The sequence below is a fragment of the Lycium barbarum genome, chromosome 5 (assembly GCF_019175385.1).
Source record: "Lycium barbarum isolate Lr01 chromosome 5, ASM1917538v2, whole genome shotgun sequence".
NCBI classification, from domain to species: Eukaryota; Viridiplantae; Streptophyta; class Magnoliopsida; order Solanales; family Solanaceae; genus Lycium; species Lycium barbarum.
This window is the reverse complement of record NC_083341.1, coordinates 17,857,924-17,918,871: the sequence shown is the minus strand read 5'-3', so window position 1 is coordinate 17,918,871 and position 60,948 is coordinate 17,857,924. Positions and strand designations below refer to the sequence as shown.

The window sequence follows — 60,948 nt, the reverse complement described above, 5'->3', positions numbered from 1 at the left end:
TGAATAAAAGGGTTTGAAGTTTTTTGTTAAGATTATAGCTGAAGAAACCAATGGCAACAATATTTTGGAAAGATTCTTTTTAACAGAAAATGCTAAACTCTGTTTTCTCGTTTTTGGTCACAAAGCAACATTTGTTTTTGTTAAAAGTAGTAGAATGTTGAGGATCCATTAATTGCACTCTGTCGTGCATTAATATTTGGAGTGTGAGTTTCAATATATGACTTTGAAAATTGATATATCCACATACCTGTTTGGGTTTTTTTCCTTTGCCTTTTATGAATTTTTTTTTTTGGGTCTAAGAAATATTCACTGTTTTGTGTGAATTGTTTTTTTAGCATGGCTAAACTTCTCTTACCTTATTTATATGAGATTAAGTGAAAAACTCAGAACTGGGTAAGTAGTTGGATGTGACCAACTAGCATTCAAGTTTTAACCTTGACTTGAACGTGATTAGGAGTATGCATTTTGTAATGTATTAAATTTTTGCTATTGAAATACAACGGTGTAAAACTTCAGTGAATGGAGTGTAAAACTACAGTAAATGGCCAATAAATTGCCTGCAGCTGTCACACTAGAAAAGAGTATTTTTTAATCTGTTATAGAATTTCATTATGAATATCTTGAATTTGTGTAATTTAAGATAAGTATTCCTTAGATGATTGATTATGTTAGATTTACAACATATTAGTATTCGGGTGATGATTGGGAACTTAGTGAAATTTTGATTCTGAAGCTAGTATGAAATAAATTTTGACATGATTAATTGTTTTAGGAATTTCTATGTATATGAATTTAGGCATGTGAAAAGTACATAGTCGTGTCATGATAGTTTATACTTGTTTGATTTAGTATGTCAACTGCTGCGAAAAATATTATTGCCGAGCTTAACAAAGGTGATAAGCTAAACGGAGACAATTACGAAATATGGAGTATGAAAATACAATATGTCCTGGAAGAGCAAGATGCTCTTGAAGCTCTTAATGTGTCTATGACAATTCCTGAATATGGTGATACTCCCCAACATGTGAAAGATCTTGAGGCTTATCATGCTTGGAAAAATAAAAATTCTCTTGCTCGCATAACGTTGCTAAGCATCATGGATAACGATATTATGAGAGAATTTCGAAAGTATGACAATAACAAGGACATGTGGTCCGCATTAAAAGAAAAGTTTGGTCATATTTCAGTTGCCAAGTTAAGAACACTTACTATTAAGTTTGATACTTATAAGAAGTGTCCTGATCATACTATGCGTAAGCATCTGCGCCATATGTCGAATATGGTGAATGAACCGAAAGATGTCGGTCATGTGTTGACCGAAGAACAACAAGTACAAACAGTGATTTGCTCCCTACCTCAAAGCTAGGAAAATATGAAAATGCACTTGACCCATAATGTTAGCATCAAAACTATGGAAGATGCTAAGCGTCATTTGGAACTCGAGGAAGAGCGGCTTGGGATGGACAAAGCTACTACGAGTGCGTATGTGGTGAGTTCGGGTCCAGAACGTGGACAAGGCCAAAAATGCAAGTATGGTGGTTTTTCCAAAAAGAAGGGAAAGGGACAAGTCTCGAAAAAACCTAAATATAATCAACAAGAAAAGAAAGGTGCTTCTGTTCGAAAGAAGAAAGTAAATATGGCAAAGCTCAAATGCTACAACTGTGAGAACATGTGACATTTTGTTCGTGACTGTCCTAAGCCTAAAAAGGTATATGACCTTATTTCTAATTTACTTAGTGATGTAAATGTATCATGTTCTGCTTATCTAACTAAATCTCATCCTATGTGGATTGTAGACTCGGGAGCCACACCATATAGCAAAGGACAGAGATGCATTTGTAGAATTTCGACAAATTCAGCAAGGAGAAAAATGGATTTATGTAGGAAAAAACTCCAAAGTGGAGGTCAAAGGAATTGGTACCTACAAACTTGAGATGCGTGGTGGCCGAACTTTGTTTCTACATGATGTACTATTTGCTCCGTCAATTCGCCGGAATCTAGTCTCAGTCACAGTGTTGATTAATTTAGGAGTTCATTTAATCTTTCGTGAACATGGTTTGGATTTGTATTTGGCCAAGACAAAACATGGCACTGGTTATCCTTGTAATGGTTTTATTCTATTGGATATTGTACCTAGTTTTAATAATAATAATATTTGTTTTTCCTTATTTACGTTTACTTCTAATTGTGAAAATGATGTAAATATGTGGCATGCTAGGCTTGGCCATATTTGTCAGCAAAGAATGAATCGCTTAGCCAAAGAAGGTCTTCTTGGCTCTATAGACAAAGTAGATTTGTCTATTTGCGAATATTGCCTAGCCGGAAAAACTGCAAGAAAACCATTTAGGAGAGGTATAAGAGCCGACACCCCGTTGCAGTTAATTCATTCTGACATTTGTCGTCCAATGAATGTAAGGGCAAGACATGGAGCTGTTTATTTCATCATATTTATCGATGATTCTACTCGATATGGTTATGTCTATTTGATTTCTCACAAATCAAAAGCTTTTAGTTGTTTCGTTAAGTTTATAAACTTAGTCGAGAATCAACTAGACAGAAAAATCAAAGCTTTAAGAATCGATCGAGGAAGAGAATATTTGCCTGATGAGTTCAAACAATTATGTGATGAAAAGGGAATACAAAGGCAATTAACAACCCCCTACACACCACAACAAAATGGTGTTGCGGAACGACAAAACAGAACCTTGTTAGAAATGGTTAGGTCCATGATGGCACAAGCGAAATTGCCTATCACCTATTGGAGTGATGCTTTGCTCACTGCTGCATTTGTACTTAATCGTGTCCCTTATAAGTCAGTTACAACTACGCCGTATGAGTTATGGACTAAACGAAAGCCCGATTTGAGCATTTTGAAGCCTTGGGGTTGTGCTGCTTTTATACATAATCCTATTTTTAGGTAAATAATCATTTTATTAATCACCAAATTAATCCTTGAACGCCCCAACTAAGCTACATCACAGCTTGTTGTTCATAGAAATACTATAACACTATTACATCACTACTGCAGTAACTATTAGCAGCTCCTAAGTTCAGTAAATTAAAACATAAGCTGTTGTAGTACACTTCTGCTCCTCACTGATGCTCTAGCATTGCAGATGCAAGCTATTTCCCTTGCTAGGATATTTGGCTCCCTCTCTGATTGCTCGAACACTCTGGTATTTCTTTCGGTCCAAATGGCATGGATGAATTCTGTGAAGACCATTTTTATGATCTGTGCTGCGTTGGACTTCCCTTTGGTCAGTTTCCAAATCTCTTGTTGCCTAAGACTGCTTCCTGGTGGAACGTGTACCCTTTGGTGCACCCATTGCATCAACCTTTGTCATAATCTTTGTGTATAATCACATTCCTGGAATAGGTGTTCACTATTTTCCCTTGTTCCTCCACATAGCACACAATCCAGGTTTATATCAAGTCCCCATTTGGCTAGTCTATCATTTGTATTCAAATGACCATGCAAGTATACCCAAAGAGTGAATCTTGCTTTTGGTCTAGCCTCGTTATTGAACATGAAGTGCTTCCAGGGACTTTGGGATGGGTACCTATCAACTGTAGCTTTTTTGTGCTGGTGGGTCGCCTTGTATATTTTGGAGAGTGACTATAGCTTCTATAATCTTCCTTACCATCCAACTAGCTTGGGTTGGTATGGCCATGTCTTCAACCTGGTCTTCCTTCACATAATAAGCATGTATCCACCTTATCCACAATTTATCCTCCTTGTGTGATAAATCCCAACATACTTTAGCAACTGCAGCTTTGTTCCAGTTTTTCAGATCGAAAATATGTAAGCCTCCTGCTGCTTTTGGTAGACACATTGTGCTCCATGTCACTAGTTCCTTTTTGGTAATTTCATTGGTGCCAGACCATATGTAACTTCTGCAGTATGCCTCTATGGTCTTTATTACTTTGGCAGGTAATAAGAACAGTTGTGCCCAGTACGATTGAATCCCAAAGATCACCGTCTTGACTAGATGTACCCTGCCTGCATAACACAATTTTTTTGCTTTCCAGGAGGATATTCTTGATACTATTTTATCTATCAATGGTTGCCACTGAAAGATGGTCAGTTTCTTTGAAGCAAGCGGTACACCCAAATATTTGAAAGGCAGGTCTCCTAATGCGATACCCAGTTGTTGTATGATGTTCACCTGTTCATTTCTGGTCACACCCCCGAAATAGATACTACTTTTGGCCATATTAGCTTGTAGTCCAGAGGCTTAGGAGAACACCATAAATTTGGAATATAATAGTTGGATAGAAATGTTGTCTCCTTTGGCAAATAATAGGAGATCATCGGCAAAGGAAAGATGGATTAGTTTAACCTTTAGCACATTGCGGATGATATTTATAATGTTTGTTATCCTCCAATTCTTTTAGTAATCTACTCAAATACTCCATTGCAATTGCAAAGAGGTAAGGGGACATATGATCCCCTTGCCTCAAGCCCCTTGCAGCCTCAAATGGCTCTGTTGGTTCTCCATTAATTGTAATTGAGTAACTCACTGTCTTCATGCAGTACATTATCCAACCAATGAATTTTACAGGGATTTTCAATTATGTTAGAACTTGTTCTATATAGATCCATTCCACCGAATCGTAAGCCTTTTGTAAATCAACTTTAACCATGCTTCTAGGTGATATGGTTTTCCTGAAATACCATTTGACCAGTTCATGTGCCATAATTATGTTGTTTGCTATTCTTCTACCCGGAATGAACCCAGCTTGTGTATCACTAATGATGTGTGCCATGACTTTCTTCATCCTTACCGTTATCACCTTAGAGATTAATTTGTATAGGACTGTACAACAGGCAATAGGCCTGTATTCTTTAACTGTCTTTGGATTGGCGACTTTTGGCAGTAGAGTAATCAGTGTACAGTTGACTGCTTTGTACATACTTGTAGTATTGAAGAATTCATGCACTGCTGCCAAAGTGTCATCTTTGATAAGAGGCCAGACTTTTTTATAAAAAAAAAAGTGCATTAAATCCATCTATCCTATGTCCTTTATCATTTCCTATTGATTGTAATCCTTCTATTATTTCTTGATCTGTCACCTCTGCACACAGTTCCGCTTGTTGCTGGTGAGTTAAAACTGGCCCTTTACTCATGGTAACTTTGTTGACTGCATGCAATGTCTGCGCTGCTGACCCCATCAAAGATTTGTAAAATTGGATGATCTCATCTTGAATAGCTTTTGCATCAGTTAGTTGTTGTCCATTTAATGAAGTAATTTCATTTATCTGTTTATGGTGCCTTTTCTCATCCATAACTGCCGAGAAATATTTGGTGTTGGCATTACCCAATTTGATCCAGCTAACTCTAGCTTTTTGTCGCACTATGCTTTCTTCAATGAGGGACCATTTCTCCAGTTGAAATAACGCTTCCTTTTCTTCAATTGCTACTGAGTCAGAGTAATGATGCCTCAATTGGTGTTGTAGTTGAACCAGGTGTTGCCTAGTTTGATTAATTTTCTCCGTAATACCTTTGAAATGCTCATTGTTGAGTTTACTGAGCTGGGGCTTGAGCAGCTTAAGATTGTCCCATATATATTTCATCTTCCAGTGGCTTGGATTTCTCTTCCAATTATTCTCCACTAATGGCAGGAACTGAGAATGTTCAGTCCATGCATTACAAAACCTGAAAGAAGTTTTAATAGCTTGTTGGTGCTGTCTGAAGTTGAAGACCATTGGTGCATGATCAGATATGAAAGGGTCTCCATATTCTGTGGTGATATGTCCATATTGATACATCCAGTCAGTATTCCCTAATTCTTTGTCAATTCTACTTGCCACCCTGTCAGCCCCAAATTGCTTGTTGGACGATGTATAGTAGTCCCCTTTCCATGCTAACTCCGTTAATTGCAAATGATGTACACAGTCAACAAAATCCCTGATTCTTGCATTTGTCACTAGAACTCTATATAGTCTATCTTGTGGGCACATAACTGCATTGAAGTCACCAGTGAGCATCCATGGTTTAGAACATTGTAGAGTGGTTAATAAACTTCATAACTCCTTTCTCTATTCAATGGTGTTGTATCCATATATGAAAGTAGCACAACACTTGAGATTGCCTATCCTGGCTTTAACTTCGCAATGAATAAACTGAGCATGTACTGAGATGACCTGCAAATCATAATACATGCTGTCCCACATCACCCAAATTCTTCCATTCACTGCCTTATCATAGTTATGCACTATGGACCAACCAGGCATTATACTAGTTTTAATAGTAGTAGCTTTATTCTCCTTCACCCTGGTCTCTACCATTGCAGCAAAGGTGATGTGTTTATTAACTATGTATTTCCTTAACTCTTTTTGTTTATATCTCTTATTAATTCCCCTGATATTCCACACTATCCATTTCATCAGAGATGCTTAGTTCCCCCTCCTTTATCACTAGAGGGTTGTTGTACGGTTACCTTTTCTCATTGTTGCATCACAGTTTGTTGTTGATCATGATCATTCACCCTATCTCCTGGATCATTCTGTATTGTCTCTGTTGCTACATTATTGTTTGTCTTACCAGCCCCTTTTTGAGCCCTTTCTTGCATCTTTACACCACTCTGCCCAGATTGTACCATAACATATGGTCTGTTGCCTGGCAAAAGGGGTAACTGTTATATACTCTTTGGAAACTGAGGAAGATCTGGTAGGCAGCACTGGAAATTCCTGCTCATAAGTCCTTATTTGGCTAGAACCTACAGTTTCTAAAGGTATTGTTGCTTCATCTTTCTCTTTTCCTTTATCCTCATATCCCGTATGTTGTCTATTATCAGCAAGTGTGGTCTGTTTGGATTTTCATTCTTGTTGAGGTGGCTTGTACCCCCTTCTTCTTCTTGGCTTGGTAGGTGGTTTCTCCTCAGCTTTTGTTGGTCCACAGTCATGTCCTATCTCAAGACATTGTGAGCAATGGTGAAATTGATAGACACGCTGCTCTTAGGAAGCAGTGCTAATGCATTTCGTGGTTTCCACTCAAACACCACCTCCTGTTCAAATTGTCTCTTTGATGGATCCATAACTATGATAGTACTAGGCAGTGGCTGAGTAACATTTGCTTCTATTAACACTCTTGCATAGGAAATTCTGGTTTGTTTTGCCGTGCAAGCATCAGCAAATAAAGGCTTGCCGATTGCACTGGCCATTCTACTCAATAAGTTTGCACCCCAACAATTCATTGGCAACTTAGGGAATTTTACCCAAAGTGGCAGCTCAGTTAGGAATTCATTACTAAGATCAAACGTTGGAGACCACTTCTTCAATATTATAGGTCTGTTATTCATCGTATATGGACCTGCACATAGGATTTCATTCATATCATCCACATCTTGAAATTTCACTATGTAGTACCCTCCTTCATGGAGATACACAGTAGGATTGTCCACCTGTGACCAATTTTGAGCAATAAATCTACACATAAAGTTGTACCCAGGCAGATCTCCAACAACATAAACAATTAAGGCACTTTTCCATTTTTGAGTTTCTGCTTCTACTTCATCTTTTTCCAGTTTCACTAAAATCTTACCATCTATCAAGTCAGGTGTGATGTAGGTTAGATTTAGTCCGTTATCAGCAGCTCTATTACCTTTGAAAAGTCCAGCCCAGCTTTGATTTTGTTGTTGGTCTTCATTTTTTCCACATTTACCGGAGTTTCAATCGACGTTACTGCATTCGGTCCTTTTGACGGATTTGGAATAGTCGCACCGGTGGTACCTTCAACAACTGTTTTTGTCGATGATTCCCCAAGTTGTAACGCTTTAGTAGCACAATTTGTTGACCCCTTCTTCCCACTGATATTGAGTTCTGGTGGGCGAGTAGGTGCTGCCGGTGGTGTGATAACTTGTTGCATATTTCCATGTTCAGGTGTTTGAGCTATTATCTGAGCACTAGTAGAGTTTCCCATCGTGACGGCGGGTGTGTTTACCTTCTGATCCTTGCGTGGTCTTCCTCTCTTGGACATGGCCGCTGCAGCTGGCGTAGGTTAGCTTAACCTGCGCCTCAGACCTAAGAGAGAGTTCAATTTTCTATGTGTGGTGGACTATCTACATAATCCTTTTTCTCGATATGGAAAATGAGGTCCAAGGGGAAGAAAATGTATCTTTATACGATACTCTGAACAAACTAAGGGTTATGTGTTCTTGAGTGAACAAGATAGTGGCACTGTGACTGAAGTTGAATCACGCGATGTTACATTTTTAGAGAATGATTTTCCCATGCAGGGTGAGATAGGTCAAAACTTATCTCTTTATGAAACTAAGGACCAAATCGCTTCTGTTGTAAACGTTCAAATGGATTTGAGTGGAAGTAATATAGATGATAATGGATCAGTTCCTACTATCACACATACTCAATCAGTATTGAATCCTTTTGATATTGCTGCTCCGAGTGGGAGTAACTTATCAATTGATAAATCAATTTATCAATCTCAACCTTGACGAACGAGTCGTCCAAAAATTCCCCGTCATCGATTTGAGATCGAAGGGAAAGCATTTATAGTTACTCCACAAGATGAAGAAGAGCCACGAAATATAAATGAGGCTCTTACATGCCCCGCTAAGGATAAATGGTTAAAATCAATGGATGAGGAAATGGAGTTAATGAAGTCAAACCAAGTGTGGAAATTGGTTGATCTACCAATGGGTCGTAAAGCTATTGCGAATAAATGGGTTCTCAAAATCAAGTGGAAGGCTGATGGCAGTATCGAAAGATATAAATCTCGTCTCATGGCTAAGGGGTATACACAACAGGAAGGAATAGATTATGAGGAAACGTTTTCACCTGTTGTGAGTTTTACCTCAATAAGGCTAATTTTGTCAATGGTAGCTAATTTAGAACTTGAATTGCATCAAATGGATGTAAAAACCGCATTTCTCAATGGAGAAATAGAAGAGGAAATCTATATGGATCAACCTGTAGGTTTTGTGAAAAAAGGTCAAAAGTATAAAGTATGTTGACTTCGTAGGTCAATTTATGTCCTTAAGCAATCTTCTAGACAATGGTATTTACGTTTTCATAATGAGATCATCTCATATGGTTTTACTATGATTCATGAAGACCATTATATGTACATCAAAAGATCTAAAGATAAGTTTGTGATCATGTAATTGTATGTAAACGACATACTTATAGCTGCAAGTGACATCGAGTATGTTAAAGAAATAAAAGGGTGGTTATCATCAACGTTTGAGATGAAAGATATAGGTGAAGCATCGTATATTCTTGGAGTTAAAAATTTCAAGAGATCGTTCAAAGAGATTGTTGTCTCTTTCATAAGAGCCCTATATAAAGAGAGTTCTTGAACGATTTAACATGCAAGACTGCAAACCTATAAACACTCCTGTTCTAAAAGTGAAGCTTTAAGCCGGAGGATGTGTCCTCAGACTCCACAAGCGAAGGAACAAATGAGAAAGGTTCCTTATGCCAATGCCATTGGTTGTCTAATGCATTATATGATGTGTGCTAGACCTGATATCTGTTATGTCGTAGGGTTGGTTAGCAGATTTCAATCTGACCCAAGACAAGAACATTGGAAAGCAGTTAAAAGGATATTAAGGTATCTTAAAGGAACAATCGACTATTCCTTATGTTACCAAGAAAATGATCTGCAGCTCAAAAGATACACAGATGCTGATTGGGGAGGAGATTTAGATGAGAGAAAATCCACTTCTGGATATGTATTCTTGCTTAACAATGGCGCCATATCATGGAGTAGCAAGAAGCAGTCGTGCATAGCCTTATTGAAAATGGAAGCTGAATTTGTGGCACTTTCAGCAGCTGTACAAGAAGTTGTTTGGCTTAAATGTTTTCTGGTCCACTTGAGTGTGTATAACAATGTTGTTGAACTTGTCACCATCAATTGTGATAGTCAGGCTGCAACCGCCTACACAAAGGATCCAAAATACCATAGGAAGACGAAACACATTGACATTAAGTATAATTTTGTTAGAGACGTGGTTGTACATAAAGAAGTGAACGTGAAATACATATCTACGCATCAAATGATAGTAGATCCCTTAACGAAACCCATAGCATGTGATGCTTATGAAAGACATGTGAAGTCATTGGGTTTGCGCAGATGCTAATGTATTTATATTTTATTTTTCCCAATCATGTTCATGTAAAATTACATTATTGAAGTTAATGTTAGTTTATGCCTAATTGTTCATTCTTGTTGGTTCATATACATATAATATTTTATGTTTAGTACATAAATTTGTAGTATAAGAAGTATGTCAGGCAGACAAAAAGATTGGACTATTCACACAGGCGATCGCCTCTATTGTCTAAGTGACAGATAGAGATGAGACAATTATAAACTAATTATTGTCAGAAGTGATGATAAACGAGAGCTTGAAGTTTATAATAAGAATGTCATTTAGTTTTCTGTTTAACCATATGTGATTTAAATGATTTAGTCTGTTCTTAATGCCAGATGTGAGTTATAATCAATGAAATGATTGAGTAGATTTGTGAACTCAAAGTTAGACATAAGTTGTCTGAACTATCATTTGCACAGTATTTAATTTGTAAAACGCTCCATGGGAAAGGAGTCAATACTGTGATACATGTTTCATACTGTGTATGCATATAGTGACCCATAAGGGCGATATAAGTTTAATCTCTACTTGCTATCGTGTGAAGCCCTGAAAATTATAAGTAATCTTCCACATTGTACCCTCATGACTTTGATCTGTTTCTTGAGATTCAATTTGGTGTTTGCTATCTTAGAATGTTGCCAAGAGATCATGTTTGATTTGGTCTAGCTGGACATTTCTAGAAAAGCATATCAGATTAAGATTAAGAGATTCACGAAAAGAGGAAGATCATTAAGTATTACCACATTAATTGTGTTCATTGACCGGTCCTTTATGTTTGTGTTTGAGACAAGAACATAATGATGAACTCAAATTTAAGACAAAGAGATTGTGAGAGATATGAATGTGATAAATGATTTAGGGTACTGCATACCATAATCTACTCTAAGTTTCATTGAACGAGATGCCATATATTCCTAACAGATATATAACAATGAAGCTCTCGAAGTATGCATTGGTCACACGGTCTAGTTGTTAAGTATGAAAGTTACAGAATGTAAAAGAGAGTTGACCGAGTGATACGCTCAAATTACACCTATTAATGGCGTAAAGCGGACGTTGTCAAATATAGTAACCCAAACAAGGTTGGGGTCGAATCCCACAGGGAATATAGAGAGAAAAGGGTACTAATTGTATGCGATACTAGTCTTTAAAGGCTTTAATCTTATTCCGAATAGTTTGAAATATTTGTTGAGTAATGTAATTGAATACTTTGACTTGAATTGTACTTAATGCGAGAGAGAGACTAAGGTTGTGTTCCCCATTTTGATTAGATATTATGCTTCAGGTTTCAATGTGATATACTTCTAATGGTTGTTCTAAGAGTATGCACTTGATCTCTTAAGGACTTCTTAATGTTTCCCAACAGTTAGGCCGTATTTCCTCTTTATGATTTTTCCAAATGTAAAAGAGTTGAAATCGAAGAGCGAGCAATAATGCCAATTTAGACTTGTTCTTATCACTAAGTTAGTCTATTAAACGAGGGTTAACGCCCCGAGTCATTGTTATTCAATCTTACCTATACTGACTCTCTTTCCCAAGAAAGTGAGTATAATGGCTTAGGCTAATGCTCGCAATCATTACCCAACGCTAATGCACAAAGATAGAATAAATATCAACAACCATTATGCGTATATCAATAGTAGAAACCCATTCACAAAATACCCATCATGGGATCCACAACCTTAGAATTAAATTAGCTACTCATCATTTTGGTTAACAAATAAAACTTAAAAGTTAACATAATATACTTACGATGCTAATACAATATGGAATGAAAGTGAAGTTGGTTCTTTAAATGCTCCAACCACTTCAAATAATCAAGAATTGAGTTAATGCTCCAAAGAAAATCAGAATAATGAATTAAAACCCTAAATTCAAGTATTTATAGGGCCAAAAATCGCGCCAAGTTTCTGGACAAAAACACCCTTACGCGGCATCGTTACAGACCGTAACACAGGTTACGGTCCGTCCTTCGGTTCCGTCCTTTGTCAGCTTGATGTCACGGCTTCTTGCGATGGACCGTAACACAGGTTACGGTCCGTATCTTTCAGCGGATCATGGTCTCAGTCTTCAGTGGCCAATGCGTTACGCCATGACGTTACGCCCCGTAACCTAAGTTACGGACCGTCCTTCTGGGCGTAACCTGTGACACTACTTAGGCAACTTTCTGAAAATTTTCCTCAGCTTACGGTACACGTTACGGCCCGTAACATAAGTTACGGACCGTCCTTTATAGCGGCACGTATCCTCTCTGGTACGGATCACGTTACGGACCGTAACTCGAGTTACGGACCGTCCTTTTGCTCCAAGTTGTCCGTTTTTCACCATTTCTTATCATTTCCGTTCCTTAGTCAACCAACCCTACAAAACACCAAAATAACATAAGAAACGATGTAAAAACACTTAAAAACAAGCAACACTTCTAGTGACAAAAGCATAAAATGTGCCGAAATTCACGGCACATCACCGAGTGGGAGATGAAGGAAATTGGACCGGGCCACCCATGTGGGCCAACCCGGATCCATGTAAATAAAATAATTAATACATATTTGTTATATATTTATTATTTACAAAATAATAAAAGTGAAGGGATACAACGGTAGGACTCTTCCTAACCGTTGTATCGGTTCTGTTTAATAAAAAAGGATTCTTCTGTAGAACTCCTTAACGTTAGTTTTCCTTCTCCCAAAAACAGAAAATACTTCTTCTCCTTCTCTCATTCTAAAAGTTCATGCAACAAAGTGTTCTTGATTGAAGAATCTTTTACGAGCGTTAGGAACGATTTTCTGTAACTAAGGTACACGATATAGACTGTGGCTATTTCGGTGTAGTTCGTGTTTCATAAACATGTGATTACACTATTTGACTAGTGAAACGAATTCAATGATCCTGCAAACTGTGTGTTTGATTTTATTCTTCAAAATTAATTTTAAAACGTGAGTTTGATCACTCATTAGCCACTGTTGGATTTATGAGCATTTTAATGTTATAAAATATTATATTAAATTACATGTTTTGTTAGTGTCCATAAAGTGGAGAGAGTGGTATCATTATTCTTGTAACTCTTGTAACCACTCTAGCACGTTCTCCCACATTATCTCCTACTAATTTCCCCACTAAACCTCAAATGATGATCCACTTTCTTGACATTTACTTGTGGAATAAATTTTATACCTATATAAAGGATGTTTTCATCCTTGCGTTGTATGAGAAAAAGTAAATGAGGAGTGGGTAAAATTGTTATGTTGTGTTTATATTTTAATGGTAGTGTAGAGAGAGAGAGAGAGAGAGAGAGAGAGAGTTGAGCCAAAGAAAAATATTCTAAGTCTCCAACTAATTCACTACAAAAGAGAGTACTTTTATGTTGAAGGAAGGTGTTCTTATGGTGGAGCTTTGGACTCTTCAACTGGTCCGGAATTATTTGAGTCAGACGACATTGACAGGTTGTTGTATCCTCTAGGGGACAAGTCAGAGTTATACTGCTAGACCTGTAAAGAATAGCACACCGCAATGGGCTTGAATCTCCCTAAAGAGAGCGAGATATTCGCGCCTCATAGATTATTTATTTGTTTTCATTCATTTTATTTAGGGAAAATGGCTAAAATGACTCCTAAACCATGGCCATATTTGTTGTAACACACCTAAACTTTGCAGAGGACCTATTACCCCCCCCCCCCCCCCGGAACTATTTTGAACTGAAATGCATACCTGCCTAGATGGTGAGGTGGCACAGAGAGTGTAGTTCACTCTCCTTGAGAGAGTGAGAACCAACTAAAAATGTTAAAACATTATTTTCATTAAATATATCTCAATATCTCGTTCATTAAATATATCTCATTTGTTTACCTTTTTATAATTTCTTAATCTTTCCTTCTTTTGGTCAGCCATCATTTTTTATAGTTGGATGCTTTAAGGAGCTTTGAATTGCATCAATCTTCAACCTATAAATAATTAGAAATACTTTTTAAAATATATCCAAATAAAATGACATTGAATAGATGTTGCATTTTGCTATAAAACAGAGACAAAAACTGAAGTTGTTTCCAACAAGTAACACATCTATTGGAACAACTAACTTAGTTGTTGCATTTTGTTTCTATACTGTCATGACTGTTTGATTTTTTCCAACAGCTAACCTTTTGTACATTAATGAAAGACGTTACTGTTTATTTTCACAGGTATAATCTTATGACGACAAACATTGCTGAGTCAGTGAACGCAATGTTCGATGTTGAAAGTGAATTTCCCATTACTGCTTTATTTGATGCCAGAAACATGAGGTTTGCCGAAAAATTTCATGGGAGGTGTATGGAATTCGTCGACTCACCAACATCATCTTTTTTCCTTCAATGAATTTTTTTTCAAAAAAACTATCAACTTGGGGAACAAGTTATTGGCCCATCAAACCGCCAACTACAAGTTCAGCGTCATCGGTCACGGTGTAGTGTCGACAGTCGATCTGCAAAGAAGATCTTGTACTTGTAGAGTTTTTGACCTGGACAAAATACATTGTCCACATGCAATGGCAGCGCTTCGAGTCCAATATAGTGAAGACTTTGGAAGACGGATTTATGAGTACTCATCTCCATATTATAAGGTGGAGAAATACATAATTGCATATTGTGAGGAAATTTGTCCTATGCCTTCTGAAGAATCCTGAGAAGTATCTTTAGAGATTTTAGTAAGAGAAATACCTCCTCCAGATGTTGATCTCAGCAAACCCGGAAGAAGGCGAACAAAGATCAGACGTGGAATTGGGAAATCATTTCCAACGAGGAAAAACAAATGCTCCTTATGCAAAATAGCTGGCCACAAAAAAACTACATGCCCAAGCCGAAATGCTCCAAAGTTGTTAATTTGCACTGTGTTGTAAATTGTAATAATAATTATTATTGTTGGTGTTTGTGAACAATTTCTTTATGACATTTTAATGTTGTCCCTCGTTCATATACAAATCAAGATCAAATTCATCAAACTCTAAATCAAGCATCTTGTGAAAACTTATTATACCATTTCTGGAAATCTTAACAAAAAGATATCAAATCACGTTAAACGAATTTGGATAACGGAAATACTTATACTTTTAATATTTTTAGTAAACAGTGACATTACATATAATAATTTGCATATTGGGATCTTACTAAGTGTCGCCTATTATTTCATGTTATATTAAATTGTTTTACTTGGAAAATAATAATACCCATATATATTATACAGACACAGTTATCGACGAATCCCGCAAAACTCTACTAGAATAAAGGTTTTTTCCACGGACATTTAGTGGGAAATTTGTGCTATATATAGAACATGATTTTCCCATCTCATTTTCACGGAACCAACTCACTGGGAAAACGCATGATGGTAAACAGGCTCCTATTGAAACGCTGGGAAACAACTTAATTTTTCCGTGTGAAAACACTACTATTTAGGTTTTTCCCACCTACATTCAGTGGGAAATAGCCACTGAACATTTTTCAGTGGGAAATAGCCACTGAACATTTTTCAGTGGGAAAATAAAGATTTTATAGTAGTGAAACTACAATCTTTTTCTTTTTCTTTATAAAAGTAAAAAACAAAAGAAAATTGTTTTCATGCAATGTCTTCTCAAGTCAAACCTTTAAGATAACCCCAGAAACTCAGAACCCTACATAAATATAAATAAATAAATAAATAAATAAATAAATAAATAAATAAATAAATAAATGAAAAGATACTACCAAATAAAGGTAAACAAATTCCTGGACGAGCTTGATAAATGGACAAACCTTTTAGAGCCTTCAAAAGTAGTAGACACATACACGTAGATGTAAATGTGTATTTATGCACAGATATATAAAGAGTAAATTTAGAGAGAGAGAGAGATTTCAATCATAAATTTTAAAACATATTGATTATCACATAGAAGAGAAAGAAAGAAACTAAACAAAGGAAAATCATAAAGGAACTTGGGACCTATTTGAGGTCCCAAATCTTGAAAGAAAGGGAAAAGAAAAAGAGAGAAAATAATAAGAATTTATCTTATTATTTGAATATTCTTGTGTGTTTCATTGTTGAATTAATTTGTTGAAGAAATATGATGATGAGCCAAAGGAGCAGTACTGGAGATAAAAAAGGAGAAGAAAAGGCAACAGTTGTTGCAATAGACAAAGATAAAGGAAGTCAATATGCATTAAAATGGGCAGTTGATAATCTTATTGGCAAAGGAAAAAATATTACTCTTCTTCATGTTAAAGTCAGACCTTCTAATTCCCTTCCAAATGCAGGTCTTTTTTCTGCCTCTTTCATTTATTTACATATTTTTGATATAAAAAAAAATATTTTTTGAAACAATTGATGAAAATCGACCGGAGATATTGATGATTTTTTCTAATTCTTTCTCCTTAATTTTTGGGTTGATGAGAGGATTAATTACGTTATTTTTTACGTCTAATAAGAGGGGTTTTAATTTTTTCAAATGAACAATTTGAAGACCTATTGATTACCTCACTTTGACATGGTCGTTCGGAAGAATAATTAATTCGATTAGACGAAATATCTAATCCTCGTTTTCCCTGTCTAGTGGTCTTCAGCTGTCCCTTTCCACAGGCACGCCCCCAGCAAAATTTTGCATAGAATATTTGGATTTATAAATATGAAAGAATATATGACTAGTTTTCCTAAATTTTGTTTCCTGAAATTAGCAAAGGGTCTGAGGCTTTTCTGTTTACCACTTTTCTTGGGTGTGGGGGATGAAGGTTATGTATGCTTGCACGTAATCACATGCAAATTGCAAACCATCCACAACTTGCAATTTTATTTTATTTTTCAATGTCAAGCAATTTCAATCATATTGCTAAATTTGTGTAGTTGTTCTCCTTTTTGAGTTTAATCATATTCACATAGCTCGAGTCAAATATTGAATGAGGTTATCATACTAGCTCTAATTTGGCATTCATTTGTTTGGGTCCATTTTGATTTATTTTTTTCGATCTTTTCTTGTCTATAATTTCAAAATTTTCAAGAATTATCTCTTCTGGTAAAAGGTAGTATCATTTTTCTGTTTTTGGCCGAAATATTTAACCCATCCTTTACGCCATGAAAGAATAACCTTACCTACCAAACCATGTAAAACCGTGCAAAAAGCCATGAAAGTATTTTTAGTTGATAAGAGGTATCTGTCCTGGCTTCAAATATAGAAGCATACAAGATTTAAACCTTGTAATGCTTTTAATCTTTAAAGTTCTTAGCATTAAACTTATTGTGCTTCTCAAATTATGAATTCAAAATTTAATATTTGTTAGAGCTTTAGTGACTTTTCACATATATATCTATGTTTCATGTCGAAAATATTGAGTTCAGTTGAACCTATTATTCAAAGTCTACATCCACCTCCGGCATTAAGCGTGTCCACTACCTCCAAAGAAAAGAAAAGAAAAGAAAGAATACATTCAAGCACTTTTTACATACTTGGAAAAACTGTTCTTTCTCAGATGTGAGTGATGGAACTCCCAAAGTATATAGAAGTGATCCTGATAGTCAAGCAAAGGAGTTGTTCTTACCCTTCCGATGCTTCTGCAACCGTAAAAATGTAAGTATATGCAGCTACTTACTAAATTTCTTGCTCGTGTTTCATTTTCTGAATAAGCTTTTCTCTCTTTGTCGTAGATTCAAGTCAATGAAGTTGTAATCGAAGGCATAGACGTAGCAAACTCCATAAGCGACTACATTTCAACCAATGTCATAGAGAATCTGGTGATGGGAGCTGCATCAAGAAATGGTTTCGTTAGCAGGTACTTTCGTTGTTTCCAATAATTAGTCAAATTCACCAAGATTGCACTGTTCCATATCTAGCTACTTACAACACTTAAGACTTTCGAAGATTCAAGACAATGGATATTCCAAGCGCCGTCACCAAAGTTGTACCAGGCTTTTGCACGGTTTATGTGATTGCCAAAGGGAAAGTTCAAACGATAAAGAGTCCATCTGCGCCTGTTCCCAGTACACCACCTGCCCCGCTGCAGAATCAGACCAGCTCCTCTCTAGGTGCTAAGCTTGGCCTCATCGATACACGTTATGCACAAATCAACAACACAAGAGGTCTGCTTTTTCACCAGCAGCATATTGCAATAATTTCCCTGTCATAAAGCACTAACACTGTTTAGAACAGGTCCTATTTCAACAGGAAGTATGGCTGATGGTAGGTCACCGTACGCACCCCGAAGTTCAACTGACGACTCAGATTTCATCAAGTAAGTTTTTCAGAGAATCAGGAAACGGATAGTGCTTTATGCAACATACAGTCAAACCTCTCTATAACGACATCCTTATATAATAGCACTTCACTATAAAAGCCAAGTTCTATCGGAACCGATTTTCTATGTTATATTTAACATCTCAATAACATCTTTTTACCTTTAACAACAACTATAAAATTGCTATTTAATGATGTATTGGCTTTCTTTAATTTTGAATTACTGAATATGAATACTTTTGAGATTTTAAATTTAAATAATTTTGTTATTCTTTATAACATTAAAAATGGAAATTTAGATTTTTTGCATCATTTTTGTCTATAACCACCAAATAAGATTTAAATGTCAAATGTTGTTATAGGTGTATAATAGCCCGTCACTATAAAAGCCAGCAAATATCGGAACAAACAAGGTTGTTATAGAGAGGTTTGACTGTATAAGAGGAACTGCAAAGTATGCAACATAAAAGGGTTGACTAACAAAAAACAACTCAATTTTATGTGTATGTCTTTCAACAGGTCACCATTCAACAGAAGTAAAGGGGTAAACAAATCATATGGAGACTTCTCAGTGGCAGATTCTGACCAATCATTTGTGAGCTCTGGTCGTCCAAGCTCAGATCGTGCATTTCTGATCTCTATGGACAATAATGAATTGGGTCTTCCACCTCGGCTTTCAAACAGCTCAGACACAGATAATAGATATTCTGCTCCTCGACTTTCAAACAGCTCAGAAACAGAGAGCAGATTAAGCTTTGGATCATCATTCTCAGGAACCAGGTTATCTGAAGCTAATGCCTTATCATCAAATTCTTTTGAGAGTGGAAATGGATCATGGTCATCAACCAACAACCTGGTACGCATTTCAACATCCCAAGTACACGAATATCTGCAGAAATCTGTCGAAACACACTAGATATAATATCACACAAGCAATCTAAGTTTAACCGAATAACTCCCAACAAAAGTATACGAAGATAAATATGGTGCAACAAACTCTAATCATGATAAACTTCTTTCTCTAATATGTAGGAAGACATTGAAGCGGAGATGAGAAGACTCAAGCAGGAGCTCAAGCAGACCATGGACATGTACAGCACAGCATGCAAGGAGGCACTTTCAGCAAAACATAAGGTATTAATTCGATTTTGGGGAAAAATTCTGATGTTACCACAAAATGGTCTTTTATTAGCATAGTGTAGTACATTAGTTTATCAGAATGTGTTGGAAAGTACTTCTCTTGTGAACTAGAATGTAGCCTAATATTTTTCATGCAGGCATTGGAACTTAGCCGCTGGAAAGTAGAAGAAGAACAAAAATTAGAAGAGGCACGACTAGCCGAGGAAGCAGCACTGGCCGTTGCAGAGAAAGAAAAAGCAAAGTGCAGGGCAGCCCTTGAAGCTGCGGAAGAAGCACAGAGGATTGCCGAACGGGAGGCACAGAGAAGAATCAATGCAGAAAGGAAGGCACACATTGAAGCTGAAGAGAAGAAGAAGGTATTGGATGCCCTTGCACAAAGTGATTGCCGGTATCGTAAGTATACAATAGAGGAGATTGAAGCAGCAACGGATAACTTTGCAGCATCTCGTAAAATTGGGGAAGGTGGATACGGGCCGGTATACAAGTGTTACTTGGATCACACGCAGGTTGCGATTAAGGTTCTTCGTCCAGATGCTGCTCAGGGAAGGTCACAATTTCAGCAAGAGGTATGAAACAGAGGAATCTTTCCTTTAGAGAACATAGTGAGTTGTTTATCTTGCAGGAAAACAGAATAATAGTGGTCTGCTGTTGTGGCATCCCCTAAGCATCTTTATAAATGCTTATGTCCTTGGACCAAACAACTCAGCGCTCAACAAACCAAAATGTGTGAAAATAGGAACTATAGAGCCTCTATATTGTGTAATAAAATATTGACAATGCCACACCACTCACCCCATCACGCCAAATAAAATTCCATACTAACCAAATCCAATCAGTCATAGAGTAGTTCCCGAAAAAGGTATATTCTCTCATGTCCCTTTTCATTTGCCCTGATGCAGGTTGAAGTTCTAAGCTGCATAAGGCATCCAAACATGGTTCTTCTACTTGGAGCCTGCCCTGAATTTGGCTGCCTAGTGTATGAGTACATGGCCAATGGGAGCTTAGATGATCGCCTCTTCCGAAGAGGAAACACTCCAGTTCTTCCTTGGCAACTAAGATTCCGTATAGCTGCAGAGGTCGGTACTAGCCTCCTTTTCCTTCACCAGACCAAGCCAGAACCTCTAGTGCACCGGGATCTGAAACCTGGCAACATTTTGCTAGACCGCAATTATGTAAGTAAGATCAGTGACGTTGGTTTAGCTAGGCTCGTCCCCCCTTCTGTAGCTGACTCTGTGACACAGTATCGAATGACGTCAACAGCGGGAACATTTTGTTATATAGACCCTGAATATCAGCAAACTGGGATGTTGGGAACAAAATCTGATATATACTCACTTGGAATAATGCTTCTCCAAATAATTACAGCCAGACCTCCAATGGGTTTGACCCACCATGTTGAGAGGGCAATTGAGAAAGGCACTTTTGCTGATATGCTTGATCCAGCAGTTCCTGACTGGCCTGTTGAACAGGCTCTGACATTTGCCAAGTTAGCACTCAAGTGTGCAGAACTCAGGCGTAAAGATCGACCAGATCTTGGCACTGTCATTTTGCCTGAACTTAACAAGTTACGCGTACTCGCTGAAGAAGCAATGCAACCAATGCCTTATGGAAGCAGCCCAAGAACCCCATCCAGTGAAAGTCGATCTAGCTCTCAAGTAAGTGAATGTCAGCAATGCTGATTGGCATACCCACCATGAAGAAGAATCTTCAAACACATAATAAGTCATGATTTTTTGCAGGTAATTTCAGGAACTGATAGCAATAAAAGCCGCTCAAGCAACCCCTTTTCATCAAGCACAAGATCAAGTGGAGAATAAGAATATACATAAAACTGAAAGAGGTTGGAGGAGCCGAGATATTGGCAAGATGCTGTTGACGCCAAAGATACCACAAGCAGTTTCTTTGATTTAGTTCATCTTCTAGGATATAGCTGAAGATAGCTGGTTTACCAGTTACTTGTTATTTATCCTGAAAAAAAAGAAAATGATGCTTTAACTAAACTCTGTTTATAAAAGTTGACAGACTTCTGACACCATGTTTCCTTTTGCTTTAGAAAAAGTTATTTTCCTTTAAGATCCAATATAAGAAAGGTCGTGTGGCATGAGTAACACTATAAATGCAATAGGAATTTGCTGTCCTCATTAGCTCTATCTAACCAAGAAAATTTGGCACCAGAAGGTTAACAAGTTAGTGAGAGTCTATAAAATCAAAGAAACGCTCCATTACAATAGAGAATGTCTCACATCTCACTTTTTTAAGGATCTGTATTTTTTTTTTTGAAACTGGTAACTTGTGTATATTAATAGACAGAATAGTACATAGGTTGTACTGAAACCATATTTACAAAAGTGCTTCAGGTATACAAAACTAAACAGCCATCCTAAATGCTACTCAGAACATCAATTATATCAACAGATTCTTCTGAATAGGTCTGTTTACACCAAAACCATAAAAGCAAAAGACAATTCAACTTTATCTTCTGCAAAGAGTTTTCCACATCATCATCAACAACAACAACATACCCAGTGAAACAGCCTCCCTACCTTCCGAGGTAGGGGTAATCTGGAATTTCTTTCTTTCCAAATTGTCCACCAAATGCTTGCCAGGACAGTTCTCCATCTATCCATGTCTATTGCCTGAGAACCTGCTTCGTAGAACATCAATAATCCTTCCAAGCATAAGTTTGATGAACATTCTCCATAGTTGTTCTGTAATTTTGCAATGTAGAAACAGATGATTAACTGTCTCCGCTTCCTCACCACAGAGAAAGCAACAGCTGGAGCTTAAAGTGATCCTCTCTGGCCAGAATCCAAACAAAACAAGAAACTTTATATGGGATTTAAATCTTCCAGATGTGCTTCCATGGCCAGTTCATAACCTACTAGTTGGTCTGATTCAGTAACTTGTAGGCACTACCACCCTAAAAGAGCCACTGCTATGTCCCAACCACCATAACTTTTCAGACCCCTCTTGTAGGCCACTGAAGAGTTCCAATGCCTTATAAAACTGTCACCCTCTGAATCTCCCAATCATTGAGCAATCTTCTGAAGATAAGATCCTGTCCTTGGTCTGATTTAAGTTCTGCAATAGTCTTCTGCTGATGAAGTACTAAGCCAAAAATATCAGGAAAGCTCTCTTGTAAACTACCACTTCCAAGCCAGTTGTCCTTTCAGAAGGCATTTCTGTTTCCATCATACACTCTGATGGATGTATTGCTCTTCAATTCAGGCGATAGGGCCCTTATGGATCTCCAAAGGCCAACTCCATAAGGTGTGTTTACCTCTTTGGTCATCCATTTATCTTTCTCCCATGCTCTGCTTTAATGACTCTTCCCCATAGATGTTGACTTTCTTTAGTGAATCTCCATAGCTTTAAGGATCTGTATTGTATTGAAATTCCACCTATAACTCATGGTGCATCCCCATTCGGACATCAACCTAGATTTTTCTTCTCAGAACTATACTTTGACCACTCACTTATTGGCCCATAGACTCCCACACTTCTAAAGAAGATTGCAACTGAGAAATTCCTCTTCCTCCTATCACTATTCCAACTTCCTCACATCCACAAAGCTCTCTCTAGTAGGGATCGTTTTGTTCCTCACCTATCTCCTTCTCCACATGCACCTGATAACTTATTCTGGTTAACTTTTCCCGTTTTATTTTCTTGTATACATATTGCCCTGTTGCCTACTCCCTCAACTCTACCTTGGTGATGGCCTCATTTCTCGGGTAATTAATCCCCCTTGCATTGCATGAAACTATCTTAACGTTCATAAGTAAGACTGTACACTCTCCTCATGTTTCTCTTGCCTCCTCCAACTCTATATATTTCCAATCACAATTGATAGAGCATTCCAAGTTCTTTAACTCCATCATCGTTTATGTTTTCAACCTCAACATGACTCGCATATCTTCCCCACTACTCACTTCACACCATTCTTGTGTTTTTGATCATATAAGAGTAATATTGTCCTCTCCTCGAATCTTTGAAGGACACCCGAGATTTATTTTTTTTGAAATCCAAGACCTGTTTCTCCGCCCACTCTGATATTTTACTCTCCCCCTATGTTGCTCGGACTCTCCAAAAATGTAGCCGCACCCATGTCAGATCCTTCAAAAATGCACTACTTTTGGAGGATCCGACACGCACCCGTGTCCATTTTTGAAGAGTCCGAGTAACATAGCTCTCCCCTCCCCATTCCCTCACCACCACCACCACCACCCCTCTCACGGCCTCACGCGCCCCCCTTACCAATTTCCTTCTCTTCATTTTCTTTTTGATTTGCTCTTAGTAGCTACTTTAACTGTCTGCTGCACCAGGGGCAAAAAGCAATAGAGAACAAAGAGTTTAAGCAAACTACGGTATTAGAACAGAAAAGTGTAACCTAGCCACTAAATTAGAGAGCTAGGCAAGAAAGTGACCAAACAAAAGCATAAATGATGATTAAAAGAAAAGAGAAAAAAAATAGAAAGTTCGGAATTATAAACTGCAACTAACCCAAAAATGCAGCTTCCAGTTATATCCTTTCTGATAAAATCAGTGAATGGGTAGCTGCAGTCAGTGGCCGATAAACCATGTTTACCAGAGTACCTGAAAAACTAGACAGACAGAGAACAAAATGTTATAATCTTGTTAGGATCAAATACTGTTTAAGAAACTGTTTCATATTTCTCAAATATTATTATGGCATACTACTTAACATGTCTGAGGTGGATATTAGTATATTACTGTCTCGCATATCAGCAGTTTCGTGTACACATTCATGGAGTTTAATTTGCTTTCAATAAGCAAGGATAAACATGCTTACTTGTTCACATAACTGCGCACAATGCAATTGCACGGAACTTCCAGCTCAGAAGCTATTCATCATCAATAGTTCCAAAAGATTTGATTACGGCGGAAGTATTTCTTGAGATAGGTACTGATAAGCTCCTCATACGTCCAATTCTTTTTCTTACTGAACTCTAAACGTGCCTCTGAGCTTAAGTGGAAATCCCCTTTCCCCATGGCCTCAAGTACAAGTGGATCTGTTGCTATTGTAACACAATCATTTTTATTAAATTTCTGTAAAGCAAAATCCAAATTTCGTCCCAGATTTCTATCCAAGTATGCATCAACAACAGAACCGTAAGTCACAAGATCAGGAACTACCTTCTCATGCTTCATATGTTCAAGGGTTACATGCAGATCCCAAAACAATGACATTTTCGAAAACGCCAAAGCTCTAATATTGAAAGTATTAAGATCAGGTAAAAAACCACTTTCTACCATTCTCACAAATTCTCTCTGCAAACTTTTCATTTTGAAGTTGACAGCATAAGAAAGAAGTAACAGGTTCCACAGGAGATTTCCCACATTTCTCCTAGAAAGACCGACGTCTCTTACAAACTGACCTAAACTATAAAGCTTCTCTTCCTTGAGATAAGCCAAGGAGATCGACCTGATAGCTTCTTCCTCTATAAGAATTCTTGACATCTTAAGACGGCCATATGCAACTTCCATTTCACTCAGCGTGCCAAAATTGCTATAGTATATTACATAAGCATTTCCGGTAGCAGAATCAACAGGGAACCCCATTGAAACCATCTCTTTCAACATAATTTCCATCAATTCAAGCTGCCCTTTCTTTCCGAAACGAGAGATAACCCGAACATAAACATCACGAAGCAAGTTGGAATCTTTCAACTTAATCTGATGCAATATTCTGGCAGCAACATATAAATATCCTTTGCAGCCATAAATATCAATCAGTTCAGCAATTACATGAACATCTGGCAGATATGAACTGTTTATAATTTCATCCCAAGCAGCTAATGCTTTGGAAAATAAACCATTATTGGCATAGCATAACATCAGTGCTGACAAAGTAGAGTTATCAGGTACAAAACCTTCAGATTTCATATCAAGGAATAGCCTTTCAGCAACAACAGGCATTCTTTTCCTACTTAACACCTGTATCAGTGAAGCACAATCTGCATAATTACCGCGTGGCTCAATATTTCCTCCCTGTTTCTTGCGCCAAGGTCTCTGTGATCAGTACAGCATACAACTTCCTTGTAAGGGAAACATTATGAAAACTATTTATCATATAGCTTGCTTGGATGGTTGTTACATATCGCTTCATAACGTATTGTATTGATGATGTAAAGTTTGGATAAATATATTGTTTCCGTCCTTACACCACACAATAACAGTCTGAAGAATAAACTTGCAATATCATTAAGAAAAGACGGATATCGGGTAGAGTTAGTATAAAAGAAAGGTAGGGTAAAGGATAAAATAGAATTACTAAACAATAAGCAAGGGAAAATGAGAAGGAAAAAAAAAAAAACTAACGATGCCACATATAACAACAGTATGAAGAATAAACTTACAATATCATAAAAAAAAGTAGCATAGAGGACAGAGCTATTATAAAGTGAGACTTCTCGTACAATCAAAATAAATATTATATTTAAATTAACGATACGATACAATAGGTAACAATCACCCAAACAAAGCTACAAGATTAAAACCCCTTCCTTTTGTATTGGAAAAAGGTAACAGTATTTTGCTTCTATCATTTTATAGAATGTTACTATAATCAAGAATGGATGGTAGTAAAAATAGTACCTTTTCTGCAGAAGGGTGATTTTGGTGGGACATTAACGAAAAGGGAGTTGGTTTTGGAGTTAGTGATGCGAAGGCTGTGAACACAACTAACCCAACTGCCATAGCTGACTATCCTGAGAAGCTTCAAACTTCTTGGGTCTATCTTCTTATCTTATTCTAAGGGGTCGTTTGGTTGGAAATAAGTTATAGTTATTAAGGATTAGTTATTTCACCACTAATTTCGAGATTAGCTATCTCACCATTTTATCCTAATTTAATATGGGATAAGTTCTTCTTAAATATAATTTTAAAATTATTTATTCTTATTTCTTGTACCAAACGAGCCTTAAGTGCCATAATTTGATTGGAGACGAAAAATATTTGAATTGTCAACTTACTAAATACTGAAAGGGTACCTTTTTGGAACAGATTAAAAATGAAAGTAAAATGCTTAAATTGGGACGGAGGGAGTATTATTTTGACTTCCGTGATTAGAGAAAATGACAAAAATGGTCTCTTACGTTTGAGGATAGTTTCAAAAAGTCCCTTATGTATGCACTTAACAGTTTTGGTATCTTAGTTTTGCCACAAGTTAACAGAAAAGGTCCTTTTTATTTGAGGGTAGGTTCAAAATAGTCCCTTAAAGTATGCACTTAACAGTTTTGGTCTTTTAAGTTAAAATACACAAATCTCGGTTCTTTTTTAAATTCTTATAATTTAAAAAAATTATAGTTCAACGCATTTTTGCGCAAAAATAACTAACGGAAGTCTGTCACTTCTCGACAAAAGAATTTATAAAAATCATTGGCTTTCCGATAGTGTCCCTTGGTTTTATCTGTCGGTTTTTTGCTTGTTTTTAGTAGTAATAATTTTTTTAGATTCTGCTATTTCTCATTTATTTTTAAAGCCTGGTGCAGCTTTTTGAGATGTAATTTGCGCTATTTTTTTTATATCTTCTTAGTGTCTAGTGTAGTTTTGTGTTGCATATTTTAGGATTTAATCCGACTTTTATGGTGTTTACAATTAAATATTTTCTTCATAGTTCATGTCAAATCTAACAGACACAGTTCGGTAAATATTTGTTGGATACCAAAAGTGTCAACACTTTTGGCAAACTTAAAGGACCAAAACTGTCAAGTGCATATGTAAGGGACTATTTTGAAGCTACCCTCAAACATAAGGGATCATTTCTATTAACTTGTGAAAAAACTTAAAGGACTAAAACTATTAAGTTCATACTTAAGGGATTATTTTGAACCTACCCTCAAACACAAGGGATCATTCTTGTTAACTTGTGGCAAAATAAAGGACCAAAACTGTTAACTGCTACTTAAAGGGACCATTTTGAACCTACCGGTCCTACCCTCAAACATAAGGGATCATTTTTGTCATGTTTTCTCCGTAATTATATGACAATTTGGTTACCCAAAGAATAATATTCTACCTTGAATGAATATTATCTCCCCTTTAATAAATTATAAATAAAAAATTCACAACAAACTAAATGTTGAAAGAAAGAATCATAAAATGAATAATTCAACACACTTGCATGATGCTTATCCAACAAGATTTATGAACTATTTTTTTTATAAGATTTGTATAATGAAAATAGTACTAAGTTGTGGTGGGCTAGTTAAATTTGTGAATAATTGAACAACAGATAAGATTTGTCCATCCAGATAAAATTTGTGACCAATTTAAGAAGATAGTTAGGACAAAATTAATACTAAGTTGTGGCTACCCAGCAAAATGTGTGAACAATGGTAAGAAGATTTAATCATCCTGCAAACCTTCTAACCAATTCAATTGTACTAATTAAGTCATCTGACAAAATTTGTGACTAATTGAAAATGCGTAATTTTTTCATTCCTTTAACGGCAAGACTATTTTTGCAGACTTCCTTAAACGGCCTCGAATCATCCTATATGTGCAAAATCTCCTATAAAGCTTTAGACACAAAAATTGTTGCATTCACTCACCTCTTTATTTGCTGAACATGCAAGTGTCATGTAATTAAAGTAGTGTGTATTAGACAAACTTTATTAACGTTTAATGTATAGAAAGTTTCCTGTAAAGAAGAGATGTATAAAAGAAATTTAGCTATAATTAATAAATTATAAACTATGGATTAAGTCTTTTGTGTACAAGGAGACTTTGTACAGCTCTATTACTCCATACATCAAAGTAAATGTTAATAGCTCTATTACTCCATACATCAAAGTAAATGTTAATGTTAAGAGAACAGTAGAAAAGAAAAAATATAGGCACCCAATATTGATTTATTTATAATAATCCAACATGCAAAAGTTGTAGTACAAAGAGTCAATGTCAATCTCACATAATTTTGTGAATATATGGAGTAGTATATATTATATATCAATGGAGTTAGGCAAGTAGATATATATGATTTTTTCTACTCGGTGTTCGGTACTCGCATTGAAGTCCGATTAAATCCGAATTCGCGTCGCGTAGAAATATATATTGTAACAGAAAATAGTTTTGCAATTCAACTGTAAATCGGAAGAAGTGTAGTTAATTATATTTACCGAAAATAGGTATGCAATTCAACCGTCAATAGGAAGAAGCAATTAATTTTTTTCATGGAACTCTTGACCAAAGAAAAGAAAGATTAATTTTTTAGGATTTAAGTTATACTGAATAAATATTTTTAAATATTTAGGTTAATTTTAATTTGTGATTAAATGTTAGTTATCATTTTAAACATGTTACATGTGAATATTCATTCTAATGATTTATCTGTAATCACCCCAAAAATAACCTAATTATATAAATATAGTTTTTATTGGCAATCCATTGAACTTTAACTCTAATTTCTTCCATTTGCGGCAGCCGTCTTAAAATGTGGGAAACTTAAAAATGAACTTAATTCAAGACCAATTGGATTTTTATACTTGCTATTGCATATATTACATAGAAAATAATATTTAAAATAGGTGAATGGCATTTTTACTTTACCAACGACGAGTTGACTTTAATAGTTAGGCGCTATGTACATTCTCCTACCTAGAATTTGAACATGCCCATGGATTTTACCCAAAACCATTGGACACCAACTTTCCTACCCCCACCATGTTGTAATTGTTACCCATATATATACGTCCATTGTGCCCATTCTCATAATTCACCTCTATACAAATTAAACATGGCCAAATTTCTCAACAACACCATCTTCTCCATTCTCTTTACAATTGCATTTCTTTCATGTTCAAAGTTACTGTCATTCCCTCTCAATTACATTTCACTTGTTGTCCCTTTACTTCCCCTTATTATCCACTTTCTCTATGCTAATAAGTCCCAAAACAACCTCCCACCAGGTCCACGAACGGTTCCAATTTTTGGTAATTGGCTACAAGTTGGCAATGACTTGAACCATCGACTCCTAGCCACCATGTCACAAACCTATGGTCCAATATTTTTACTCAAACTTGGGTCCAAAAACTTAGTTGTCGTATCGAACCCTGAACTAGCTAACCAAGTCCTACACACACAAGGGGTCGAGTTTGGGTCCCGTCCACGTAACGTTGTGTTCGACATATTTACGGGCAATGGACAAGATATGGTGTTCACAATATATGGTGAGCATTGGAGAAAAATGAGACGTATTATGACACTTCCATTTTTTACTAACAAAGTGGTGCACCAATATAGTGATATGTGGGAAAATGAGATGGACCTAGTAGTTGATGACTTGAAGAATGATAAAAAGGTGGAATATGAGGGAATTGTGATTAGGAAACGCTTGCAATTGATGTTATATAATATTATGTATCGAATGATGTTTGATGCAAAATTTGAGTCTCAAGATGATCCTTTGTTCATTGAGGCAACTAAGTTTAACTCAGAGAGAAGTAGATTAGCTCAGAGCTTTGACTATAATTATGGTGATTTTATACCTTTGCTTAGACCATTCTTGAGAGGGTACCTTAACAAGTGCAAGGACTTGCAATCAAGGAGACTTGCATTCTTCAATAATTACTTTGTGGAGAAAAGAAGGTAACCCACTTTACCCTGGTAAATCTGCTTCTTCTTTTTTTTCTTTTAAGGAGGGAGATTCTTCTCTTAAAATCTTGCATTATTTAGTGCGCGTTTGGGCTTGAATCGGTTGATATTTGAAAAAAAAAAGTCTTTGAAGTTATTTGAAAAACAGTAGTTGAAAGTTAAAGCCGTGTTTGGACATGAAACCACAGTTGAAGTTATGTGAGTGAAAACTTGAAAGCTCTTAAATCCTATTTTTCAAACATTAAATTCCTTATATCTAAGTTTGAAATTGAAATATGAGGCAATTTGATAAAAAGACACTTCTTTGAAATAATTTCCAAGTGTAGCTTCTAAAATTTGAAACAAAATCTATGGGCAAACGGGTAAGTGCAATCAAACAAATTATTTCTTTTATTATTTCCCAAATAAGGGCTATTAATGTCTGTAATTTTTCAAGTCATTAGTTTTTATTTGATGTAATAATGCCTCAAATGAAGACAAAAAAGATTACTCGTTTGACCCTTCTAAACTATATCAGGACAAACAATTTAAGTTAAGAGGGAGTACATTTTGAACTACCTATTTCAATAGTGACTTCATGTTGTGAAAAAAAAGAACCTATTCATGTTAACATTCCCTTTGAATTTTTTTATAACAGGAAAATAATTGGTGAAAATGGAGAAAAGCACAAGATAAGCTGCGCTATTGATCACATAATAGATGCTGAAATGAAAGGAGAAATAAGTGAACAAAATGTGTTGTATATTGTGGAAAACATCAATGTTGCAGCAATTGAAACAACTCTATGGTCCATGGAATGGGCAATAGCTGAGCTTGTCAATCATCCAACAGTTCAACAAAAGATCAGAGATGAAATCTCAACCGTCCTTAAAGGCAAGTCAGTCACAGAATCAAACCTCCATGAGTTGCCCTATTTGCAAGCCACAGTAAATGAGACATTAAGACTCCACACACCAATACCATTACTAGTACCCCATATGAACCTTGATGAAGCAAAGCTAGGTGATTACACTATTCCGAAAGAAACTAAAGTCGTTGTTAATGCATGGTGGTTGGCTAACAACCCTGCATGGTGGAAAAACCCTACCGAGTTCCGGCCCGAGCGGTTCCTCGAGGAGGATGGCGGCACAGAGGCGGCTGTTGGAGGTGGCAAGGTGGATTTCCGCTACTTGCCATTTGGTATGGGGAGGCGGAGCTGCCCGGGAATCATCCTTGCACTGCCAATTCTGGGGCTTGTCATAGCCAAACTAGCGTCAAATTTTGAAATGCAGGCTCCTCCAGGTGAGGGAAAGGTTGATACAAGTGAGAAAGGGGGGCAGTTTAGCTTGCACATTGCTAAACATTCCACAGTTGTGTTCAAACCTGTTGCTGCATAATTATGTTACTCTTGAAAAATTTCAATGAATATTTGTAGTTTTCTCACCTCTTTGTATCCCCATAATATCAGTTTGCAGTTCAAAATAATGCAAGTCTTCAGAGTCTTCCCTACAGCAGCCAAGACAATTTCGACGTGAAACATTTTGCTTTGCAGCATCAAATTTCTTAATAATTGTGGTGTATTACAAAACTGAGACAGCAAGTTCATGCCACATCAGCTATAAAAACTACGACTAGGCTAATCCCCATATCAATGGGGAAAAATTTACACATCACTTGATCTAAGGCAATTGAGAGCTCCAAAGTACACACACCCCTAGAGGTACAGAGAATTTGCAAACATTATTCCTCGTCGAAGGCTCTCACTGGCAGCAGCAAATTTGTTCTCCAAATCCACTTCTCCCGCAGCATGTGCAGCACCTTTTAACTGTAAATCCAAGAGAGAAAATTCCAGTATTTGATTCCATAACATATATAAAGAGGGGAACTCGTATCTGGAAGTGTTACATAATGACATACTCGTATCCAAGGGTTAATAAACACACATGATATCAAAGGTCTAGTTTTTCTTCCCACACAAACACACACCAAAGTTTCCTTGAATTACCTGGTTCAAAAATTCATCAAGCCTTCGTACCAGCCGAATGATGCTACCTTCAAAGATATCAGTCATTTGTATAACCTCCGCAAAAGTTGCTCCCTGAAAGAAAGCATTAATACAAATGAGAAAAGAGTAAAGACTCGCAGTTTCTTTTTTTTTTAAAAAAAAAAAAAAAAAATTGTGGGCAGGGAAAGACCCTAGGTCAACACAATATGGAAGGGACTGCTAGAAACCCTTGTTTCGGGCAATTATTCATTTTTATCCAAGGAAGAATCTTGCAACACTAAAATGATTCCTTAAACTGAAGTTGAGTTGAACTGATTAAACCTCTTCCATGAAATATGAAAAAGTAGTTTGATTATGATCAACTTTCCTCCAACTGGTTTCAATCATAAAAAGTTCGCAAGAGTAATCAGCAGCAGTTTAAACTAGAAAATTATATGGTTCCGGAACAAAAATAATTGCCCTATAGTGTTTCTGATAGCTTTGGTATATTCTGGTGTAATGCCCCCCCCCCCCCCCCCCAAAAAAAAAAACCAACCACCCCAAACCATAAAAGAGGTGCAATTTTTTTGAAGGATCAACAACAAGCCCAGTATAATCCCACCATGTGGGGTCTGGGGAGGGTAGAGTGTACGCAGACCTAACCCCCACCTTGAAAGGTAGGGCAGCTGTTTCCGAAAGACCCTCGGCTCAAGAGAGGAGAGGAGAACAAGAGAGGAAAAACAAGACAAAAGGTTAGATTTATAATTTTTTTGAAGGATCACTATTTATTTATAAGGTAAGGAAAAGAAAAAGACAGAGAAAATAGAGCTTGCTGGCTGCAGCAAGATGATGTCCTATAAATGGTTGTTTCTTTGGCTTGAAGCATGGGAAACTAGTTTCAATCATAAGCACTCCTTGAGAGTAGGCTTACAGAAAATTGTTGAAAAATAACAAGCAAGAATACATATCTAATTCAAGCATGGAATTGAGCTCAACATGGGCATTGAAGCTTTATTCACCTTTGACCAACAGTAAATGACATCCATCAAGAATGGCCGTACTGATGCCTCTACATATTCTTCAATATTTATCTCCAACTTGCATTCACGTTGAATCTGCAAACAGAAAAAAAGTTTTTGCTTGTGCATCTGACAGGCAAACATTGAATTCCGAACCCTATATCAGACTGACCTCTGCTATTTTTCTTGCAGCATCTTGTAGCTGTTGTAATGGTCTAGTTAGCTCAGCTCTTAAATGTATTTGTTCATTTGTTTTGTCTCCTGGGATAAAGCAACTTGCCAGAGCCGCAGTTTGATGATGATCAAGATCATTGAATGTACCTAGCACAAAAGATTATTCAAAATATCATATACCCCTTATTCAAAGCTACTTCTGGCACGACTACATACCATGCGTTAAAGCGCGGAAGTCTTGAGCAGAAGATAAGCAGAGCATATAAAGGGTCTAATACACATTGCTCCCGTCCTAAATCAAGTCCAAAAAAAGTAAAATTGCATGCTAATATGGAACAAATATTACCATTCAACATCAATTCAGTCACGAGGAGTTCGTCCCCAGTGTCTATCAAGCAGGCTGCTCGTCCCTTCAACTGCACAACACCTTCAGAATCTATGTGACCCAGCTTCTTCAGCACTTGAGAACGGTTTCTAAGTTCATCCCGAAATTTTTGAAGCTGAAAATTTGTTATTTTCGTATTAAATAAATAATTGACAAAATCCAGTAAAGTGCTAAAAGGTTTCAGCAATCACTCCAAGGATCAGCGTAAGTGAAACTAAAAGGAGTATTATAATAGCAGACAAGAAAACTTGAGAAGAATGAGAGCAAAAACATGCCACAAGATGTTAACAGTTCAGAAAATAACATCCTGAAACATTTAAATGAAAAGAGAATGTTAATTTTAAATAGAAAAGTTGGATCAAAAATTGAAGCTAACAAATTGGCCAAAAAAAAAAAAGGAATAAACAAAAAATTTATAAATAAGACCCCCTGAGTGCTACAGATAATAAAAATCATTATTACTTACCATATATATAAAAGACACAGGCACACATATACATATAAAAGACAAATAATCACAGATTAGTGATTAAAGAACATTGGAGCGAAATAGGCCTGGATGGAATGGGATAGATAGAGGACTCAAGTAGCAAAATCGAACGAGTTTGAGATTGAGGGGTAGTTGATTTAATTGATCCATGCAATATAGGAGCTTTACCTGTGAATCGCGCATTTTTGACTTGAGCTGTTGAATTTCATGGTTCACTTCGGCCTTCTTTTGGAAACTCTTAAGTTGATGTTCGTCTTGTGACTGCTCCACATATGTGCAACACCATATGCAGTAGTGACAACATTAAACCATATTCATCAAAAGCATAAAAAGCAAAAGCTTCTAATATTCATGCTTCCTCACAGATTAAACAGATTATCAAAATAAACTTTTTGCCAAACCTTGTGCAGTGGGTGAGCAAACAATTTTTTCTCTAGTTCTTCAGTCTGGTTGACTATATCAACAAATTCAGGATCTTCAAAGCCCATGTCCTACAATGATAGAAATCAGGAAAAGCAGCAACAAACTTATCTTGATCAGTAGTTCGAAGTATACTAAAATCTTTTACTAGGTTCATTCTAACCAGCCAACCTCCTTTTACTTGATCCAAACAGAAGAAAAACTATGGCTGGATATGACGCTAAACTCAGTGAGATTACAAGTGATCCAAACAGAAGAAAAACTATGGCTGGATATGACGCTAAACTCAGTGAGAGTACAAGAATAATAATTGCAGAATTTTGACCAGTATAAGATGAATGCTGGAGAAAGTAAGAACGGTTATTTCCTTTGGATGACCGAGCAAACTGTCTACAGCCAACCCTTTCGGCCAACCATAGCCTTCAAAACTTGGGGATGGTCGGCCCGCCCCTCTACCCTTCTCCACTTAAAATACCAGAGTTAGTTTGCTTGGCACAGGGCTCGAACCTGTGACCTAAGACACAAGTCCCTCAATGTTTGCCAAGAGTGAGTAATGATGGTTATTCTCAACAAGATATAGAAGGACCGTAGAATGCTACTTAGCAACAACTGCAGCTAAAAACAGAACGAATGATGATATGTGATAAGGATATTACAATCGGCTGACCAAAGATACTTTCCCTTTCCTGCTCTTTCATTCTCCTTTTTGTTCATTTTTTTAACTGAGAGAATTGTGTATCAGCAATTCAAAGCTCTATAAGTAGGAAACCTAGACTGCAATCATATAGGGTACAGATCAACCACAAAGTGCATAAGGCCTCCGCTGTTTGTTAACGAACAAGCAAAATACTACTGGAGTACACATGGCTCCAGTTTCTTATAAGTGAGCTAATTTCTGTTTTTTGACTAATAGTCCTGGCAGATAACATGATTGGCAATCTCTCCTGACAAAGAATGCTCAGTTAACCTGATACGCATTTTCTCAAAAGGAACCAAAAAGAGCATCATTAAGACCAATCGCCTCTCAACATAATGGTTGGTAATAAATGGCCTAATTCCATATAAAAAAAAGGAAAATTTGCAATACAATGTGGAACCAGCAGTAGGATTATCCATACCTTTACAGGGTTAAGCTTCGGGAGGCCTTGAGGAAAACGTTTATGAAGCTCCTGAACAGCAAGTAGGATGCTTTGCCTTGCTTCCAATGGCCGAAGATCAGTAGGAACAGATATTCTAAGCTTACTGAGGGAAGAAATCAGGGGCAATTGAACAGGAACCTAAAGTTTGGAAACATACTCAGGATTCAGGAATGAAGTCTTAATCGAAATAACTTGTATAAAATAAATTATTATTACAAAATTATGTACTCACCACATGCATTTCTCCCTTCTCCCCTGGACGAGGAGGACATGGTTTGGGTTGAGAACCATTTTCACCAGAACCAAGAGAGCAATGAAGTAGGGTATCCACAATATAGCCCGCGCCACGTGAAGCAGAGAGAGCAGCAGGCAAGGAACCTGATGCAGCTGGAGGTTTCTTTACCACATTGACTACAACACCCCAACCCCAATCTTTTCCACCTTCCCATACCTTGACCTGTCATCACCAATGCAATCTCAATGAAAAACATTAAGATGAACAGTCTAATGGGGAAAGTCAAAACGTTATTAACTGAATGAATTTTCAAACAATACAAACAGAAAATGAATAAAACACCACATAAGTAATATATAGCATGCGCAATCCCCCATCGCATGGGGTCCTCGATAAGTACAGTGGCTTACATGAACGGAGACTAACAACAATCACATAGCATCATGAGAAGATACAATCCTCTATCTATTTTGATAGGTAAGGAGTGATAGCAAATGACCAAGCGAAAAATTCACAAAGGTAAAGTTAAAATGAGAGCAAGAAATTACTGAAAAAAAAAAGAGCAAGAAACTATAAAAACATCTGAAGTGTAAGTTGCAGAAGCCAGAAGGCAATAGAAGAGGACTACAGCTCGTCTTGCATTGGACTACAGCTCGTCTCACATTGGCAATAGAAGAGGACTACGGCTCGTCTCACAAGGAGGTTTAGGTATCAATAGTAATTAGTCAAAAGTTACAATTCATGGGTTTTCAAAGATATGGCAGATACATTCATGTGCACTCAAAAATAGAGGTGAGGCACAGAGCACTATGAAAAGCAAAATTGACTTGGCAACGAAAGCATATATGGGGTCAAAAAAGGGTAATGTAATATATGCCAGACTAATCAGAGCTCAATATCCTCACAAAAGTGCAGCAGCGAATAGAGATGCCTCGGCACTTACCAGTCTACCAGGAAGAAGAAAATGGAGAACCCTTTCAGGCCGTGTTATTTCAGCCATCAGTTTTTTTTCACGTTGTGCAATCTCAAGCTTTAGTTTATGATATTCTGCAACCTCACCCTAGAGTAGAGAGAAGCAACTTTCAGGATCTATGGCATAAGAAGATAGAGGCATCCGAAAACCACGATAACAACTTATTTTACCTCCCCTGATGCATCAAGCTTTGCAGCTTCTTGTTCCAGCTTAGAGACCTTCTTTCCAATGTCAGGTAACGCCTAACAAAAAGACAACCTCACTTTCAGTAATTACATAAAACGCAGTCAAAGAGAAAATGGACATTGACAAAGACAAACCTTCTCATACTGGAACTGGTGGAATGAGTTTTTGATAACATGTTCGGCAGTAAATTGGCCTTGGGCATGACTCAATAAATTCAAAATTGTATAGTAACTCAGTCTAAACGTGCTGACTAATGGAGCTGGTTTACCCAAAACCATGTCCTTGATGCTATTCATCTCCATCTGAAATCATCAAACACTACGTAAGTCATCCACCAAAACAGATAAGAAGAATAGATACGTGTCCTCGATATACTTGACTACATTGTTTGCAATTTTGCATATGCTTAAGTGGCTAAAGCCTATACATTTCAAGAAGGCAATAGCAGTTATTTACAAGATACTCTTCAACTGAGAATATTATTACCAACTTACCTTCTCGTCAATCATGATAATACAAATACCACGGTCATCTTTGCCACGACGTCCTGCTCTTCCACTCATCTACATGAAAGAAAAGAATTTGAAGAATAAGAAACCAAAATGAAAATGATCTACGTCATGGCATATGGGCAATTCAGACTCACCTGTATATACTCACCAGATCCAATGTAACGATGACTATCACCATCCCATTTCTTTACACTGGTAAAGACAACAGTTTTCGCAGGCATGTTAAGCCCCATGGCAAACTGTAAAAACATTAGAAGGGAAAAAGAAGAAAAATCATTAGGGCCGTCTAAATACACGAGATAACAAGACGCAAAAAATAAAAGAAAAGTCATTACTGTCTCTGTTGCAAAAAGAGCCTTTATGAGTCCTTCCTGGAACAGAAGTTCCACAAGTTCCTTGATAACAGGAAGCAGGCCAGAGTGGTGAACTGCAATCCCCCGCTGAAGTAGGGGCAACATTAATTCAATAGCTGGTAAGTTTCTATCTTCCTCACTCAAGCATTCCACTGCATTACGGAAAACCTCCTTCACTACGTCCTTCTCCTCTTCAGTATTAAAATCAAGCTTGGGCATAGACATTGCATGTTGTTCACATTCTCTTCTACTAAAACTGAACACAATGACTGGCTGAAACTTCCGTTCCATGATCATCTAAAATAACAAGAATCAATTGCTTCAGTGATATGAGGCATCAGCATTATTATAGTAAATCATTAAACAACTACAAAGGGCAAGACAAGGTTCACGAGACTTGAAGGAAAAAACGCAGAACTGGAGGCACACGAACAGAAAACTAACAATATCATACATGAATTTAATGCTATGATAATCAAATTGCAATTAAAATTACTAATTTCAACATATAATATAGAATAGTACATATATTATTCTAACTTCTTGAAGTTAATATATTAATTTAAGAACTGACAGTTCTAAACTTGGATCACATTATGCGTACTGTTAGATGCACAAAGTTCTCTGAAGAGCATGGCTTCACTCATGAAGCAAGCTGAATTTATATAACGTTGTTATGACAAAATCTAAGGCCCCGTTTGTCCGTAGATACCAAAAAAAAAAATCACTTTTTTTGGAATTTTGGAGTTGGAGTTGGAGTTGGAGTTGTGTTTGGCCATAGTTTTTGAAATTGTAGTTTTTGGTGAAATGTAGTTGTAAAAAAGTGAAAAAAAAATTGAAAAACAAGTTTTTTGAGTTTTTGATATTCCGGAATACAACTTCAAGTTGTATTCGGAATTTTCATGGCCAAACGCTGATTCCGGGAAAAAGTGAAAAAAAAATCCGGAATAAAGTGAATAATTCTTTTGGCCAAACTGGGGCTAAGTATCCTCAAAAAGTAAATTGATATAACAAGAAAGAGTAAAACCAAGATAATATTATCTAGAGACCAAACTACACACCTTGACAATTTTGCAGATATCAGACGCACCACCAGAAGTAGAACCACCTTTAGCAATTCTACCTCTAACCTTAGCATTTCCACTGTTGTTTCCCTCCCCCACTTTCTGCTTGGAAAAACTGTCCTGCATTTTCAAGAAATTGTCCTCCCTAAACTGCTCATTCTCATCAATCACAAGATATAATCCAGAACCACCCACAGGGAACATATAATGCTGCAAAGGGGTAGGCCGAAAATCAGTGTACACCACATGACATGGCTGTTTATGAATATTGCATATCCATTCAGCAAACTCAGTAGCATTCGACATAGTCGCCGAAAGAAAAACCATCTTAATAGCTGGTGGTAAGAATATAATACTCTCTTCCCAAACAACCCCTCTCTCCCGATCTTTCATGTAATGTATCTCATCAAATATAACCCAAGCAACTTCCTTTAGTACCTGTTGAAAAAATAATTCAAAGTGGTAGGAAATCAAAATTGGTTAGATTTGGTATTTTGGTTCATGTCATAGGATTTATTGTTAGAATTATACAGGAATAGGTTTTCAAGTTTTTAGTCAAAGCAGTTTTTTGTACTATTATAAATAGGGATGTTGCTAGCTATTTTCATACAGTGTAGAATCGTAGAGAGCATTCAAAGATTAAAACAACAACATACCCAATGTAATCCCACAAGTGGAGTCTGAAGAGGGTAGTGTGTACGCAGACCTTACCCCTACCTTGGGAGGTAGAGAGCCTGTTTCCCATAGACCCTCGGCTCAAGGAAAAGCATATCAAAGCAGTGCAGAAAAGAAATGACAGCAAAATACTAAAGATAGCATGACAAAGCACGTTGAAAAAAGGAACAGTACCTACAACAAAATAATACTATAATCGAAGTACAAGAAACAAACGATAGTCATAGAGATCGAAGAACAAGAAACTACAAGAATAATACTGCGACTACTAGCCTTCTACCTAATGAAACAAAACTACAAGAATAAGAGCATTCAAAGATTAATGAATAAAGAATATTATTTCCTTCAATACCTCGGAACCCCTATAAAGCAGCAGCAGAAACAACAACAACAACAACATACCCCGTGTAATCCCAAAAGTGGGATCTGGGGAGGGTAGAGTGTACCCTGACCTTACCTCTACCCTAGGAAATCCCTATAAAGCATACCCCTTAAAATCTTTGTTGTCATAACTAAACAACTTGCAAAAATGCCTTGAATCTTGTGGTATTAATTTTTTTTTTTTTTGATAATGTATTAAATTAAAGATATGTAGAATGTACCAAAATCCTCTTTAATCTTGTGGTATTAAACATGCCATGTGGAAGTTGAAATTAAAGAGTTGCCAAAAAAAAAAGGAAAGAGATATTCTTTTTGAAACAAAATAAAAAGGGAAGTAAGACAAACAAATTGAAACAACAGCAGCATACCCAGTGAAATCCCACAAAGTGGGGATTGAGGAGGGTAGAGTGTACGCAGACCTTACCCCTACCTTGGGAGGTAGAGAGGTTGTTTCCGATAGACCCTCGTCATAAGGACAAGCAATTCAAAGCAGTATGAAAATGAAAATAACGAAAGTGAATAAGCCATGATAAAACAATCTGAAAAAAGAAAGAGTAGCTAACACAGATAAATAAGATAATCGAAGTACAAGAACCAATAGATCGTAGCAGAAATCAAAGGACAGGAAGCTATAACAGCAGTATTACAACTACTAGCATGAAAGAACAAGCTGGACATGCTCAACTACCTACTAAACTTCTACCCTAATCTGTGGGAGTATTATAAATAGGGATGCCAGCTATTTTTATGTAGCGTAGAATCGTAGAGAGCATTCAAAGATTAATACCTCGGAACCCCTATAAAGCATACCCCTCAAAATCTCCGTAGTCATAACCAAACAACTGGCATTTGGCGAAAGAGTTACATCACCAGTCATTAAACCAACATCACTAAACTCATGACTCAACTCTCTATACTTCTGATTGCTTAAAGCCTTCAACGGCGACGTATAAATAACCCTTTGTTTATCTCTAAAAGACATCGCAATTGCATACTCAGCAACAGCAGTTTTCCCAGCAGATGTATGTGCTGATACAAGTATTGATTCTTTCCTTTCCAAACAAGCAACTGATACTTCTTGAAATGGGTCCAGTTTAAACGGGTATTTTTTCGCCATTTCGCCATTGTATGATGGGTTTGAAAGGGTACCGTGAATTGATGAGTTTACTGTTGATGTGTAATTTGTTGGAACTGCAACTTCGTGTACGCAAGTTCTAACCAAATTGACTCTTTTTGAAGATGAATTTTGGTTTTCAACTTGTTCTTCAGGTTCTTTCCTTTTTATGGCAGTTGTAGAAGAAGACTCCATTTTTGAAGCTTTGGTTTTAGGGTTTTTGGCTTAAACCCTTCTATGAACAAAGTTGTTTTCTTGATAAACTAATTAATTTTTCCCAATTGTGGAAATCAATTCTGGCAGACAGAGCTATTGGGTGTGAGATGGGTCATTTGCACTTTTGGCCCTATTTTGTGTAAAGGTCTTTAATTTTTGGCTATTTAGCACGATTGGACCTATGTGGGGTGGTCTTTAATTTTTGACCCTCAAATGGTTGGTCTTTAATTTTTGCTCTTCGGCAATTTAAGTAATGAAAAAGCGGCTGAAAATACCTTAACATTCTGGTTCGAATCCCCGCCGAGTAAAAAAAATAATTTCGCAAGGTAAGATTTTCATAGAAACTATGCCTATTCGGGCAAAATTATATAAAAACTATGTCTTTTCCGGCATAGTTTTGTAGTATGCTGGAAAAGGCATATTCTATGTAACTACATAGAAACTATGCTAGTCTGACATAGTTGTGTAGGATACTACATAACTATGCCTTGAGGCATAACTTTGCCCAAATAGGCATAGTTTCTATGAAAACCTCGCCTTGCGATTTTTTTTTTATTTTTTTTTTTACTCTAGGGGGGCTCAAACCTAGAATCTCTTGTTTCATAGTCTAGCGAATAAGGGTACTTTAGCCCACAAATTTTCATTAAATGAGAAGTATGGTAAAAAATTATAGACCAAGGATCTGAGGGACAAAAACTAAAGATCGACCCATATGAAGAACAATCCCCGCAGTTTTTTGTTAATTTTGTCCGTTAACGCAAACAATTCTTTTGTGGGCATAAGTTTATATTTTCGCATCATAATATCCCACAAGTTATGCCCCGCGCTTTTAAAGAACTTATGCCCCGTTAGGCATAAGTTCAATTTTGATGGACAAAAATTAAAAACAAGCCCTTTGCAGGACAAAAATTAAAGACGAGCCTAATTGAAGGGAAGACCGTGCAATTTCTTCAATTCTTTAGTAATTGAAGGGAAAACCGTGCAATTTTACTTAGCTGATGGACTCCCTCGGTTTTAATCGACATAGTGTTCGGTCTTTGTGTTTCAAGACACTATTTTCTGACATTTTCAAGTCTGTTGATTTTTTCCTATAATCGACTAACGTCCGTCGATTTTGTCTCGAGGCATTTGGCCTTTTCTTTAGTAATGTATACCTCTAAATATGAGTTCTCGCTAATTTTTCCTTTTATTTTCATAGTTCTCGTCAAATCTAACAAACAGAATTCGATGAATATTTTGTCGGAGACTAAATGTGTTAACTTTTGGCTAACTTTAAGGACCAAAACTATTAAGTGCATATTTAAGGGACTATTTATAACCAACCCTCATAGTTAAGGGACCATTTTTGTTAACTTGTGGCAAACTTAAAGGACCAAAACGGGTAAGTGCATAGTTAAGGGACCATTTTAAACTTACTCTCATAGTTAAGGGACCAGTTATGTCCTTTTCTCACCATATTCACTCTCTCTGGCCCTCTAAGCTCCCAAACACCCCCTCCAAAGTTCTCACATATTATGAAGCATCAAAATAAAGAGCCCGTTTGGATTGGCTTATAAGTTGCTTATAAGCTGTTTTCAGCTTTTTTGAGTGTTTGACTGGCCAGCTTAAAGTCATTTTGTGCTTAAAATAAGCTCAAAAAAAATAAGTGGGCCCATTTGACTTAGCTTATCTGAAGCAGCTTATAAGCTAAAAACAGCTTATAAGCCAAAAAAAAAAAAAGGTTAGACTACCCCAACTTATATTTTTTTAGCTTATAAGCTGTTTGCAGTTTATAGGCATAAGCTCATCCAAACAGTAGTAAAGAAGTTTGCAACAAAAATATAGGGATAACGCACTATTACCCCCCTGAACTATACCCGAAGTTCCTACGACACACCTTACCTTTCAGTGGGTCTTATTACCCCCCTAAACTTATTTAAAACGAAATAATTACCCCCCTAAACGCTGATGTCCACTCTCATATGGGAGAGTGACATACACTCTCCTTGTCACATGTGTATTTATTTGTTTTTTTTTTTCAGCTTACGTGTCATTTTTTTATAAAAATAAAATTTTAAAAAAACGAAATTTTCTTTTAAACAAATGATTTTTAAAACCCGTTTTAAAAAAAAATGAAAATTTGATTTTTTAAAAGCCATTAAAAAAAAGACTAAAAATATGGATTAAAAAACTGAATTTTCTTTAAAAAATGATTTTTAAAACTCTTTTTAAAAAAAAATTGAAAAGTTGATTTTTTTAAAAACCCGTTTGTTTTTTACTGAAAACATGAATTTTTTAAAAATATGGAAAAATGGATTTGTTAAAAATATAGAAAACTTGATTATTTTTTTAAAATGTCTTAAAAAATCTTGATTCTCATGATTTCATTTTCTTAAGACACTTTTATTTTTCAAATAAAATCCGGAAAAAGTGTTTTTCTTGTCAAAATGTGAAAAAACTGAATTTTAATAAAATTTTGGAAAAATTAATTATTTTTTTAAAATGTGGAAAACCCATTTTTTAAAACTAAATTTGGAAAACTAGATTTATTTTCATATTTTAAAAAAATAAAGATTTTTAAGAAAAAAAAATAAGTTTTTCCGTTTTTTATGTTTCTCACTCTCTCAAAGAGAGTGAAACACACTCTCCTTGCCACATCAGCGTTTAGGAGGGCAATTATTCCGTTTTAAATAAGTTTAGGGGGGTAATAGGACCTAGGGAAAGTTAAGATATGTCGTAGCAAATTCGGGTATAGTTCAGGAGGGTAATAGTGCCTTATGCCAAAAATATAACATCAAACCTTTAATAACATTGTCATTAAACTATATTGTAAAGAAAAATATAACTGGGAGCATTACGCTAATAGAGACTTTAGTCATTTAAAATAGTACAGAAGAGGATCGAATGCTCTAAACAAATACCATCAACAATAGCTATATGTATATACCTCAATTCAAAACAAATTGGGTCTATAATATGAACCCTCAATATGAGAAATTTAAATCACAACCACAACATAACTAGAATATTCTCACAAGTGGGTGAGGGAAAGGTGGGTGTACACAAACCTTACCTCTACATGTGGGGGTAGACAGGTTATTTCCAATAGACCATCGGCTCAAGAAAATCATTTTTTTTTTTTAAAGATTTGAAAGAAATGCAATAGTAAAAGTTATGATAAAACATTCAAAGAAAGAGAAATATTGATAGTACAAATATTAAAACTAAGTAAAATAAAAGAGACAACAGAAGTAATAGAATCGAAGCATAAGAAAAATGCTAGCATACTAGTAATCATACATGTATGGAAACAGATAACGGTACAAGTTAGAACCCTGCTCTACCATAGTGAAGAGTGAAGATGCTCTACTACCTACTGACTATCTACCCTAATTCTCGAACTCCATATTCTCCTATCTAGGGTCATGTCCTCGGTGAGCTGAAGAAGTGTCATATCATGTCTAATCACCTCTCCCCATTTTTTCCTCGGTCTACCTCGACCTTTCCTCAAACCTATCAATATCATTTTCTATATCTTATCACCGCGATTTCTACTCTCACCTTACCCCGTATCTTTTCGTTCTTAATCTTATGTCTTCTAGTGTGCCCGCACATCTATCTAAGTATCCTCATTTCTGCTATCTTCATCTTCTGAACGAGCGAGTTCTTGACAGACCAACACTCCACCTCATACAATATAGTGGGCCTAACAACCACTCTATAGAACTTACCTTTGGGTTTCAGTGACACATTCTTATTACATAGGACACAAGATGCGAGCCTCCATTTCATCCACTGTACTCCAATATGATGTGCGACATCCTCATCCATCTCCCATTTTTCTTGGATTATCAACCCAAGATATTTGAAGCTTCCGCTTTTGGGGACGACTTGTGTGACAATCTTCACTTACCTTTCTGATTCATGCGATGCGACACTGAACCTCCACTCTATGTACTCTGTTTTAGTCATGTTCAGCCTAAAGCCTTTAGACTCTAGGGTCAATCTCCATGTCTCTAGTCTATCATTAACTCTGTCGTGTATCTCGTCGATCAATACTATGTCATCTGCGAATAACATATACCATGATACGTCCTCTTGGATATGTCATGTCAATTTGTCCATCACCATGACAAACAAAAATATGAGAAATGTGGCTAATTAAAATACATCCCATTTCCTGGTGGACCCAAACAGAGCATCGGCAATGTGGACTCTCACTATTTGGGTCCATGGGGAATTAATTTTGTTTCCATAATTTTTTAAGAAATCCATGCAAAGATTGATAAAAGAGTGTAATCTTCTCACAATGGAGCATTTAATGAGGTCCTTTCAACCTGAATTTGCAACTATAAAAGGACACAACTATTTAACTCTAACACATTAATTGAGTGCACAAAGAGACACATAACTCCACTCTAAGTCACTCTAGTAATCATTAGTGAATTTCATATATACTAGCCCTTTTCGTCTTCCCTCAATGGAGTGGCCTAAATCTCTAGAAATTCTAAACTCTCAGGAGCACACAATTGATTTGTTCGGCGCAGCACCTCACCCTAACCGTGAGGTTGCTGCACAATCAGATGAGTGGACTCTCGAGGAGAAACAATTTTTTGAGAATGCCTTTTTTAAGGTCGATGATCTAGTTTCTCAAACTTTTTTCGAATATATTTCTTCAATACTCCCTCATAAGTCCATGAAGGAGATAAAAAACCGCTACATAGCCCTCTTCAAAGACGTTGAAATGGAGAATCTTGTCCCAAAAAACAAATTTGTTGTAGCTGATGATGATCATGATCATCAAGATTACCGACTGCCTCATGATCAAGATGACTTTGAAATGGAGGCCACTCCCAATGGTACGCCACAACCTCAAGGCGAAAACAATCGTCCATGTCGTCGGTGAGGAATTCCATGGACTATTGATAAGTTGGTATTTTACCAACTTATCTCTTCTTTAATCTTATATTTTTGCTATATTTGCTTGAGAAAATAGTGAATTTAATATCATTTACATCTACTTTACAGGTTTTATGTGATTTAGAAGTGATCAGAAGAAACCAAGTGAAAATTTAGTCAAAAAGAGGCCAAATGGGACAGTTTTGCAAAAACGGGACAGAACTGCAAAAAACGGGCAGAACTGCAAAAACTGAAAGTTGGGGCATATTTTGTCATTGTTTTGACTTGGAAAAATCTGGGCATAAAGAGAGGCTTAGGGCAAGAAAACATTTTCATCTTTGGCACAACACACAAGTTCTTGGAGGCTAGGGTTCATCACCAACACCTTGGAAGAGAAGATTTGGAGACACCAATGAGAAATTCTTTACCCATTTCTTCTACTCTTGCTATGTATTGAATATTTATGTGTGTAGTATTTCATTTCAATACTTGAATTTCGTTTATGGAAATATTCTTGATTAAAGTTTGGATTGAATCTCTTGTTTTGCTTATGTGTTGAATGATTTTATTCCTAATGAAGTGAGTTATTGTTTCTTTAATTAATCTCATTTTGAATGATTCTTAAGGGAGTAGCTAACCCTAAGACTTGCCCATTTATTTCGGTTTAAACTTGGAAGAGGCAAACTCGGGATTGGGAAAGATTAATTAACAAGAATTTGGGGCGTTAACCCTCATCTAATGGAAATCGACCTAGGAATAGGCGACACCACTTGTAGCCATATTCGGGTGTTCTTAATGCTCCTAATTGCTTTAGGGATATTCAATTAGGTAGTCTAGTTAGTCTTCGGAAGAAGCTAATTTAGAGTCATTATCCGAGGCTAAGTAATATAAACTCACCATTATTTGTAAATCATGAAGTACATTGGATCGTTACTCGGCGCCATTTTGATAACGTCCAAATCCACCCTATTAATTAGAATGGGCACGGTCGTATGCAAATATATTTACCCAACTATGAGTCGGGGTCGAATCCCACAGAGAACAATATGTAGGCGATTAGGAAAAGTAGGAATTTTCACCAATGATAGCTAAAGCCAAACGATGGATAATATTTTGGTTTTGTTTGAGAGAAAATTATAGCTAATGCAAAAATGTAAACTAACCTAGAAAGCAAGTAAAATGATCAATGGCCACAAACATGGATACAAGGGAAACTACGCTCAAGTAACGATCCAATGTACTTCATGATTTACAAATAATGGTGAGTTTATATTACTTAGCCTCGGATAATGACTCTAAATTAGCTTCTTCCGAAGACCAACTAGACTACCTAATTGAATATCCCTAAAGCAATTAGGAGCATTAAGAACACCCGAATATGGCTACAAGTGGTGTCGCCTATTCCTAGGTCGATTTCCATTAGATGAGGGTTAACGCCCCAAATTCTTGTTAATTAATCTTTCCCAATCCCGAGTTTGCCTCTTCCAAGTTTAAACCGAAATAAATGGGCAAGTCTTAGGGTTAGCTACTCCCTTAAGAATCATTCAAAATGAGATTAATTAAAGAAACAATAACTCACTTCATTAGGAATAAAATCATTCAACACATAAGCAAAACAAGAGATTCAATCCAAACTTTAATCAAGAATATTTCCATAAACGAAATTCAAGTATTGAAATGAAATACTACACACATAAATATTCAATACATAGCAAGAGTAGAAGAAATGGGTAAAGAATTTCTCATTGGTGTCTCCAAATCTTCTCTTCCAAGGTGTTGGTGATGAACCCTAGCCTCCAAGAACTTGTGTGTTGTGCCAAAGATGAAAATGTTTTCTTGCCCTAAGCCTCTCTTTATGCCCAGATTTTTCCAAGTCAAAACAATGACAAAATATGCCCCAACTTTCAGTTTTTGCAGTTCTGCCCGTTTTTTGCAGTTCTGTCCCGTTTTTGCAAAACTGTCCCATTTGGCCTCTTTTTAACTAAATTTTCACTTGGTTTCTTCTGATCACTTCTAAATCACATAAAACCTGTAAAGTAGATGTAAATGATATTAAATTCACTATTTTCTCAAGAAAATATAGCAAAAATATAAGATTAAAGAAGAGATAAGTTGGTAAAATACCAACTTATCAACTATAGAGGAACACCAGTAAATTCTGCTTTTGCTTTTTTTTTTCTTTTACCTTTTTTAATCATGACTCTTACACATAAACCATTCTACAACCTTTATTTTTATGGTTTATCGCACATTTCTTCATGTTAGATTTGGTTTTATGAGTTTGAGTTTGTTATTGCTTCTTATATGGTAAATTTTAAATTCATTTGAGTTCTTTTATTACTTCCTTTTGTTTTTTCTTAGATGTATGAATTTACCTTTTCATTATTTGTGATTTAAATATTTCTTCAACTTCATATGAAGGCTTAACATCTTTTTCATGGAAGAAATATTTCCCTAAAAAGAAAACCCCTGCTAGACCACTAACGCATAAGTTCTATTACAATCAAGATAAACAAATCTTAGTTTTCAAGAATTTTATTTATAGTTTTGCAATTGATTTCATTTACTTCTATTGTCTGCAAATATTCCTCACTAATACTCTCAATTTTGCCATACGAAAATTCTGTCCTCAATTTTAATCAGAGTTTAAATTATATACAATGTCAGTATAATTTTTTTTACAACACTGGTTCAACTTTATTTGTTATAGTAGGTAATCTGTTTCAATTTCAATATTACAAATCTCATATATTAGGTAGGCTTACCTGTAAATATTCTGTGTGGCCTAATAGTATAATTTTTTTCATACTAACAGAGCATATAACTAATTCCGTTAGAAACTTTTATTTCAATTTTCCTTAATTTTTTTCAACAATTAAACATATGTAATTTTCTTAACGATGTGGCATTGTATATGTAGGTTATTTCTCATGGGCCTGAATGCACTTGGAAAGGAAATTGGAAGAACATCTCAAAATACTATGTTGTTTCAAAGACATCGACCCAAGTAGCTAGTCATGCTCAAAAATACTTTTCTCGTCGGAACAGTACGATTCCAATGGAGCGGCCACGCCCTAGGATCAATGATATTCAAACTATAACTTTTAACCCTAGGGCACCAACAACTATGACTATGAATTATCATATCAACAATAACGGGCTGGCTTATAACAATAATCGTCAAGTTGGCTCTTCATCACTGTCATTTCACTATCCTTACATGTTCAGTGGTCCAACTTTCAGCAACAACTCCAATGAAATTTTTAGGAGTTATGTTTGTGTCTAGTAGTTTTGGGGTAAGCAAAAGGCGGGGTATTAAGTTTTGTGGGGTTGGGGGTGGGGGGTGTATTTGTTTTTCTGTAAGTCGTCAAGGCATAGTATATGAGCCATTTTGATACTATGAACAACATATGAAATTGGTAAATTTGACAAGTCACAAATCACAAAGGATAATAGTTTCAATAAAAAAAAGAGCTTTCTCTTATGATTGTTATCTATACCCACTATATCAAATAATCTTATCGAGATGATGACGGTGTAGGATAGAAATACGCTAGTTGAACTGATTGTGTCACAAATAATTGACTTTGACATTATTATGAATGTGAATTGGTTGCTATCATGTCATGTTATACATGAATCATGCCATACAATCAAGTTTGACATTCTAAGGGAAGCCACCCTTTGGGTACAACGACATGATAGTTGCACTTATGAGCAAGATCATATCTTTTGCGAAATTAAAGTTCAAAACATTATCAACAAGGATTGTTTGAAGCTCACTGCACGCTACAGTCCATGACACCTGAGTTGAGACTCTGAACCTACTCTTAATCTCAGTTTCAATAGACAATGATTTGTCTAGTTTACCACCTGTGCAATGATTGAGTTTTGTATTTATTTGCTATCCGGTAGATAGTCAATATACTTATTTGTATTTGATGAATCCACTAGATTTATCTGAGCTAGAAGAATTGATGGGTTTGAAAGGGTACCGTGAATTGTTGAGTTGAGTGTTGATGTGTAATTTGTTGGAACTCCTGTTGGGAAGAAACAAGCAATAACCAAATTGCACGACGAGGTAACAGCGGAAGAAATACCCAAGTCGAAACTTCCCACACTATTTGAACCAAGAGAAGACAATAAAAACTAGCACAAATGGAAATCTGGGCAGCAGCTATACCAACAATAAAATAGCAAAGCAAGCAAAAATAAATCAATTGCAAGACACACCAAATTTACGTGGTAAAACCCCTTCAAGGTGAAGAGAAAACATCCACGGGACCTCCGGCCCACAAAAGCTCCACTATAATCAACAAGAGTTACAACAATGTTTTCCAAATGGTTACAACAACAAAGCCAAGCACGGAGCAACAATACATAAAAGATAGCACCAAAACTAGGGAAGAAAGGATAGAAATCACCCCCAAAAACTAGCTACTGTTCGTACTCGAAAACTGGAGATACAAACCAGAAAATCCGATCTCCACCGTTGAAATCGAAGAACCAGATGTTGAGAATTTCATCACGATCCAACGGTTCAAATTTCATCACGATCCAACGGTTAACAAATCGGGAAACGCAACTTAAAGCGGACTGCTGTAGCAGAAAATTTCTGGACGAAAACTGCTTTCTCTCTCACGTTTTTCTCTCTATATGGCTGCTATGAATTCGCTCTTGTGTTCTCAAAATAAGACCTAAATTGATCCTATATATAAAGGAAATTTTGGGCAAAATTGGCCTGGTCCAAATTGGATTGGGTTTTATTAATCCAATTCCACATAGGAAGGGAAAACCCAAAACCTAACAATTCTCCCCCTCCCGACTATGTGGAGGAAACCACCATCCCGGCGATCAAGCTACACTCTTCAAACTTCGCTCTTGGAAAAGGTTTGGTCAACATATCCGAACCATTATCATCGGTGTGAATCTTCTCAAGTGCAAGCAACTTAGAATCCAACACATCTCTAATCCAATGGTATCTCACATCAATATGTTTCGACCTACCATGAAATGTAGAGTTCTTGCCAAGATGAATAACACTTTGACTGTCGCAATAAAGCACATACCTCTCTTGAGCAAAGCCAAGTTACTCCATAAATCTCTTCATCCAGAGCAACTCTTTACAAGCTTCAACGGCAGCAATAAGCTCAGCTTCTATAGTAGATAGAGCAACACATTTTTGCAACCTAGATTTCCAAGACACAACTCCCCCTGCATAAGTAATCAAGTAGCCCGAAGTAGACTTACGAGTATCAACATCACTGGCCATATCTGAATCAGTGTAACCACAAAGAATAGGTCCCAAAACACAAACTCAGACTAGAAGTGCCGCAAAGATATCTCATAATCCACTTCACAGCATTCTTATGCTCTCTTCCCGGATTAGAAAGAAAACGGCTAACAACACCAACGACATGAGCAATATCAGGTCTTGTACAAATCATTGCATACATCAGACTGCCAACGGCTGAAGCATAAGGAACTTTCTTCATATCTTCCTTCTCACCATCACTGGAAGGACACTGCTTCGTGCTCAATTTGAAGTGCATAGCTAAAGGTGTTTTGACAATTTTAGCTTTATCCATATTGAACCTGCGAAGTACTTTCTGCATGTACTTCTCTTGTGATAACCACAACTTCTTGACAAATAGAAGATCTTTCATCTTGCTTTTCCAAATATAGTAATTACTGTCATTTAAACAAACCATCTTGCTCATATTTGCCTCCATCATTCAAATAGACAATCAACACAACCAAATACAACACAAGCTCTGATACCACTTTGTTGGGAAGAAACAAACAATAACCAAATTGCACGACGAGGTAACAGCGGAAGAAATACCCAAGTCGAAACTTCCCACACTATTTGAACCAAGAGAAGACAATAAAAACTAGCACAGATGGAAATTCGGGCAGCAGCTATACCAACAATAAAATAGAAAAGCAAGCAAAAATAAATCAATTGCAAGAGACACCAAATTTACGTGGTAAAACCCCTTCAAGGTGAAGAGAAAACATCCACGGGACCTCCGGCCCACAAAAGCTCCACTATAATCAACAAGAGTTACAATTTTTTTTTCCAAATGGCTACAACAACAAAGCCAAGCACGGAGCAACAATACATAAAAGATAGCACCAAAACTAGGGAAGAAAGGAGAGAAATCACCCCCAAAAACTAGCTACTGTTCGTACTCGAAAACTGGAGATACAGACCAGAAAATCTGATCTTCACCGTTGAAATCGAATAACCAGATGTTGAGAACCCCCAGTTCAAATTTCAGCACGATCCAACGGTTAACGAATCTGAAAACGCAATTTAAAGCGGACTGCTGTAGCATAAAATTTCTGGACGAAAATCTGCTTTCTCTCTCACGTTATTCTCTCTATATGGCTGCTATGAATTCGCTCTTGTGTTCTCAAAATAAGACCTAAATTGATCCTATATATATAGGAAATTTTGGGCAAAATTGGCCCGGTCCAAATTGGATTGGGTTTTATTAATCCAATTCCATATAGGAAGGGAAAACCCAAAAACCCAATTGGATTGGGTTTTATTAATCCAATTCCACATAGGAAGGGAAAACCCAAAAATCTAACAATTAACTGGTATCAGAGTCAATAGTTTGGCGGGACGAGTATGAAGATGGCGGAGTGTGGCGTGGGGCCCGGCTCAGTGCCTTTGCCCGTCTACGAGCCGATTTACGACCTTTACCCGTAGCTTTGAAGACGCATACAGAGCCTTTGGGCTTCGGTGACCGTAAATGCTCTGACGATGTGGGTGGCACACAGACATGTTGAATCTCTGATCCATGGTATGATAATGAGCCATGTGGAACTTAGTTTGAGGGGGAGATTGTTGGGTGTGCGAACAAAGTACCACATTGGTAGCTGGAAAGAAAAAGAAGCTACTTATAAGGAGTTGGATACTCTTAATGATGTGAGGCCTTTTGGGGAAAACCGTGCGGGCTTGGCCCAAAGCGGACAATATCACATCATGTTAAGAGTCGTGTACACAAATTCTAACTAAATTGACTCTTTTTGAAGATGAACTTTGGTTTTCAACTTGTTCTTCAGGTTCTTTCCTTTTTGTGGCAGTTGTAGAAGAAGACTCTATTTTTGAAGCTTTGGTTTTAGGGTTTTGGCTTAAACCCTTCTAAGAACAAGTTATTTTCTTAATAAACCAATTAATTTTTTCCCAACTGGGGAAATCAATTCTGGCAGACAATGCTATAGGGTTTAAGATGGGTCATTTGGACTTTTGGCACTATTATTATATGTTGGTCTTTAATTTTTGTCCCTCAATGCAAATAATCATAAATTTATATTTTCGCATGTGTGTTCGGTATGGTTGAAAACACGAAAATATTTTCCTCGATATGTGTTCTTGGAAAGTAAGTGATTTTCTTATTTAATTTTTAATGTTCGATTGGTTAGTAGAAAATATTTTTTGAAAAATATCCACCCAAGCTCCACGAACTCCATCCCAACCCCACAACCTCACCCCCACCATGTACCACCCACCCCAAGCGACTACCCTCCACCCCCCCCCCAACCAACCGCCACCCTCGAACGCACTTCATCTTTATCCATCCCTACCCCACACCATCGCTCCACCCCACCCCCACCCCCTCCCGACGCTTAATTTTTCTATTTCATATATTTTATTTTACTTTTAGAAAAAATGGCAAAAAATCTCTCACCCCCACCACAACCCATCCACCCACATCAAATTTAACCACGCAAATTTCTCATTTTTATAAATATTTTATAAACGTAAAATAAAATATATGAAGTAGAAAATTCGGGAGGGTTAGGGGTGTGGCGGGGTGGGGGTCATGGTGGGAGTGGGTGGGTGGTTTAGAAAACAAAAAACAAAAACAAAAAAAAATGGAGGGGTGGTGGGATGGGTGGTCACAAGGGGGGTGGGTGGTGTAAAAAAAATTAAAAAGAAAAAACTTTAAAGACTTTTTTAAAAAATAAATAAATTTTTTGGATGGTGGTGGTGGTTTTGGGGGGGGGGGGGTTGTTGAAAACCAAAAATAAATAATTTAAAACTTAAAAAAAAAAATTAAGGGGGTTCGGGGTGGTGTGATGCGTGGGGTGATGGATGGGTAGTGTGGTGTAGGTGTGGTGGGATGTGGTTGGGGTTGGTGGGGTGGGTGGTTGGGTAGTGAAATGTCATCTTTGGGACTTCTTTATGGGACTTTCATTAGGGAAGTCATTTTCTTCATTTTTAAGAAACTTGTTTTTTTAAAGAAATTATTTTCTAATTTTTTTTTACTAAACGAACATGAGAAAATTGAAAAATATTTTCCTCCATACCAAATACACCCAATATCTCTTAAGTTATGCCCCGCGCCCTTAAATTTGAAGGGAAAAAAATAAAAGACCAGCCTGTTTGAAGGGAAAATCGTGCAATTTCTTCAATTCTTTCTTTTATGTCTCTTTATTAACCAAACTTAATTACCTGTAGTAGCTCATATATACAAAATTTATACACTAATATGTCTATATACGTATAGTGTATGTATATCTAATTATATTTAAGTATAAATATACAAGACTTATATATTCGCTGGCTATTTTGTAAACTAGATCACGCAAAACTATTGAGCTGTAATTATTCCTAAGATGAATATATAAGTAGGTTCAAACATAGATTTGTCTAATTATTGGGAAGTTGAAGTAGTTTTTGGTTTATATTTATTAGAAAAATAAATAAAGTTTTACGAGTGGGAAAAATTAATTGATAAATTGGTCAAAGTTAGACTTCAGAAATTGCTTTAATGTATAACCAAATAATACTTTGAAAATATTGTTTGAAAAGAAGACAATGTCTTTGTCCAAACGGCTCCTAACTTAGTAGATCTTGCTTGAGAGTGAAGTCATTATACGAGTTCGGTTTAATATAATAGATAAAATAATTATATACTTAATTTTGGTATTACTTTATTTAATGTTAAATCTGTATTCTGATATTCTATGGCATAATTTATATTAGAATTAGATACCCCGCATGATGAGATGATCCATATTTACTTCATTCATGAAGGTGAGTAATAACTTGAGTACGTAGCACACCGAAGTCACCGGCGCACAACAGTGTCAATTCCGGCAAAGCAAATCAGACCGGCGAAGGAACACCTAGGGGAGTGGGAAGCAATTACGAAGAGCGGTACAATTGAACCTCGTCAATCCTAGGCTGCAGAAGTAGAGGAACAAGACCGAAAAAAGGGTAAGCAAGCTGACATTAAAACTGTTTGGGATAGTTTTGATATGTCAAAATTATCAAATGCTGCATTTAAACTTGAGTACGTAGATCCTGATAGTATTGGTGATCAATTAATTAGGGAAATTGAATAGGAAGACATAAGTTCTGAGATTGAATACTGGCAGAATGTAGTTATATGTTATGTTCTAGGTGCTCATCCCCCTTATGTTGTAATGAATGGTTTTATCCAGAGACTTTAGGGGAAGGTTGGGATTAATAAGGTGGTTATGATGAAGAATGGTATTATGCTGGTAAGATTTGATAGTGAAGCAGGGAAGAATGAGCCTGTCCAAGTAGGGGTCTATCATTTTGACAACAAACCATTTGTTGTCAAAGCATGGACTCCTGAAATGGAGTTTACAAGGGAGGAATTGCTATCAGTACCCATATGGATAAAACTCCCTGGTTTGGATTTTGAATACTGGAGCCCATGAGGGTTGAGTTAAATAGGGAGTTTGGTAGGTAGGCAAACCATTAATGGTGGATAAGCACACTGAGAGAAAAATGGGGTTAAACTTTACTAGATTATTGGTGGAGGTTAAAGTAGGGGTGAAACTGCCAGATGAAGTGCTATTTAGGAATGAAAAAGGAATTGTGATCACACCAAAGGTCACCTATGATTGGAGGCCATCCATCTGTGCACTCTGCAAGCAGTATGGACATGAGAGTGACAGTTGTAGAAGGAATAAGAAGCCTACAACAAATGCACCTACTCAACCAAACACCAAAATGATACCAGTGGCAGTAGCTACTAAGGAGCAAGCTACAGTAGTTGAAACTGCACAACCAGTGCCAGAAGCTACTAAGGAGCAAGCTGCAGTAGTTGAAACTGCACAACCGGTGCCAGAAGTTACTAAGGAGCAGACTACAATCATAGAAACTGCACAACTCGTACCAGTACCAGTTGTGAACCAGACTTTTAATGAGGAATCAGTTCAGAAATCTGGGGTCCAACAGCAAAAGAGTAAATCATAGCATTACACAAAAGTGGTGCATCAGCAGAAGGGCGCTAGTAATTATCAATCAGCAAGTGGTGATGGTGTTAAGATGGCAAATACATTTCAACCATTGGTGGATGATAAAGCATTGCAACTACAGAAACAGGTGGGAAGTACCTGGAAAGGGGGTGGCACTGCAACTTTCTCTAAGGGGGGTGGTTAATATACTCAGCTAGAATGTGAGAGGTCTGAATGGCCTCTCAAAACAAAAGGAGCTAAAACTCCTTTGTGATGAGTTAAATGTATATTTTATTGGTTTGTTGGAGACAAAAATAAAAGTAGATAAAATTAGTTGGGTAGCTGATAAAATGTTTGGTGGATGGCAATATTGTGCAAATCATACATCCCATTATAATGGAAGGATATAGTTGTTATGGATAGAAGATATATACAAGGTGACACTGTTTAGTGAAAGTGCACAGACTATCACATGCCAAGTGCTATACATCCCAATGCAAATACAATATCTGATCACATTTGTATATGCTTACAATACTAAAGATGAAAGGAAGGAATTGTGGGAATACATTAATCGGATTCATGATAACAATAATTTACCATGGATGTTACTTGAAGATTTTAATTTAGTACTGCATGATGAAGATAGAATAGGTGGAAACAATGTTACTCTATCAGAAGTGGTGGATCTTCAAGAATGTTTAGACTATTGTGGTTTTGCTGAGATTCCTAGAGGTGGATACAAGTATACATGGAACGATAAAAGGGAGAGTAGTAGAGTATTCTCCAAGATGGACTGACATTTGTGAATGGAGAGTGGTTGGACAAGTTTGCTGATTGTAAGGTGGAATTTCTTCCAGAAGGCATCAGTGATCATAGCCCTGCACATGTGACACTGGTGCATTCAGGCCTAAAGAAGAAAAAGGCTTTCAAGTATTGTAATGCTTGGAGTACTCGTCCTGATTTTAAGAAAATAGTGGAAAAATGATGGAAACAGAAGATAAATGGTTGCAAGATTTACCAAGTAGTGAGAAAATTAAAGAAGTTAAAGCCTCAACTAATGAAACCGCACTCTTCTGCTTTCAACAACCTACTGAATGAGGTTAAAGAAGATAGAGTTACAAGTAGAAATACAACGGAATCCTTCAGATTCTGATCTCATACTTTGAGAAAAAGAAGCAGGAAAGAGGTTTAAGAGATCAAGTTATATAGCTGAGATGATGCTATTACAAAGGAGCAAAGCAACTTGGCTAAAGATAGGAGATGACAAACCTAAGTATTTCCACTCCATACTAAAGCAGAAGAAACTGAAAGACTCTATATATCAACTGAAAGATGAGAGTGGGAAAATGAGGCAAGACCTTGAAACTATAGCTGACATTTTTTTTGGTTTTTATAAACATATGTTGGGAGAAAAAGGAGACAGAAGAAAACAGGCTCATACAGTATTCTTGAGCAATAGACACAAACTTGCACCAGAGACACTTGGGACATAACTGGAGAAACCATAATTGATGCCATTTTGGAGACTTTAAGCACTGGGAAAATCCTTCAGTAGCTGAATGCCACCAGTATATCATTAATTCCTAAAGTAAATAGCCTTGATATTGTTGGTCAATTCGGGCCTATAGCATGTTGTAATGTGCTTTATAAGTGCATTTCCAAAATACTGTGCATGAGATTGAAACAAGTGCTTCCTAGCTTGGTAAGTGATGCTCATGCTGCCTTTGTGAGTGGGAGATCATTAATTCATAATGTCCTCATATGCCATGACTTAATGAAGCGCTACAATAGAAAAAGCACTCCAAGATGCCTTATGAAAATTGATCTAAGGAAAGCATATGATGTGTTGCAATGGGATTTTTTGGAGGAAATGCTACATGGATATGGTTTTCCAGAGAAGTTTGTCCAGCTGGTTATGCTATGTGTAACTACTACTAAATTCTTTATAAAGGTGAATGGGTCCAGTTATGGTTACTTTGAAGGCAAGAGGGGAATAAGGCAAGAGGATCCTATTTCCCCTTTTCTCTTTGCTCTAGTAATGGAATACTTCTCTAGAGTATAAAATGGGGAAACTGCCAGATTTCAGATTCCACCGTACCCTTTGTGTAAAGACCAACAACTAATTCATTTGGCTTTTGCAGATGATTTAATGATTTTCTACAAGGCAAATGAAACATCTGTCAAGAGAGTTATGGAAGCACTACAACATTTTACAGCAACAACAGGGCTGATTGCTAACATAGACAAGTCTAGTATGTTCACTGCAGGGGTAGATGATGAGATGAAAAGCAAGCTACTGAGTATCACTGGCTTTGAATCATGAACTTTTCCTATTAGGTATTTGGGATTGCCCTTATCACGTAAGAAGTGGAATAAGCTTGAATGCCATCAACTCTATCTAAAAATAGCTGAAAGAATAAGAGCAGCAACCCATAGACATTTTTCATATGCTGGCAGACTGCAGGTTATACAATTTGTATTATTTTCTCTCCATAATTTTTGGGGTGGAGTATTCATTCTACCTCAAAGTGTAGTAAAAGAGGTTGATAAGCTATGTAGAGACTTCTTATGGGGAAACTCTGAGGAGAAAATAAAGATTCATCTAGTTGCTTGGAAGAAACTATGCAGACCAAAAGGTCAAGGAGGCCTAAATATCAAATGTTGTAAAGTGTGGAACATGGCTTCTATGGGAAAACTCATTTGGTGGTTAATGGAAATACCTGATATATTGAGGATAAAATGGGTCCATGGAATATAAATGAACAATGGAAATGATTTCAAGACTCATACTCCTTTTTCTGACTATAGTTGGTATTGGAAGAGATTGCACAAAATAAAACATAAAATGATTACATGGTACTCAAATGGTCATTATTGCTTAACCATATTAGGGAAGTACTCAGTGGTGAGAGGGTATTTGAAGTTGATAGGAGATTGACCAAAAGAGGAAACAACTGCATTAGTATGGACTAGAATTGCATTGGCAAAACACATGTTCATAGTGTGGCTAGCTGCACAAGAGAGGTTGCTAACTAAAGACACAATTCATGGTATGGGGTTGCATTGTGACTCCATATAGTGTGAACTTTGTGATGACAATATGATTGAAGATGCCGTACATTTATTTAATCAGTGTGCATAGACACAAACAGTGTGGTCTGAAGTGCAAAAGTGGGTGGGGATTCGAATACAGGAACTACAGGTGTTGGGAAGTCTACAAATAAGAAGGACCAGGAGATGGAGCAAATTCAAGAAGGAGATCATAGCAGCAATTTATGCTGCTACTATATACAACATCTGGATAGCCAGGAACAACAAGATTTTCAGAGGACAAAATGTACTAGGGAAGTTCATATTACAGCAAATACAACAAGTAGTAAAAGAGAGATTGAACATGTATAGGAGCTCAAAAAAGGGCAGAAAGTTTAGTTACATCATTAATTCATTATGTAATTAGTTTCTTCAGGATCATAATCTTAGTTGCCTTAGCTAAGGTTATGAGTGCTCGTTTAGGTTGTAATTTGATTTTGTTGGTATGGTAATAATTCACATTTTATTGCCAAAAAACTTGAGCACATAATTTTCTATAAAGAAGAGTTATGAAACTCTTGAATAAAGTGAGAGTAAAGTCGGGTTCTGGGGGTAATGACATCTTTTATAATTTGAAGTGAGAAAATAGACCGTAAGTTTTTCTTTTATTAGCTCATAACCCCTAATGGTTAGGAAGAATTAACTTTAAAAGACCTCAACCTCAAAGTCTTGAAAAATATAAAATAGTTCATATGTATAAATATGATTTTTTGCCCAAATTAAAAACAAAATTAATTTTGTAATTTTGCTTCCCTTTTAAAGTTCCCAAGTTTTCTCTCCTTTTTCCCATTTTCGGCACGAATGTCAGCCCCAAATCGGAAAACCACTCCTTCCATGTCGAAAAACAACTCTAATTCAGCCAATGTGTTCCCTAGCTCTCATAAATCTCATTTCCTCATTACTCTATTAGCTCACCTTGAAAAATTGTGTACCAATTTGTTGTCATTCCCAATTATTGACGTCGAAAAGGAAAATTCTCATTCGCGACATTCGAGGTCGATCTATTTCTTCATTCTCTTGGATAGTAATTGCACGATTCGACTTGCTCAGCTGGCAAGTAGTAAGAGCTCTCTCATGTTGCTTTATTATTCTGAATATTTGATTTTGCTTTTCACCAACTAGCTCAGTCATCTATCGGTCTAAGTTTATAAGGTCGATGGCAAAATATATTATAGTAGGTGGTAATTACACGGGCGAATGAGTGGAGACTGTAAAAAGTTGAAATTGACAGTCCAAGAATAAGGTGACAGTACCTATTGTCATGCGTCTCAATGGTACGTATAATGAGTTGGTTGAGAGCATAATGGAAAGCGGGTAGTTAAATTTTGAGCCCAGCGACGTGCACGTT

The 60,948-nt window shown here is 36.6% G+C and overlaps 4 protein-coding genes across 17 annotated transcripts; 2 read left to right on the top strand and 2 right to left on the bottom strand.

Moving 5' to 3' along the window:
• Positions 1–15,941: 15,941 nt before the first annotated feature.
• LOC132640605 (U-box domain-containing protein 35-like) lies at positions 15,942–21,518 on the top strand. Its single transcript, XM_060357256.1, has 10 exons — positions 15,942–16,379; positions 17,586–17,683; positions 17,761–17,885; positions 17,975–18,192; positions 18,263–18,344; positions 18,866–19,202; positions 19,379–19,480; positions 19,624–20,052; positions 20,386–21,141; positions 21,226–21,518. The coding sequence occupies exons 1-10, from the start codon at positions 16,190–16,192 to the stop codon at positions 21,301–21,303; spliced, it is 2,415 nt and encodes an 804-aa protein (XP_060213239.1). The 5' UTR covers positions 15,942–16,189; the 3' UTR covers positions 21,304–21,518.
• LOC132640607 (pentatricopeptide repeat-containing protein At3g42630) lies at positions 17,400–26,276 on the bottom strand. Of its 13 annotated transcripts, none has more exons than XM_060357265.1 (9): positions 26,102–26,276; positions 24,297–25,516; positions 23,987–24,079; positions 22,009–23,796; positions 20,822–21,454; positions 20,279–20,716; positions 18,933–19,245; positions 17,955–18,230; positions 17,400–17,857 (listed from the first exon to the last, which is right to left on the bottom strand). In XM_060357265.1, the coding sequence occupies exons 1-2, from the start codon at positions 26,201–26,203 to the stop codon at positions 24,359–24,361; spliced, it is 1,260 nt and encodes a 419-aa protein (XP_060213248.1). In that variant the 5' UTR covers positions 26,204–26,276; the 3' UTR covers positions 17,400–17,857; positions 17,955–18,230; positions 18,933–19,245; positions 20,279–20,716; positions 20,822–21,454; positions 22,009–23,796; positions 23,987–24,079; positions 24,297–24,358. The 13 variants fall into 13 exon arrangements, with proteins under 13 accessions (XP_060213248.1, XP_060213243.1, XP_060213245.1 ...); XM_060357260.1 differs by having other exon boundaries at positions 22,009–23,799; positions 23,987–24,087; positions 26,102–26,275; XM_060357262.1 differs by having other exon boundaries at positions 22,030–23,799; positions 23,987–24,087; positions 26,102–26,275.
• Positions 26,277–29,230: 2,954 nt separating this feature from the next.
• Positions 29,231–31,591, top strand: LOC132640606 (cytochrome P450 CYP73A100-like). Its single transcript, XM_060357257.1, has 2 exons — positions 29,231–30,094; positions 30,738–31,591. Exons 1-2 carry the CDS (start codon positions 29,244–29,246, stop codon positions 31,474–31,476), a joined length of 1,590 nt encoding a protein of 529 aa, XP_060213240.1. The 5' UTR covers positions 29,231–29,243; the 3' UTR covers positions 31,477–31,591.
• A 12-nt stretch (positions 31,592–31,603) lies between these two features.
• On the bottom strand, positions 31,604–41,493 carry LOC132640604 (DExH-box ATP-dependent RNA helicase DExH10-like). Of its 2 annotated transcripts, XM_060357255.1 has the most exons (18): positions 40,174–40,213; positions 40,041–40,060; positions 39,011–39,451; positions 37,932–38,246; positions 37,731–37,835; positions 37,579–37,647; positions 37,219–37,386; positions 37,069–37,140; positions 36,869–36,985; positions 35,923–36,147; positions 35,670–35,828; positions 34,533–34,622; positions 34,300–34,392; positions 33,603–33,756; positions 33,255–33,403; positions 33,083–33,178; positions 32,085–32,177; positions 31,604–31,904 (listed from the first exon to the last, which is right to left on the bottom strand). In XM_060357255.1, the coding sequence occupies exons 1-18, from the start codon at positions 40,196–40,198 to the stop codon at positions 31,794–31,796; spliced, it is 2,502 nt and encodes an 833-aa protein (XP_060213238.1). In that variant the 5' UTR covers positions 40,199–40,213; the 3' UTR covers positions 31,604–31,793. The 2 variants fall into 2 exon arrangements, with proteins under 2 accessions (XP_060213238.1, XP_060213236.1); XM_060357253.1 differs by lacking the exons at positions 40,041–40,060; positions 40,174–40,213 and adding an exon at positions 40,857–41,493.
• Positions 41,494–60,948: the final 19,455 nt, after the last annotated feature.

Bases quoted from the DNA above. Each gene is read 5' to 3' on its own strand.
- LOC132640605 (XM_060357256.1), top strand. From the start codon at position 16,190: ATGATGATGAGCCAAAGGAGCAGTACTGGAGATAAAAAAGGAGAAGAA. The intron at 18,345-18,865 runs GTAAGTTTTTCA...GTCTTTCAACAG, and splicing joins GACGACTCAGATTTCATCAA to GTCACCATTCAACAGAAGTA. The intron at 21,142-21,225 runs GTAAGTGAATGT...GATTTTTTGCAG, and splicing joins AAAGTCGATCTAGCTCTCAA to GTAATTTCAGGAACTGATAG.
- LOC132640606 (XM_060357257.1), top strand. From the start codon at position 29,244: ATGGCCAAATTTCTCAACAACACCATCTTCTCCATTCTCTTTACAATT. The intron at 30,095-30,737 runs GTAACCCACTTT...TTTTTATAACAG, and splicing joins TACTTTGTGGAGAAAAGAAG to GAAAATAATTGGTGAAAATG.
- LOC132640604 (XM_060357253.1), bottom strand. From the start codon at position 41,378: ATGGAGTCTTCTTCTACAACTGCCATAAAAAGGAAAGAACCTGAAGAA. The intron at 33,757-34,299 runs GTAAAGCTCCTA...ACAAATTTTCAG, and splicing joins CAAAAATGCGCGATTCACAG to CTTCAAAAATTTCGGGATGA. The intron at 31,905-32,084 runs GTAATTCAAGGA...TTGGATTTACAG, and splicing joins TTGATGAATTTTTGAACCAG to TTAAAAGGTGCTGCACATGC.
- LOC132640607 (XM_060357265.1), bottom strand. From the start codon at position 26,203: ATGGCAGTTGGGTTAGTTGTGTTCACAGCCTTCGCATCACTAACTCCA. The intron at 25,517-26,101 runs GTACTATTTTTA...TACTGATCACAG, and splicing joins ATCACCCTTCTGCAGAAAAG to AGACCTTGGCGCAAGAAACA.